Consider the following 72,089-nt stretch of genomic DNA (forward strand, 5'->3'; position numbering starts at 1 on the left):
AGTTTCTGCAGACGCTGCTTTCCAGCACAGATGAGCGACTGCGCTGCTTGAATGTAAATGCAAGTTAACACAGTGCCCCAGTGTGTCTATTAACTGGGCTAAAGATTTACATTTTGAGGTTGAACTTTCCCTCTCTATTAAACCATTAATTTCATAGGCTGGGCAAGGAGAAAAGTCCCAGGCACACAGACAAGGTGACCTCCGTGCTGCCCACAATAAAAGACTTCCTCCAATAACTAGTATTTTCTTCTAGCTTGAATCTTCTTTACAGATATGTTTTCAAAACTCGGCAAAGTCACTATTACGACCAGCCTAGAAATAAAAACCCACTTGGGCCGCTTCATTACATCTTACAGGAAATACTATTTTGCTTAGCTCTGAACAAGAACTCTTCCCTGAGTTTTCCCAGGTAATAATGCACTAGGTTTAAAGGATAATCATGAGAAGAAAAAAAAAAAGAATGTTTAAGGCTTTCCATAAATAAACCTCAAAAATACCATATAAAGAAAAGCTGTCGCCTGTTACAAAGGCCTAGCACTTTTGCCAACCTTTTCAGAATAATGATACAGAAATTGGGGGCCACGTTTTTCACACTTACAAAGAAATAAAACTGGCATACGAGTGATCACCGACACAAGGCGCCTTGCACCCCAAAAATGATCCAGCTTCATCTGTGTTTCCTGGTCTCTCGCTGATCACTCCTGGCACAAAGCCCTATGCTGAAAAACACCTAATAAATATTCACTGATGATGACAACTTTTATCTGCCCTGAGACTGGGACAATACCCTGGCCTGTCTGAGGTCACTGGCATCACGCCACCCAAATCACAAATGCAAGCAGCAGGTGGGCGCTGGAGCAATAAAGGAGTGTGTGTGGCCACAGGAGGGACACTGCGGGGCGGGACCCTTCCCTGCCGGAAACCACCACAGCCTGCCAGCCGCAAACGGGGATGGAAGGAAGGTTCCTCCGGAGCTTCCACCAGGGGATTCGGCACTTCAGCCTGCCTGGAGAATTTCATTAGAATTTCAGAAGCTGAGAAATTATTTCAACACGACAGTTCACAATGCAAAGATGCACACTTATCATCTTTTACATTGAAAATATTTTGTTGGGGGTGTGTGAAAGGAATTTCCATGAGTACATATAATCTCTGATTTTTAAAAATTTCAAATATGGAAAAGTACCAAATAACTTGTATTCAGCAGTGCTGATAAGAACCTAATATCTTATTTTTTATAAGCAGATTATTTTGTTAGAGAGTATTATAATAACTCACTTTCCCCTTAGAAATTCTCCCTGCTTATAGATGTTAGCTAAGCTCCATTAGCACAAAAGGTGGCCTGTCTTTTTTCTCTAAAGATAAAAACATCCTGCTCATAGTTTTAAACTCTTTGACAACACAACAACAAAAGCCCTCAACTTCTCTCTGCAGCGTCATCCTAATGAAATCTAACTGGAAAACGATAAAGCGACAGAAATCCCAGGCTTTGAGATATTTTTAATTGCCAATTTTCCTCTTGCACTGAGGCATTAATCCTTGAAGAATAGAAAGTAGACTTGCCAATAACCCAGCAGAGAAGGGGCATGGGAGTAAGAGAAGGAAGGAAGCACATAATGGTGGGAGAACTCCCCCTGTCCCCGCAGAAGCCTCTATTGAACCCACCCCGTCCCCACCCTGCCTGCCCTCCTGGGCCTCCCCGCCTGCTAACTGGAAGGCAGCCCAGAGCAGCATTGGTATTCAAATTAGTCTGCCAATCTCTGCCTGGCACAGCTCTTGGTGGCCTGTCAGTACATGGCTGGAAGACAAGGTACACAGATCTTAGATCTGGGGAGATCCAGCCAGATTTCAAACCCACCCAGGATACGTGTCATCAACCCATCCACGGGATGTCTTGAGGCGGAAAGTGTTTTCTTCTCCATCGTCTTTATTTTTATTAAAACAAAACAAACAAACAAAAAACCCCAAGAAGACAATGCATCTCCAACAGAGATTTAAAAAGACAGAGGAAGGGGGCTATGCAGAGTCAAGCGAGGCATTCAGCACTAAACATCGGTTTCCATGGGAACGAGAGCTGCTTTGTGGAGCTCCGGCAACTTCCCACTCGCTCTCCCCCATAGAACCGGGACCACAGTCTCTGGCATTGTGTTTGTGTGGCCAACTTTTCTTTTTTCTCATTCACTCCCCCTGCCTCTGCCTATCCCCAGCAACAACCCCCATCGCCACACAAGCAAAAAGGAGAGGAGTGCCCAGAGGTCTGGCTGGATTCAATCAAAAAGCACAAAAGGACCGGCAACGGGGAGCCCTCATGCTGCCCAAAGGACCCTGCCATCCTTTCGTCTCGTCTCATTTTTCATCCCCTCTTCAAGCGGCTCATGAGGACTATTTCTTAACTCTTTTCCTGCACAACACACAATCATTGTGTATCAGTTTTAAATTACATTTTTACATGCATAAAATGCTCTAGGCATATTGGATTTTCTTATTTTTTTTTATTTTGTTTTACTCTATTTTTGACGGAGTCCCCCTCTGTCACCCAGGCTGGAGTGCAGTGGCCCGATCTAGGCTCACTGCAACCTCCGCTTTCCGGGTTCCAGCAATTCTTCTGTCTCAGCCTCCAGAGTAGCTAGAACTACAGGTGCACGCCACGACACCCGGCTAATCTTTTTTTTTTTTTTAGTAGAGATGGGGTTTCACCACATTGGTCAGGCTGGTCTCAAACTCCTGACCTCAGGTGATCCACCCCCCTCAGCCTCCCAAAGTGCTGGGATTAACAGGCGTGAGCCACTGTGCCTGGCCAGATTTTTTTTTAATAGTAATAACCTAAATAGAAAATAGTGCTGAGAGGAGCATGATTTTAAAGCAAACTTAGTAAATCATCAAAATGTTGATGTATTCTGTTGGGGTGCATGTGCACGCGTGTATACACTAGAGGGAGGGTGACAGAGAGGAACTTTTAGAAGGTCATTCCTGCCTACCTTTGATGAAGGGATGTAGTTCAGTGTTCAAACACTGGGAGGTGAGGTGAAAACCCGAAGTTCATCTTCTCTATTTAACTAAATACCTTTAATTTGGTGGAGTTTTTTTTTCTAATTTATTTTTACTTTTAAATTTAAAAAGGGAAATATTTATGAATCTATTACTCCGAAGCTGTCATGCAAAACATTTTAACACATAAATCCTCATCATTTTGCTAAGTGTCAGAACTTTTTTTTAATGAAAGAAAAGGTGTTTTTTTAAACACTGTTCATAAATCACCACTAAAATATTTAGTGCTACGAGTTTTTGAGGTTTCAAAGGCACTCCTTTCTTTAAAAGGTTTACAGAATGCTTCAAAATCTACCCAGGCAAAAACCCCCTTGTCATTCTCAGGCAAGCTTTCAGATTCAAAGACGTTTGCATTTTGTTTGTAAGTATTTATTTAGGAGATCTGCAATTCGTTTTCTTTTGCAAGATGAAAATGTCAATTTTCATCATTTAAATTCAAACTTGTAAAAAAAAAAAAAAGTTCAGCGTATTTATGTGTAACTGAGCTGCAATCTTACCATTTTGAAAGGTTTCTTCGAATATACGGCATGAAAGGAGTTATTAAAGATTGAGAGCCATTTAGAGCTTTGGTGAATAAGAAATATGATTTGTCCATAAAAGCCAGAAATCATTTTTAAATCCATCTTTTCCCTCATTCACCTCCCTCATGAATATAATGCCTCTTTATCACAAAGATGTTAGGACACTGGCAATCGGTATTGATTCTTTTACATCCGCACAACTCACCTATTCTGTCCTCTCCCACAGAATTGTTCAGGATCCACTTAAAACATTATTTCTCAAAATGTGAAGCAGATGCGAACCCTGAGCTTGCTCCTTTACTTCCTGGATCACTTTTACATACTCTCCTCCCTTTCCTCCTCTTCCCCAACCCCCCTCCCTTCCCGTCCTTCCCAGAAAGAGGCATTGAGTCAGGATGCCCTGAAGACCAGAGCAGATCAGTAACTAGCAATAATTGACAGTAACTAGTAAAGGGGTCCCAATCCAGTTTCTTGGACCTCCCACAAGAAAGATTGTGGGATGAGTCCATTAGGAAAGTGAAAGCAAGTTTATTAGGAAAGTAAAGGAATTAAAGACTGGCTACTCCATAGGCAGAGCAGCAGCATGGGCGGCTCAAGTGATGGTACTTCTTCACTATATACTTCTTGATTATATGCTAAACAAGGGAGGAATTATTCATGAGTTTTCCAGGAAAGGGCTGGGCAAGTCCCAGAACTGAGGGTTCCTTCCCTTTTTTGGCCATATAGGGTAACTTCTCGACATGGCTATGGCATTTGTAAACTGTCATGGCGTGGAGGGAGTGTCTTTTAGTGTGCTAATGCATTATAATTAGTGTATAATGAGCAGTGAGGACGACCAGCTGTCACTTTCATCACCATCTTGGTTTTGGTGGGTTTTAGCCGGCTTCTTTACCACATGCTGTTTCATCAGCAGGGTCTTTGTGACTTGTACCCTATGCTGATCGCCTATCTCATCCTGTGACTAAGAATGCCTTAATCTCTTGGGAATGCAGCCCAGTAGGTGTCAGCCTGATTTTACCCAGCCCCCGTTCAAGATGGAGTCGCTCTGGTTCACTTAACCTTTGACACCCCTGCCTTGAAACATGGGTAGGTCTCTTGAAGTCCCAAAAAGGTTTTCACTGGGCTTTACTGCGTCTTCTATTTACCTTCTCTAGTCACACACCATAAAAATCATCCCTGAGAAACATCGTAGCTACCAGGGAGCCTCACACTCTCAGGTCCTGGCATTGGAAGGCAGCTGGAGGTCAGCAGAGCCATTCTTCTTTCCTTCCCCTCAGGATAAAATCTTGAGTGCGTGGCCTGAACTCACACTGCTTGCTCCCTCTCTTTTTCCCTCAGCCTCTGTGGCCTCACTCCCACTCCCACCAGTATGCAAAACCATGTTCCTGAAGGTCTTCATTCTGTTCCCCCATTACCCATCAGAAGCACTTTGCTTTTGTGTTTCCATGATGCTGACATTTTCTGTTGCTTCCCCTACCTCTTTCCCTGATCCTATTTCTTTTCCTGAGTCCTCATCTCCTTCCTTCTTTCTTTTGTATTTGCCCTCTGGCCTCACCTTTGCTCATTTAATTTCAACTCCAAGTCCACATCAGTTAACAAACCTCATCTTTCCTTAAACCTCCTCAGCTTCGCTTCCATACATGCCAATTGCAGTTTCTCCAGGTGAGACATCCCTCACCCATACCTGGATTATTAAAAAGGCCTCCCAACAGGTGAATTCTAAATTCAAAATTTCAATGGCTTCTAAACAGGAGGCTGACCTAGAGAATGCAAGAATGTATGGTCTTTAAGAATAGGGACTATCTTACTCAAGTTGAATTTTTAGTCATGCCCAGCACATCATAGATTCGCAAGAAACCCAGGAAAATCCTAGGTTTAGTGGACTCTAAAAGGTATACACACATTCATTCAAAAATACTCATCATGTCACTACTAACCAATAGAGACACAGTAGCAAAATACATCAAATGGAGACTGCATTTTTTGAAACTCCCAGTCGAGTGGAAGCAAAGATATTAAACCAATAATCATTAAAGTAATTAATTATAATAAAATATAAAGTAAAAGCACAAGGTGCAGGGGAAATGAGTAACAGCTGTGGGAAGCACAGAAGCCACCTTTGAGGGGCCTGGGTGGGACCTGAAGAGTCCCAAGGGTGAGTGGGCTGGGTGGGCTATGGGAGCAGCCTCGTAGATGGGGGCTGGAAAGCACCTGGTGGATTGAGGTTTGGAAAACCCACTGTGAGGCTGAGGGATGATGATAAACCAAGGCTGTGGTGCAAGGGGAGAGCCCTCGGTCTTTTGGGGAAAGCCGGACTTCACCTAGAATAGAGGGATTCCATGACACACAGTGCGTGATGGTACCTTCCAAGCTTGTTCCTGTGGATTTAGGGTGGGTCACACCACTTCTCTATATTTGTTGCCACAACCTTAAAATCTTCACAATAAATACAGCGAAACTTAAGGATGACTGGTTGGAATGCAAAGGCTTTGACATTGTTTGGCTCTGTGTCCCCACCCAAATCTCATCTTGAATTGTAATCAGGGGAGAGGCCTGGTGGGAAGTGATTGGTCATGGGGGTGGACTTCCTCCTTGCTCTTCTCATGATAGTAAGTTCTCATTAGACCCAATGGTTTAAAAGTGTGTGACATTTTCCCCCTCACACTCTTTCTCTCTCTCTCCTGTCACCATGGAAAGAAGGTGCCTGCTTCCCCTTTGTCTCCCACCATGATTGTAAGTTTCCTGAGGCCTCCCTAGCCATGCTTCTGTACAGCCTGTGGAACTGCCAGTCAATTCAACCTCTTTTCTTCATAAATTATCCAGTCTCAGGTAGTTCTTTAAGCAGTGTAAGAATGGACTGACACAGGCTTGAAATAAGAAAATGTTTTACTTTCCCGTACCAGTAACAGGGCAAGTTAACATTGCTATCTAAGACAATCACAGAGGCCAGGCAAGAAGGGAACAGCCTTGCACCTGAGCCCCGGGTGATGTGCACACAGAGTTCGTGGTGACAAGTCCGTCTGTCTGCGCACACGTTCAGATCTGACAGCGTCAGGCATGTCGTGGACAGGACCGCCCCAGCCCTGTGAGAATCATTTCCTCTTGGGCCTTGGGGAAACAATCCTTTCAAGAAGCAGCTTCTTGAAGCTTGGAAAACATCTAATCAGTAAGGCAGTATGCCAGCACGACTTCTTGAAAAGGTGGCCCCCAGAGTTTTCTGACAATACATTAGCTCTCTGGGGATGCACCTGAGAACCCCTTTGGAAGGCAGCACCATTTCACGTCCACATTTTGTGACCATGACCTCAAAAACAGGTACACTCTTACAAATTTAGAAAAAAATAGAACAGCCCTGCTTTACACCTAACTCCTGCACCTACCACCCATAAGTTAATAAACAGGAGATGGCAATACTTTACTTTGACCTTTCACTGAAATAATTTGAGATTATTTTGTTTTTATCAGCATCAAATGCACAGCTGCTGCAATCCTGTATGACTCAAATATCAAATGCAACTTTCACCAAATGGTCACACCAGCAAAAGCTTCCTCTACTTCTAATGTCCCTCTGTGTGTTGATTGGGTTGATTGCCCCATAGATAGGTTCTTCATCATTAAATCAACAAGAATTAGCATAAGGGTAGGCATTCACATTCATGCTTACTAAAAATAATGTGACAAAAAAGGCTTTGGGATAAGGCTAGCTTCCAGATTACCAAGTTAAATAAGTGTGTAGCATTACTTTAAATTTGCAAGTACTTTAATGTTTTAAGAATGTTTCCTATGTATTTATCTGGTTCACTAATCATTCATTCAGCTTGTCTGCGTGGCCTGTATCCTGAGAAGTTTTGTGAAGTTCAGTGTTATTATGCCATCTTAATTTAATCAGGATGACGTTTTCAAACTTATCAATGTGCAGATTTGTTAGAATATAGGTTTGTCCACTATCGCAGAAACCACGAATGACAGTAGCTTAAAAAAGATGCAGGTTTATTTCTCTCTCATAAAATAGTGAGAGGAACACCCGGCTGGAAGGGCAGCTCCCTTCTCCTTGTTGCTCTGTCTTCCATAAGGTTGTGAAAGGAAAATAAATCTTGGGACCCCAAAATCACTAAGTTAAGGAGAAAAGTCAACCTGGGAACTGCTTAGGGCAAACCTGTTCGATTCAAAATCATCCCTCTGCTCACTGAGATAAATGCATATCTGATTGCTTCCTTTGGAGAGGCTCATCAGAAACTCGAAACAATGCAGCTGTTTGTCTCTTATCTACCTACAACCTGGAAGCCCCCTCCCTACTTCTAGTTGTCCTGCCTTTCCAGACCCAACCAACATACATCTTAACATATTGATGACTCAGGTCTCCCTAAAATGTATAAAACCAAACTCTGCCCTGACCACCTTGGGCACATGGCACCAGAACCTCCTGAGGCTGTCACAGGCACATATCCTTAACTTTGGTGAAATAAACTTCCTAAATAGACTGAGACCTCTCTCACATATGTGAGGTTCACAAGGTGCTGTGCTCTGCACCAAAGTTGGCTTATCCCACATTGGTATCCTGGACAGCAGAAGGGAAGAGGAGGTACCGTCTGGAAGCTCCACACATCCTTCTCTATACACCCCATTGGCCAGGACGTAGCCTTATGGCCAAAATGAGCTGCAATGGAATCTTGGAAACATGGCCTGGCTAGGCAGCAGCATGTCTAGGTAGAAATTCTAACACGAATGCAAGATAAGAAGTGTTGAAAAACGAGTTAGACTCCATAACATATTTGAAGAGATTTACTCTGAGCCAAATATGAGTGACTAATGGCCTATGACACAGCCCTCAGGAGATACTGAAACACATATCCAAGGGTCAAGCTATAACTTGGTTTTATACATTTCAGAGACACATAAGACCTCAATCAATACATAAGACCTCAATAAATACATGTAAAATGTATATTTGTTTTGTCAGGAAAGATGGGAAAACCGGAAGCAGGGAGCATCCAAGTCATAGGTGGATTCAGAGATTTTCTGATTGGCAATTGGTTGAAAGAGTTCATCTAAAGACCTGGAATCAATAGAAGGGAGTATCTGAGTTCAGATACGGGGTTGAGGAGATCTAGGTTTTATCACACAAATGAAGCCTCCCTGCAGCAGGCTTCAGACACAATAGATTTTAAATGTCTCTTATCAGACTTAAAAAGTCTTTCTGTCAGTCTTAAGGTTTCTGTTTTAATGTTAATGCTGGTCAGCTATGCCTGAATTCCAAAGAAAGGAAGAGATAATGAGGCATGTCTTACCCCCACTTCCCACTGTGGCCTGAATTCATTTTTCAGATTAATTTTGGAATGCCCTTGGCCAAGGGGAGGGCCCATCAGTTGGTTGACGTGCTTTGACTTTTATTTTTGGCTTATAGAAGAATGGATTTAGGGGGTAGAACCAACAATCTGTATAATATTTTTTCTTTGTCGCTTTACAGCTTTTTACAGTAAAATAAGATTTTGTAGCACAATAACTAAATATTGTTGAATTGTTCAATATTTTGAATATTGAGCTCATGAACCAAAGACTGTTTGGAGAGGAAGCGCTACTGTTTTCTTTTATCTCCTCCTTTAGCGCATCAAGAACCAGGACCAGAAGACCCACATCCATTCCCCTATCTCCTAGAGTTCGGAGACAGTCCCCCTTTCAATTGGGATGAGATTTTTGCTTCTACTACTTGTAAAAAATGACATGAGACAAGGAAAAGAAGTCTGCTACGTAGTTATGGTCTAGGATATACTGAGAACATCAAGAAGAAAATAAAAGAGTAGAGAGTCAAAGGTAGAAATCTCTAGGCTGTACCCTGAGAGAGGGGGGAACTTCAAATGGGTGAGGATAACACAGAAACCAGGGCCACTCTTGCCACGACCCCCATGACCTGATGTCTCCCTTTGGGCTCTAGGAAAAGTTTCTCTTTGAGGCTTCTGTGGACTAGATGACCTGCTGGTGCAATATGATTTCAGAGAGAGGTCTTGAAGTCTAGCCCTCTGGGGCTATTAGTGCCTTTGTGTTATGAGCACTGAGCTGAGAGTCAGAGGCTCTGCTATGTGGGCAGCCAAGGCTGGGCAAAATGACCCACAGCAGCATCCGGGATGCACAGGCCACGCAGGGGCAGGAAGCAGCTGGGACACAGGAAGCCAGGCCGGGGCTGAGGAAACCAGCTCTGTCCAAGCCAGGAGAAAGACCAGGGTGCATTTATATTTTTTTAAAATGTCATGGAAAGAAATGCAATTTGAATTTTGTCACTGACTTTCTCCCACTAGTAAAAGAAAGAAAAAGGATTGTTAAGACAAACAAACAAAGCCCTGTTCTGAATACCATAGTTTTGTATAATACATTCCACAAGGTAAATCTGAACTCTTGCCAAAAGTTCATGAAGGAAAGACAGAAAGCATTCCACCCCTCAGTTCCCAAGATCTTATAATGAAACTATTTCCTTGCCTGACTAAAAACAAACAAATAAAAATCCAGAAGAAGACAAAAGACAAAAATCTTGAAATGAGTGCAATTAAAAACAATGTAATTTTCACATGTCATCTGGTCCTGGAATTAGAGTTACTAAGCACTTCAACACCCTTTAGCGTTTCATTCTGTAAAGTTTCCTTACTTTCCAATGTATGCAAATTCCAATTGAAAGTATATGAAAATACCTCTTTTTTTTTTTTCTGCAGCAGAAATCAAATCTTACAGATACAGGCCCCCCTCTATCACTCGCCAGTGTTCCTCTTGTAACTTTACTCTCTCCACTTCTCTGTAAACAGCTCGTCTCAGGTCTCCAGAAAACAAAACCATCTTTCCCTTGATCCTGACATATCCACAAGTGAATAAGTTGATCTTCCTCCTTCTTCCCACAACCAATCTTACTGAATAACTCATCTACTTGCTTAAGCCCAGCACTTAATTCCAACGACTGCTCAGGTTCCCACGCCCTCTCAATACACATGGGCTAATCCCTGTCATATCATCCTTATCATTCTGTGTTCTTTCAAGATTTTCCTCAATGGTTTTCAACAAACAAATTCAACAGCCCCTTTGAAGACATCCTCTTCCCTAAACTCAGCGGTACTGGATACAACAGACCAATCCTCTTTCCTGGCATTCTGTGTCTTTGGCAACCCTGACCTATATTCTGAGGTCTCCTTCTTTCTTTCCAGATGCCCCTTCTGTCTCCTTCAGGCAGAGGTTCTGTAAAGATCCATCTTTGATGCCTTCTTGTATCTCTGTATACCCTGTGGCTTCCATGTTTCATCTGCTATGTGTACAAGAGTCTCTCCAAGTCCTGAAGTCCAGGGTATGTCCCCAGGAGGGACACTGTGGTATCATAGACAGGACCATATTCAGTATTACTACTTTTGCTGGATTGCTCCCCAAAGAGATGCAACAATTAATGTTCTTAGCAGCAGTGCTTGAGGTGCCCTACTGCTCTGCCTATACCCTAAGCTGGTCACGTCAGAGTTCCAGGTTTCAAATTACATCACACTATTACCTTAATCTGCATTCAATTAAAAGGTTGAACATCCTTTCATATGTTATTGACCATTTAGGTTACTTTTTAAAAAAGTATGTTTATATAGTTTAAATTTTCATTGGTTTGTTTTGTTGAATTGTTGGAGCTCATCATAAACTTTGGATGCTAATCCTGTGTGGATTCTATGCCTTTGCAAATATCTTCTTTCAGTCTTCGTAGCCCTTTTAGCCATCTCATTGTAAATAAGTTTTAATTTTCATAATCTTTTAAGGTTTGTCCTTAGTATATCATATTTAAGAGATCACTTTTTACTATAAGATGAGAAATATGTTCTCATTATCTTCTGAAAGTTTTACTGTTTTAATTGATTTTGGTGTATAGAGGGAGATACAGACATAATCTACCTTTCTAAAATATAGTAACCAATTTCCATGATGGTTAGTGAATTTATATCCTTTTCTCTACCAATTTCGTGTGCTGTTTTCTGAAATCTTGCGGTCTAATGCTGGGCTCTCCATTCTCTTCCATCCTTCTATGTTTCTATTATTTCTACCAACATCACACTGTCCTATGCCTGTTGTTCATACTGGAGTTGTTCCTTGCATAAGCACATCTTCAGCTAGACTTTATCAGAAGGAGTCTTTTGTAACCTTGGATGAAGATATAAAACTATAACTCTTTTGTGTTGAATTTTATCAGATGCTCCAGGAGTATTACCAGCCTAGGATCACTTTTTAAATAATTATTTTGCCTTATGGGCTCCTGGACCACATGGATAATATATATTTCAACCCTATAAGTAGTTTGAGGGCACTGTTATGCTTACAAAACCTTAGAGGAGATTTTTATGTGCAGAACTTAAGACACATAAGTCTCGTAGTGGCCCCCCTCCCTTGTGGGTACATTTTTAATTGAAACTTTCTACTCTTGCTGTAGCCACTTGAGGATGCCAGCTTTAAGGTCATGGTCTTAGATCCTACTTCTACTTCATTCATAGTTTCTGGAACTTCCTGCTTGATGAGCTCAATTCTGCAATTAAAATATTTTTTATATAATACATATTGTCAAGATTGTCTGGAGATGGACTCCTGATGGAGGAGTTTCAGATTATTTAATTCAAAATATTGCTGATATAAAAGTTAACTGACTTACGCTTAATCTTCAGGCACCCCTCTTCATCCTCATATCCCTAGCTGCCTGATTTGATAATTTCAGCAGAATGACCCGTAAGCACCTCAAAATCAGTTGAACTTCTCCCTCATTTCCCTTCCAAAATAAAGTTCTGTTAATGACATCACTATCTCCAACCATACAGGTTCACTTCAATCTCAATGCATTTATTGTATGTAAACTATGTGTCAGAGAAAGTGGGAAAAGACCATTGAGCATCCCTTTCTTGCCTCCAAAGCCAATAAATTCCAAACTTAGGTTTAATAAACCTCTGAAATGTCCAATTCCACTGCTTCCTTTCCAGCCCCAATGCTCATTGGGTCCCAGTGCTTCTCATCCCAACCCTTGGAAGAGTCTCCACTTCCAGAGGCTTCTCTTCAAGCAACCTCACACTCTGGCCAGATGACTCCTCTGGAAGTAGCATTTGGATTCCACCCTTTGCCTCCACAAATTATCAAACATCTCTGTGGTTTGTGAAATAGAATTCAAGCTCTTCTACTTAGAGTTTAAACCCCTCTGTGATCTGATCCCAACCTACTGTCTGAGGCTAATGCTCCTCTCCATATGGGATCAGCCTCTACACACAAAATAAATGTTCTCCCTCCATGTTACACTTGGGGAGCAATACAGAGAATGAGTTCTGAAGTAAGGCAGTTTGGGTTCAAATGCTGGCTTCATTGCTGACACACGATTTGGACAAGACAATGATTCCATCTGAGCCTCATTAGGACGTGTTTTCAAGACGTAGCAGATATAATCTGCTGAAGAATTGAGGAAGAAGACTCCAGGTGAATAGCCTGAGCTACAGGAAGGATGCAGTTAGCACTGAGGGCTGTGGAGGGCTGGGAAGAGGGGGCAAGATTAGGAGTTCAGTTTTGAACATAGGAAGTGGAGACATCTGTTGAAACACGTCCTTTAAGACCCAGCTTGAACATTGGCTCCTCTGGGTAACTGTCCTTCATCCTGCTTTTACCATGGTGCAATCTCTGCTTTTCTCCAGCCACTACCTTCTTCCTCACAGTAGAGTTGGTTTATCTGTCTCTATTCTCCTCCCAGACAACAATCTTGCTTGTAAGAGGATTCAGGTCTGATTCATCTCTCTTCCCCTCCCCAACATTTAAGAAACTATTTTACACACAGTAAAAGTTCAAAAATATTTTTGAAGGAAAGTAAACATGTACATATTTTACTTAATATCATGAATATCATTAAGCACCTCAAACCAGTGAGAAAATTCATTCTCACAAACTTTAATCCAAACAACAGACACAGCCTCCTTACACGGCAGGCTCTGAAACAGCTCTTTTGGAGGAAACTCTTCTAAAGTTGCTTGGCATTTTCCATCATCTCCTGTAAGAATCTGTGATTACAGATCCTTAGTGCTAAATATTCATTAATAGGAACCTCTGGTTGCTCTTCAATTATGTAATAGAGACAACATATTAACTGAGCAAATAAAAATGAGAGTGAATTGCAAAAACAAAAATAAAATACAATATGGAAAGGTTGTAGCTCAAGCTTCACATACACATATCTGCAAATATCTAAGATTTGCAACATACGTGAGGGGTCCAGGGAAAAATGGGCAGCCCATGCCGAAACCCTTCTGTCTTTCATTTCACTATTGTTGTACCACTTATATATTTCTGCACAAAAATTTATTATTAGTAAAAAATCTAGCATTCCTTGCGGAGAAATAGGAACACTTTTACACTGTTGGTGGGAGTGTAAATTAGTTCAACCATTCTGGAAGTCAGTGTGGCGAGTCCTCAAGGATCTAGAACTAGAATTACCATTTGACCCAGCCATCCCAATACTGGGTATATACCCAAAGGATTATAAATCATGCTACTATAAAGACACATGCACACCTATGTTTATTGCAGCACTATTCACAATAGCAAAGACTTGGAACCAACCCAAATGTCCTAGACTGGATTAAGAAAATGTGGCACATATACACCATGGAATACTATGCAGCCATAAAAAAGGATAAGTTCATGTCCTTTGCAGGGACATGGATGAAGCTGGAAACCATCATTCTAAGCAAACTACTGCAAGGACAGAAAACCAAACACCGCATGTTCTCACTCACAGGTGGGAATTGAACAATGAGAACACATGGACACAGGGTGGGGAACATCACACACTGGGGCCTGCTGGGGAGTGGGAGGCTGGGGGAGGGATAGCATTAGGAGAAATACCTAATGTAAATGAGTTGATGGATGCAGCAAACCAACAAGGCACATGTACACCTATGCATCAAACCTGCACGTTGCGCACATGTACCCTAGAATTTAAAGTATAATAATAAAAAAAAGAACCAATTTATGAAAAAAAAATCTGGCATTCCTTTATCAGCTCCTGCGAGTCTGTGGTATTGCCTGATATCCTCAGTAAAGAGAAAGAGAATTTTAAACAAAGGATAATGACCACTTTATCACTGAGTGTCTAAGAGCCATGGTGGGTTAGACGGGGAAGATAGGCTCATGCTTGCTGTGTCTGACCCTGGATTTAAAGAGTACACCCCTGGCTCCTACCACACTTAGAGGTTTTGTTCATTTTTGTCTGTCTACTTAACTGATTGCTTGATTATTTAAAGTTTTTTAGAAAATAACAGAGTCAACTATAGTCCTGCTATAAATCTCAGCCAACTTTTGAAAGCCCTGAGGAGATTCTGAAGAATACATGTGTCTCTGGGCCCTACCCCAGACCTATAGAATCCGAATCCCTGGAGGAGCCAGGCACCAGTGTCAAACCAGCTCTGCAGGTGACTGGAGAGCCCCCGGGTAGGGTTCTGAGCCAAGGTGCTACGTAGGCAGGCCCATATTCGAATCCCAGCTCTGTCACTTAATAGCTGGATGACCTGCAACTAAGCCTCTTAGAATCAGTTTCTTCATCTGCACAATGAGGACTACAAAGCCTACCAGGGCTGTCCTGAAGACTAGAAATTATGAACATAAAGGGCCTGGTATCGTACTCGGCAGTCGTTGCTCAGTATTGGTAAGCTCCATGTCAAAGTTTTCATGACAGCTTTAGTTATCGATCATCTGCAAATCTATTTTTATAGGAGAGCCCCACATGGGCTTCCGCCTCGCTCTAGAGCACGTCATATGTCCCTCTGTCTTAGCCTACATTCTAGCCTATTTGGCCTGCTTTCTTTTGCTCAAGCAGAATAAACCCATTCCCACCGGAAGTCTTCTCAGCAGCTCTCCTGTTCTCACTGTTGACTCCTTCTCCTTATTTTGGTCAGACTCACATGGCTACCGCAGCACTCTATTGCATTACAGACAGCTGGTGTCTCTTGCAATTCTGATGGCCTAAGACTTGCATTACACTGACTTCTATCTTGACTGTTGACCTCTCCCCACTGGAACAGAAGCTCTACTAGTGCTGGGCGCTTGTCTGCCTCTTTCTCTGCTCCATCCCCAATACCTAAACCTGCAGTAGAATAGAAACTTAATGAGCATTTGCTGACTAAATCTGTAAACTCGACAAACCAATACTACTCATCCATAATCAATTCCTATAGTCATTTCTTAGACTCATCCCTCAAATTCTGATTATAAATAAAAAACTCATATTACAAATTCCAGGCATTGGGAATTCCTCCACAAACATAAAGAGAAGTCTAGCCATGTTTATATTCAAGAACTCATCCAATCACTTTTGCCAACAATAGTAATTCCAGAGTGCAGGGAAGGGCAAAAGCCACAAAAGCAAGACGTGAAAGGAGAAAGCTCTCCTTAATTTTCTTCTTTCCTTTATAGCTTCCCTGTAACCTTTTCTTTTCCCACTGCCATCATGCTTTTATAAACGACAGCAATGCTAATGGGTTCGCAAAAGTCACAAGCGGTGCCCCCTGCCATAATGGCGGTGGTTCCTTGCTCGAGGCAGGAACACAGTGTGACCATCAGGATGCCGTAGGGGGCCTATCAGGACCTCACTGGAACCTTCTAGAGACATGCATCAGGAACCCATGCCTTCCAAGCCCACCGCAGCTGTTTGTTAAGCAGTAGCTCATGGTCATATAGTCAGGATGCTTGGAGAGAACTGAAACCCCTTTGGAAACAGCAGCAGCTCCATATAGCTCTGTAAGAAACTCAAGAGACATACTCTAGGCTTTCCTGCTAGAGTTCAGGGTCCTCTTGAGATTCAACCTGTGCTCTGGCCAGCAGAGCTAGGGATGACAGAAAAGGAAATTGCCTTCAAAAAGCGATCTCTCTCCCATTTTCCTTAGTTGTATTTGTGTATTTCTAGTAAATTAGAAAAGCAGTAAAGCCCTTCAGCTTTAGAACCCAATTTGAATGATCACATTCCTAGGGGAGCATTTGGCATCTTGGAAGCATAGGAACCCAGGCCTTGATTTCGGGCTGGTCTTCAGTCCTAGCAATGCCTCTTTAGCAGTGGAAACTTCCAATTCTGCATTGTGTGTGTGAGCTGCTTTCTACCTTTTTTTTTTTTTTTTCACTTTTTCATTTCTTATTGACTTTTTGTCAATTTAATTCTTTACCTACTATTTTTCTCTTATGATACGTCAACGTTTTCTGAATGACTCCTTTTTCTACATTGATTTACTTTTCTGAAAAGACTTCCTGTGTTTTCAACATGCTGCTTACCTATTTTTTTCTTTTATATTTTTTCTTTTATACTCTTCCCTGGTTTACTACAAAACTTTCTTTTCTTTTTATTGGCTTTGTTAGTGTCTGGTTTTAAAGCTTTTCTGAGGCTTTAAAAATATAAACTTGAATAGAATTTGGTATTTAATTGTATTCTCATAGCAGGTGGGTGTGTGATAAATGTGGATTTAGGGCCTTTCAGCAGAGGTGGTGGGGGGGAAATACCCAAAGTTGGGCCGCCCACATTATGTGTTTCATGCAAATAAGTCCTATATGTAGCTTTGTTTCAAACTACCGAGCAAAGTAGCAGCGATTTAAATTCCCCCATGGAAGGTGTCACTTTTCTGGTAGGCATTGGTAGATCATTGGTTGGGGAAGAGCTGCCAGATGAAAGAGCAGGGACATGCAGATCACTGGCCTTTGTGGGCATAAATGGCCCTAAGGTGTACAGCTGACCTGATGCATATAGATGACCTGATGCATATAGTTGACCCTGATACATACAGCTGACCTGATGCATATATATAGCTGACCCTCGTATATACAGCTGGTCCTGATGCATTTAGCTGCCCTGATACATATAGCTGATCCCGATGCATATAGCTGACCTGATGCATATAACTGACCTTAATGCATATACTAACCCTGATGCATATACCTGAACCTGATGCATATAGTTGACTTTGATGCATATAGCCAACCCTGATGCATATGTCTGACCTGATGCATATAACTGAACTTGATGCATATAGCTGACCCTGATGCATATACCTGACCCTGATGCGTAGAGCTGACCCTGATACATATAGCAGACCTTGATGCATACAGCTGACTGTAATGCATATCACTGTTTTAATGCATATAACTGGCACATATAGCTGACCCTAATGCATACAGCAGACCTTGAGGCATATCGTTGACCATAATGCATATAGCTGGTCCTAATACATGACTGACCCTAATGGATCCAGCTGATGCTAATGCATACAGTGGGTCCTAATAATGCATACAGCTGATCCAAATATATACCCAATTCTAAAATCCGACAAAAAAGCCAATCACTGCTAAATAAACAACAACATCGAGGAAAGAATCACAGGAAAAAAAAAAAACCCCAATTCTTACCATTGAAGTGCCACTGTAGAAGATTCTGTACTGCCTTGGTATGCAAACAAATGAATAGTTTTTGAATTTTTTCAAATGGAGGATAAATGAGGCAAGTGGTCACCATCTGGAACTTACCAAGGCTTTTTAAAAATGCTTGCCAAACAGAATCATTGTGAGCAACAGAGCCAGATCCGGCCCCTGGACCAGCCAGCCATCCTCCAGTGCCGAATTTAATATGTTGTGGGAAAAACGCTTCCTTCCCAGCAGAGGCAGCTGCCATCAGCCTAAGTGAGTCAACAATGGTGGAAACTGCCAAGTGGGCAACATCGAAGGCCATGTTTCCTCCCAGCCAACAGTGCCCCACTGAGCCTGGACAAAACCAAGGAGACAAGCCCAAAAGACCCACTTAGTTCCGAAAACACTGCAGCCCCATTCTCAGGAGACCAACCCACCCCTCCCAGCCTAATGGTGTACCCTTCATGACTCCCCACACACCCCCTCACAATGCTGTCAGCCCAAGCAGACACGCTGTGATTCCCGTCTCGGTCTGGAACCACATTAGAGAGTTGATTTTCTCTTAGGAGACAACCCCAGCATGTCAAATCGTCATGGCTCACTGTATCAAGTCCTGTTTCCAAAAGCAAAATACCCTCAACTTGCACTTTCCAGAGTTAACAAAAACGAATACATTTGGGCTACAAGGACAACTCATGGAATGTTTCTTAAAAGACATATAATTATGGCAGAATGAAACTATATGGTTACAGAAACTAAGCTCGGCCCTTGAAATTGTAGATAAATTAGGTTTCTGGGAGAATTTCTTACAGGATAAAGGATTTTCAAATGCAAGATGAAGTGAAACATTATTTCTAGGGAAAAGATTTTTAGTTTTGATATTTTATGTTGGTGGTGTTAGAATCATTTAATTGGTGATGGCCTGTGTCCAAATAAAGCAAATTATGCATTTAATTCAATTCAACTCAGCTAACCATTCTTGAGCACCTACTCGGTTTCGGGTTCTGAGGTAGGCAGTTTAGATCTATTATTGAATCTTCACCACAGACAAATGCAGTAGACACTGGCCTGATTTTGCACAGAAAAAGACAGCGGCTCAGAGAGGTCTATCATTTGCCCAAGGTCACACAGCCATTCTGCAGACCAGCTGGAGTTGGCCTTGGATCTCCCAGAGCCTGTATTGTTCATGCTTTTCACCACTGTGGCTCTCAGGCCTTACCCTTCAGCCCAAGAGTTCACAGTGGCTATAAAGAAAGGGCAACCCAAAACTATTTTAAAGTAAACAAAGTGATTGTAAGTTTAATGGTCAAAATCTATACAAAGAACTATAAAAGCACAAATGAGGGCTGAATTCATATACTTTTAAACTGCAATCTAGTCATCACAATTGGAAACCCTCCATCATGTTCCCGGGACGGGTGTTGCTTTGCTCTCCATTGTCATGATTGGTTGTCTTAGCCCCTTCAGGCTGCTATAACAAAACAGCACACTCTGGGTGGTTTATAACTACAGACATTTATTTCTCACAGTTCTGGAGGCTGGGAAGTCCAAGTCCAAGGCACCTGCAGTTGCCTGCTGTTCACACATAGACAGCTACTTTTCACTCTAGCCTCACAGGGCAGAAGGGGTGAGGGTCTCTCCTGGGCCTCGCCTCTTTTCTCTTCTCTTCTCTTCTCTTCTCTTCTCTTCTTTCTCCTTCCTTCCTTCCTTCCTTCCTTCCTTCCTTCCTTCCTTCCTTCCTTCCTTCCTTCCTTTTCTTCCTTTCTTCCTTTCTTCCTTCCTTTCCTTCCTTTCTTTTTTGAGATGGAGTCTTGCTCTGTAGCCCAGGCTGGAGTACAGTGACGTGATCTCGGCTCACTGCAACCTCTACCTGCTGGGTCCTGGTTCAAGCAATTCTCCTGCCTCAGTCTCCTGAGTAGCTGGGATTACAGGCACGCGTCACCATGCCCAGCTAATTTTTGTATATTTTTAAGTAGAGAGAGGATTTCACCATGTTGGCCAGGATGGTCTTGAACTTCTGATCTCGTGATCCGCCCACCTCAGCTTCCCAAAGTGCTGGGATTACAGGCGTGAGCCACTGCGTCCTGGGCCTCTTTTCTAAGGTGGCTTCGCTTCATCCTCATGACCTAAGTGGCTCCCATAGGCCCCACCTCCTAATACTATCCCCTTGAGGGGAGGATTTCAACACAGGAATTTTGGAGGGACACAAACATTCAGAAACAGCATTGGTGTTTGGTTTTTACTTTGCTGTGTGTTTTGGAAAGGGAAAGGAACATCTTGCCCCATGGGCTGGCTGCGGCCACCTGCAAGGCATTTTCAGGCAGCCTCAATTCTCTGTGATCCACGCCTCCACGGGGCCATTTGAGGGCTTTAACGCCACATAAATGTACATAATTCACCAGTGGGAGAGAGGCACCGTCATGAAGCATTCATGGACCCTTCGCTATAAATGCCATCACATTAACCAGCTGCACAAGACTCGGAGATGCTGCAGTTCTGTTGAAAAAAATAAAAGAGGCACAAAGTTTGTTTTGAAATGATGTTGAGCCTCTTACCAACAAACCATTAATAACATTATTTCTTATTTTTTTAATACCTTACAGGTACAGCTCCCAAAGCAGTCAATTGTCTGGCAATAAAGCGTGATGGGGCATGTAACAATTATGTAACAGCTGCAGAGACATCACGGATATAATTTAGTACCTTCTACCACCCTAGGATATAATAAAAGTAAGATTTAAGTATGTATCAATAAAGCTGACAGAGCAACACCAGAGCAGGCCTTCTTCAGCACAACGCCGCTAATCAGCCTCAAAAGGAAACGAGGAGATGCAGAAAAGAGTGGAGAGGAGGAGTAACAGGAGGAGGAAGAAGTAGAGAAGGAAGAGGAAGAGGAGGAGGGAGAAGAGGAAGAAACAGAGAGGAAAGGGGAAAAGAGGAGGGGAAGGAGAAAAAGAAAAAGAAAACTCGTTTGCTCTCCTGCAGGCATGATGCAACAGCTAACACCAGCCAGCCTCCTCTGGACTGAATTCAGGCCGGGAACGCGGGGGTTTCCTGGGCCTGCAGCCCGCGGGGCACGTTCGACCCACATTCTGCTGTGTGTGTGCACCGTGCGACACGTCACCCTCCCATCTTTGCACATGCCCTTGAATATTTCTGTGCTTCTGATTCATCTGGTCCACAGTTTACACCTCGAGGTAACTCTAATTCTGTCTCTTCGTTTTCCTTCACAAATGAAGGCTCATTTCTCCTTTACTCCATCTCCATTTGAGACCTACTTTAGTTTTTCTTTAATTTTCTCTGCAATAATCAGGCTCCCTTTGCTCAAGCGTAGTTCTTTTACCAAGTAACCTGACTTTCTTTGCTCTCAGATTTGTCGTGATCGAGGCTTGAAGCAAACTGTTGCAAGGTGATATTTTAGCTTTCACTGATACGCTGAGAACCAGTGTGGTACAGAAACTGCTTCAGTAAATGAACACCAGACAGGCTCAATCTGGCCTACTCTGGTTGATGCTAAGCTTAGAAGAAAGAGGAGAAAGAGAGAGGCAGAAACTGAGACAGAAGGACAGAGAGAGAAATGCTCTGTTATTTTGAATGTTTCTACTGATTCTTTATGATCCACCAAGCTTTACTCAAACACCCTTTAAGATGATGTAGATAAATTACAAGATGCTGAGGAGGACAACGCTCTTTTAGAAGGAGACTCTCCAAGCCTTTCTCCACTTCAACTAAAGAATGTGTTTCAATGAGTCTGCGATCTCGGTGGCCTCTTATTACTGTCATCTCATTCATATCCAAATCAGGAAACCGGAGAAAGTTCTGAAATGAGGGGCCGGCGTTCTTATTAACACCAGCCATGGCAGGCATTGGAAGGAGCTTAAAAGGAGGTGGAAATCACTGATTTCCGAAGAAGTCAGCTCAGATGAGTTTTGTTACTTCTCTTTAAATGAGATTGCGTTTACACTAGGGACTTTTTCCACTTGAGCCAGGTGCCGACAGGATGTGAGGGTGCAGGGCCGAATAAGAGCCCGGCGTTGGCTTTAAAAATGAAGCAGAAGACTGAGGAAAGGGCGCTAGGGTCTATCGAGGAGAAAAACACTTCTTGTTCCTTAAGTAGATCAGCTATAGGAAAAGAGGCAGTTTCCTCTACTGAGTGATTTTGAAGTGAGAAAACATCTAAACCTTCCAAAATGTTGCTTGGAATTGATTTGTGCATAGGTGCAATACTACTAAGCCCACGTTTGGGCCATAGCCCTACACTAAAGAGATGCACTGAAAAAAACATTTTAAATAAAAAATCCTGGGAGTGCAATATCCTGTTGACCCAACCTTAAATAGCAAAGCTCTTCAGCCAATCCCGTGAGAGGTGCTGCAGTGTGTGCACAGTCGGGGAACTCCCTTGTTACCATTTCCGTTCAGTCACTTACAAGCTGGGCATGGGCCAGTTGGGGAGGAATGACTGTGTTCGTTCAAAATTTCAAATAGCTGCATACAACAGAAACCCTCATACAGCACCTGAAACATGGGGGTGTATGCAGCACACACTTGACATACGCAGGTGAGCTGCTGAGTGCTGTGTGGCGGCCCCACCTACTCGCTCTGTTCTCCTCAAGGGGTTGCTCCAACTAGAGCTGCATTCTGACTTTTGCTAGCCCTGGGCACTTCTGCCTTCATGACTCCTCAAGTATGTATTAAAAATGATATTTTATGGCTGTATTGGTATAGACAGGTATATTAACATTATAGTAAAACATTTTCTTTAAGTTAGAAATTCATTTTTTTCCTTCTGATTTTAGAAAGAATGAAAACTTTTTCAGAGCCCCTAAACATCTTTTGTGGATTCCAGGCACTCTGCTTCTTGTGCCCAGTGGCTAAGAAATCAGTGAAGAGGACATGGAGAACTCAAGGGAACACCCCCCCTTTCGCCTTCTGCCATGATTGTGAGGCCTCCCCAGCCACGTGGTACTGTGAGTCCATTAAACCTCTGTTTCTTTATAAATTACCCAGTCTCGGGTACGTCTTTATCAGCAGTGTGAAAACTGACTAGTACAGCTGTGGAGTCTTTATTCTAAGTGCACTGTGAGTATCTGATGGGCATTAGGGAACTAGCAGAACTTGGCAAAACTGCCAGTCCAAGCTGATGAATACCGCCTCTTTAATGACTAGAGATGGCTTATTCTAAAGCTGGGCATGGTGGCAGGCACCTGTAGTCCCAGCTACTCAGGAGGCTGAGGCAGGAGAATCGTTTGATCATGGGAGGCGGAGGTTGTAGTGAGCCGAGATCATGCCACTGCACTCAAGCCTGGGAGACAGAGCAAGACTCTGTCTCCAAAAAAAAAAAAAAAAAAAGGTGGCTGATTCCAAATAGTAAGTGAGTGACTAATAAAAGCTGAATCTGAATCTGCTAGAGGTAGTATTTGAGGTTTCTTGCAAAGCAGCCCCTACAGAAATAAAGATCCCCAGTGCTTACTTGCTTATGCCCCTAATTCCTGAGCAGGAATTTGATTTTAGCCTAAGACACGGGTGTACATTATTTATCCTCATTATCCATGTTCATCTGCCAAACCTCGATGCTGATGCTTGTAGTCATTTCCCCACCTGATTTCAAGGCTCAATTCAATTATCTTCTTCTCTAAAAGCTGCTCCTAATAGCTCCCTGCAGTTCCCATCCCACCTCTGCACGCCAAGTGAAGTCTCTCTCATTTCTCTCCACCAAGCACTTTGTAAATAATCTCTAATAAAATATTTATCTTCAAACATACAAGCATTAATAAAGAGTTGTTGGATAAATAAATAAATGGTGCATTTAACTAGTTATTCATGTGTTTGTTTCCTGCCATCGGCCATGAACCCTTCGAAGACAGTCTTATTCTCAGGTATATCGGTGTATCTACAACATCTAAGCGTGTTTGACACAGTGTAGGTACTAATGTTCGCTGAATGAAAAAACAAAATTCCAACCCTGCTGAAATTGATGACGGGTCAAAATGCCATCATTCTTTTCAGCTTTCAAATTCTTGCCAAAGAATGAACGTGAGATAGAAGTGATTCCCCTTCTGAGAGCAGGAAGTGATCTCCCTCTGGGAGCAGGAAGTGATCCCCCGTCTGACAGCAGGAAGTGATCCCACCTCTGAGAGCAGGCCCACCTGTGGAAGCTGGCACAGAAATCCATGCTCACTGCCTGGTCATGTAACTGACTTAGCCAAGTTTGTACTGCTTCCAGCAATTCAGGGGGTCTTTGGAGTAAAGGTGAAATACCAAAAATAACAAGGTAGAGATTTTAAAGCACTCAAAGGGAACTCTATCACCTTCTTTAAAATATATATTTGTACATTTTTTCCGGTCACCCTTTAGGTGGGAGCCTTCTATCACTATACAGAGGACAGCAACAAGGATATCTTAATGCAAACTCCATGCTTGGCAAAATGCATTTAGAGCCAAGATAAGTTAAGCACCTAGCACAGTGCCCTACACACAAAAATAAGGTGCTTGACTGGATCAATGAATAAATGGTAATTAACAATCCGTAAAGTAATGTGTTACCTTGTCAAAAGAACTGACAAGTAGATTCTTTCCTCAGGCCACTTTAGTATAAACTTAAGTGATTTAATTTATAAAAAATCCAATTTATGCTTCACTTTCAACAGAAGAATTATTTCTTAAAGTCAGTTGTGGCTGTAGGTGTATCCGTTTAAATTCAATGAACTCAAAACCCTAAATACCCTTCAATGCCATGATGGCTAAACGGAGGGATGATGGTTTTGACCAGTTCCCAACCCGAGGGGTGGGTGGGGATGCGAGACAGGCCGCTGTGCAATGGAACAAGGGTCGGCAACAGGTAATGGGGAACGTGTGCTTCGAAACCAAGAGGCAGAAAACGGAAATGGGAAACAGATGGACTATCAGAGGATTCCATTTACCCACAGAGTTCAAAGGGAGTGATATGTCCATCAGGTTCCAAGGAAAGACCTCATTAAGCTACAAACCCTAGAGAAATATGCACGTAAAAACACTTCCTTCTTATTAAGCTAGAGCAGGTCAAACTTCTGTTTACAATCTATAACAAAATCTTGCTTTTTCAGATGAATATTTACCTGATTGGCAAGCAGAGACCGTCCCTGTTCTTCGGACTTCAAACGCGCTTCCACCTTGGAAACTCCGGCCTGTGTGGAACACACCAAACTCCTCAGTCAGTGCCCAAGGGGCAGGGCCTGTTTTGACAATCATCACCCAGGTGAACTTTATTTTTCAAGCTTTTACCTGAGGGGATGGTGGGAAAACTTGTTTAAAATCGTCAGTTCCACAACTGCGATCGCTTGCAATTTAAACAGGTCTCCCTTAAATAAATAGTCTTGACTCAAAAAATCTCCCCTTCTCTTTTTCTTGTCATTTGCTCCAATCTCTCATCTTGTGTCCAACGAGACGCGTACTGTCCTGGCATCAGAACAGAGGCTTCTGACCCCTGTGCCCTCCGGCCCCTGCTGCCCCTCCTCCCCTCCCGGCCACGTGCCCTCCGGAACCCTGGAAGTTGAACTGTGGCACCTGCAGAGGTTTCATTTGACCTGCCCGGCTGCTGGGTCTTTTTCTCTGGCACCTCATCAAATCTGTCACTTCTGGTCCTGACCCCAGGCAACTCCCCATCCGCTGGGCTTCTCAATATATTTTTAGTCCCCTTGTAGAGAGGAGGATGTTCCAGAACTTCTGGATGTATTTCTTGCACCACGCTGGGGATGGTAGAATACACGTGGCTACCACCAACCCCACAGAGAAAGCTCCTCAAATTTCCTGTCCAGACTAGAAGCTCCATGGTGCCAGGGCCATGCTGAACACAGAGTTTCCCTGAAAGACCATCAGCCTTCCCAGACTTTTCCCCGGAGAGTGAGGTGCAACCTTCCTGCTGCTGGGTCCCCTCGAAATATCTGTTCCACCTTCAGCTTCTTCCCTAGCATTTGGTGGATAAGGAGTAAAAGGTGTGAAGATTTCTGGGGCATGCGCATTTCCATCTTCCCCCAGCATTCTCAAATCAGCCGAATTCTACTTTCACATTTCTTCTCTGAGGGGTGGAATTTATAATGTCATCTAGATTTTCTTTTTCCTTTAACGTGTTTGGTACAAATCTTGTGCATAGTGTTCTAAGCTTAGTTCTTGATATTCAAACCCCACCTTCTTTAGTCCCTAAGAATGTATTGTATTATTTCCCCCTTAAACTCTGGTTCTTGTCCATCAAAATCAGTTTGGTTTTCAGGCTATAGTTTCCGTTACCTGTTTAAGGAATCCATCCAGATATTAAAGTTTCCTATTTCTTCCAGGCTGTATTTCCATCCCACTGAGACCAGAGCCTATCATTGTCACTAGAAACAAGGGGAAAGATGAGGGGTGAAATGGGTGAAAAAAAATGGAGTAAGTTCTATCAAATTGATGTCACAAATATGGAAACTCAAATAAATGGATAATGGTTACCATTTATTGAGTCAATCAGCCCTTATCCAACTCACGTGCTTTTATTCAGACTATTGCTCCATGGGCTAAAAAAAATACATTTATTGCCCCTAAGGCAGAGATGTATGATAAATATAATAAGCAATTATGGGGATTGTTGGTTAATTTATACATTTACTACATTATAAAATATCTTGCCAAACACACGACAACACCCAATAGATTTAATAGGTTTTAAGAAATATATTGAAGGCAATAATAGATCTTAAGTAACACTTTGAAGGCAAAGATCATGCCCCAGACTTGTAATTATGTCACAGCTCTATGGCGGGCGAGGTGCCCAGCAGATGTGCCATAGACTCTGCTCTGCTCACAGCTAAGGAGCAGATAATAAGTCTATTCGTCGTTCTCTACTTAACAGAGAATCATACAAAGGAAATTGGTGGTAATCAGTTGAGAGGAGATGGTGTTAGGAGAGGGAAGATGCTCCTATTATTCAATATTTAATGGGTATTTTGCGTCAAGAAACTCTGTGGGCAACTGAAGCAATATGACAAGAAATATCTATGAGAATGAGTTAAGATCACCACACTAGGTAAGGTGACCATGTAGTTTATCATTCAAAGCGGGAAATATTTTTTAAGGGAGCACTGTTAATTATTTATCTCACACACACTGGAGGGTATTGTTACCCTAATGTCAGAAGACCTTAAGACATAGTAGAGTCACGGAACATTCAAGATGCAAAGTACTTAGGAAATTATGTAGCTCAGTATTGAGGGGGAAAAGATCTGTTCCCCAGAACAAGAGATTTATTTCTGAGAAACTGGTTTTTGTTAATACTGAGAGATACTAGGAAAAAATATATATATTTGGCAGCCAAACAAATTTGGTGCATGTTCTTGGAGATCCATAATGCATGTTAACCCACTAAAGGGAAATCTTCAATAAGCAAACTTGGCTTAAAATGGCATTCCCCAAAATATCTGCACACTGATTTTCTCCACCATTTTTGTTTGTTTGTTTTGGTAACGCACTTACTGCCATCTTGCAGATAGAAACAGGTACCTAGTTAGTTTTCTCTAGTTTTATGGTGTTAGAAAAGGCCCAAGGAAATTCAGTAATTTTTCCAGGGTCTTTTGTTGTTGTTGTTGTTGTTGTTGTTGAGATGGAGTCTCGCTCTGTCGCACAGGCTGGAGTGCAGTGGCTCAATCTCGGTTCACCACAACCTCCACCTCCCTGGTTCAAGCAATTCTCCTGCCTCAGCCTCCTGAGTAGCTGGGACTACAGGCGCCCGCCACCACGCCCAACTAATTTTTTGTATTTTTCGTAGAGACGGGGTTTCACCGTGCTAGCCAGGATGGTCTCAAACTCCTGACCTCATGATCCACCCGCCTCGGCCTCCCAGAGTGCTGGGATTACAGGCATGAGCTTCCGCGCCCAGCCCAGGGTCTTTTATAGTTGCTGGGTAGCAGGGCTAAAATAGAAATGGAGTAATAATAGCAGTGGTAACAATAGCATCACAGTAGCAGTAATGGCAGCAGTAGTAGTAACAGTAGCAGTGATAATGGTTACCATTTATTGAGCTCCTTCCATTCTGTACATTGTAGGGGATCAAAAACCCCTATGTGTTTACCAGTCTCCCCAGCCAGCAGCTAAACTCAAGGAGGGCAGCTTTCACTAATGTATCCTCAATATTTCAGCAGAGCACCTGACTGGTATAGGCCCTTCATAAATATTTATTGATTACTGAATGAATAAATGCATATGCACAGTAAATTCTAAGACTAAAAAAGAACTGCCCAAATGTGCCAGAGTGGTCCTTTATTTTTATGAATCAACAAATCTCTTTTTCCTTTTTCTCCCCTGCACTCAAAGGTACAAACATACAGTGCAGTGTATGTTCAGAACAGCTCCGTGAAACTTCTCCAATTCCAGGAAACAAAATTTCGAAGGACAGTTTCTCATGTAAATGAGAAAAGACACATTACAATCATTTTGAAGATTACCTTGAATTACGAACAACACAACACACAGAAGGAAAATTCGAACAGGGCTTTGCTATTCACCAGGGTCACACACTGAAAAGATCCCCACCGCAAAATTATTCCATTAACAATCATCAGAATAAAAGGTAACAGCAGGTGTTAGCAGGCAAGAAGAAATTGGCCTACAAAATGAGGGGTATTACCTGTAATAATGAAAGTTAAACATTTTAATGAGCCTACTGGGATCCACTTGGTAATCACTGTTTAATAAAAGGAACAAAAGGGAAAATGATATATGTTATCGAACAAGAAAATAAATAATAAATTACTCATCTTTGATTTTAGCGTATTCTGTGACTTGGGTGCTTTTTTGATGTCTATTTCAAGGAGGTTAGTTTTTTATATTTAAAGGAAAAATTAAGAGGTGACATCATGATGTAGTGGTTATCTTCAAATATTTAAAGAACTCTCATAAGCAAGGGAGCAAGTGCCTTTACCCCCTTCCGCCTCCAGAGAAAAGATCTAAGATCAGCAGTGGAAGTGACAGAGAGGCACATTACATATATGAATGTAGACAAGAATTTTCTCATCATCAGAGCTGGCCAATAATGGGTCAGTTTGCCTCGAATATTACAGAGTTGGGTTTCTTATCACTGGAATTGATGGGCAGAGCTGGGGCCACCATCTGTCAGGGGTGCTATTGAGGGTTAACTTTCATTTAGACAAGTTTACATTGAACTTGTCCTTTAACTTCTGGGATCCTCCAACTCTTTGTGGGACATGGTAGATTTTTATTTTCCTGCTATTTCTGCCCCAACACAGGACATTTGGTGAGTAGCTAGTTTCATGGGGTTATTGGCCCCAACATTCTTAGCACACAGGTTAACACCAACTTCTTCCCATCTGTTCAAGGCAAGTAGGAAGGCAAGAAGGGCACATGCCATAGACAGTCTCCCCTGTCACCTCATTCTTGGTCCGGTCCTGCCAGGGAATCTCACTGAAAGTGGAAGACAGAGGCTTCAACTGACATCATAAGAAACCTCCGGTGAGTCCTCAAGAACAAGCAAGGACTTTGGGCAAGTTCTAATCCAAGGCTGCACTGAACCCCTTGTCATCATGCACTTCCATCTAAACATAGATAACCCATAGAAGTCAACAAGAAAGAGACAACTGAACAGAAAAGCAGGCTAAACACGTTGCAAAAGAGGACATTGAAACGGCTCATAAGGATACAAAATGTCCTTAGTCACTTGGTCATCAAAGAAATGCAGATTAAAACTACAAGATAAAGCCAGGCACAGTGCCTCATGCCTGTAATCCCAGCACCTTGGGAGGCTGAGGCAGGTGGATCACCTGAGCTCAAGAATTCAAGGACAGCCTGGGCAACATAGTGAAACTCCATCTCTACAAAAAAACAAAAACAAAAACAAAAACAAAAAACAAAAAACAAAACCACACACACACACAAAAATTAGACAGCGTGGTGGGGCACCTGTAGTCCCAGCTATTTGAGGGGCTGATGTGGTGGGATTGCTTGAGCTCAGGAAGTTGAGGCTGCAGTGAGCTGTGATTTCGCCACTGAACTCTAGCCTGGAAGATAAAGCAAGACCCTGTCTCATACCAAAAGAAAGCAAACAAACAGTAACACAAAAAGATACTACTACATGACCAGCAGAGAAGCTAAAATTAAAAAGACTGACTATGCCAAGAGTTGACACGGAAGTGGAACAACTGTAATTCTCATAAATTGCTGGTGTGAGTGTATATTTGTCCAACCACTTTGGAAAACTGGCAGTATCTAGTAAGTCTGAACGTATGCATCTCTTGTCACCCAGAAATGACGCTCCTGTACTTTTGTGCATCCAAAGACCTGTACAAGGTTGTTCACGGCAGCACTATTTATGATAGCCAAAAATGAGAATACAACTCAAACATATACAAGAGAAAAACAGATTTTGGTATATCCATAAAATGAAATACTTCACAGCAAAAACAGCCTACAGCTACATTCAATAGCATGAATGAGTGTCACCATATGAAGAGAAAGAACATGAACAAAAATAGTACACCCCGCATGATTCCATTTATATGAAGTTCACTCACAGACAAAATTAATCTTCAGTTTTAGAAGTCAGGATAGTAATTACCTTTAGGGTGGTAACAATGATCAAGAGAGGAGCAAGGGGAACTTCAGTAGCACTGGCAGTGTTTTCTTTCTGGGATTGTGCTGTGGTGAACAAGACAGATTCACTTTGTGCATTCACTGAGCTGTGTAGTTGTGATCTGTGCACTTTTCTGTACATCATGCATCAATAAAAGTTTGCTAAAATAGAGTATTAGATTGAAAAGTTCTTATAACCTGTAGTTTATCCAGCTGATTTTTTACTTAGCTCAATATTAAATAATTCTAAAATTCAGATTGACTGCATGTGAATTCTGCGAAAGGAGAGGAAACCACATAATGCTCTGGAAGAAACCGGTGTCTTCCAGAACCAAAGGAAAGGCTGGTGTTAGGAATGACATGGCATCCCAGCAGAAGCTGTGAGGATGACGATGGACGCCTTGGTCCAGAGCAGACTAATGCTTGACTGACAGATGGTGGGAAACAAACAGTATGGCTTCCAAGAAGTCATTCATTCCACGTAAAATTATTGCCACCCAAACATTCAACCCATGAATGCCCACCCACATACTAAATGCACAAGGTCACAGAGATGAAAGCCTGTTTATTCATTTGCAAGGTATAACCATAGAGAAATATCTTATTTCTTGAAGTTGCTCTCTTTTGTACAAAGACATCAAATATTCATTGCCATTTTAAATGTATTGTGACAGGTTCATTGCCCACCCAACTTATTGCAATACAGAACAGGACAGAAACAAAGTTCCTATCCAAACTCAATTATAGTGTTTTGTGATTTAAACTCAATTCATAAGAGTTTACAGATAAAGTTGCTCCACTCTTCATTGTATCATAATTTATTTCCATTACACCGTGTTGCACACCTGTGGCATGTGTTTGATGGAGGCAGGAGTCTGTACAGGATGCTGTCAAACTGGCTTGTCCATTCTAGGGCCAAAATCTTGAAATAACTTTTTCTTTGAATTCTAATTCAGTAACAAAATTTAGAAAGACTTATTTGTAAAAGACAGCAAAATAACTGGGAAACATTGCACTGACAGATGAAATGATAACTATGTACATCATTCTGAACAGTGAAGCCCCATTTTATATGCATGCATGTGTAGCTATCTATATGCATATGTGTCTCTCTCTCTACCTATCTAGCTTTCACAGCTCTTACATAAATGTCAAATCCTCATTCACCAGAGGCTTGATGCAACTTGCAGTGTGGGTGTCCTCAGAGTGATTTCTGACCCCGGCTGGTCTGGGTGTTCCATTTCTTCCTGCCTAGCTCTGCCTCACACTGCTAAGTCCCACTCCATATTCATCTGCCTGGATGGTTTCTTCTTTGTAGTAAGAGAACTGTCAGCCTTCCTGGTCATGGCTGCTCAAAGGTCACATCTTACCCATGCATTTCAGGAGATTTGTTTCCTGGAGTATTTGCCTCTGAAGACTACAGTGCTTTCTCCTCAATTCTGAGCATTTATCCTACTTCCACCCACCAGTGCTGAAACTTTGGGTGCTTTATAAAGCAGCAGAGGGCTTCTTAATTGAATCTAAAGAATTCCACGTTGTGTAGAAATCATAACTTCTACAATATTTCCTGTTTCGGTTATCTTTACCTCCCTTTTCATTTTCCCCTAGAATATAGCTACCTAGCATTTTGTTGTTTAACTATTCCCTGGTGACTTTCATTTAGACCAGGTCTCAAGACACACGCTATTTCAGTGACAAAGGACGTTCTTACGGGAAGGATTAGAATGATATCCTATCTGTTCTCCAGCTTTATTCACCTTCACCACTTTGGGCATCTCTTTCCATTTCTTCTGAATTTGAGTTCCTTGAGAAGTCTTTCGCATCTGACTCATCTTAAATTATCCATACTGTAAATTTTACATATATTTTCTACAAATATTTCTTTAATACATATTTTAAGTGATTACATAAATACTTTAAATATCTTGGGTTTTGCCGTTTTAAAAGTCTATTTTAAAAAACACTAGATGAGTCGCTTCGCACTGTCTCTTCTCTGCTATAACCTTCTTTACCTTTGTTAGTTCTGTGTATAAATTAAACACATCTTTAAAACTGACCACTTACCAACAGTCTATGGAAATTATGATACCATTTCGAGTCACTGAATTCAATGAAAGGGGAGTAATAGTGGATGGCATGGTCAGACTACCCTCCCACAAAAAGAATTAGAAAAGATAGACATAATATTTTTAAAAAAACAACAACAAAACAAACAAACAAAAAAAACTAAGGCACTGAAAATGACCACACGGCAGGTAGAAACTGGATTGGAGGCCAGCCTTGAAAGATGGAAACATCAACAGTTGAGATTCCAGAGCTTGCTGCTTTTTGCCTGAGGGTACTCCCAACCCACACACTTTGAGTAGCAGAAGCCACACCCTTACTCACTAAAAAGGGCAGAGAACAGAGCAGATGGATGGGGGAGCAGCTGCAAGTATGGGAGGGAATCCTGGAAGGGAGAGGGATGCAGAGGGGATAACCTTGACTCCTAAATTCTGTATTCACACTTTGTGCATTCATTGATCACAGATCCCAGTGATCCCCAGGAGAAAACAGCAGCTGGAGGCATTAACAATAGAGCAGAGACTTCAGCTTGTGCCCACTGCAGGGGAGATGGAATTTGGAGCTTGAGCCCAGATTGCGAGAACAAAATTCAATACTCTTCAGAGGGACAGGGCAGTGTCCATATTCTCTGTATTATTATGTCCCAACTACAATTAAAAATCACTAGACATAAAATAGGAAAATTGACCAGAAGTCACGAGAAAGGGCAGTCAAAAAAATCATTCCACATTATAATCAAGATGTTGCAATTAGCAGACAAGATTTTAAAGCAGCTATCAAATAAATATACATTCATGAACTCAAAGGAAAATATTATCATCATGAAAATGGATGCAATCTCAGAAGAGAAATAAAAATTGTTAAAGCAAATTCTAGAGCTGAAAAATATAAAATTAAAATAATATGGGCTTGGTTTAATAGCAGATTAGAAATGGTAGAAGATTCATTACACTTGAAGATAGATAGAAATTATTCAACCTAGGGCAGGTGCAGTGGCTCAAGCCTGTAATCCCAGCGTTTTGGGAGGCCAAAGAAGGACAATCCTTGAGCCCAGGAGTTCAAGACCATCTTGGGCAACACAGAAAGACCCCATCTCTACAAATAATTAAAGAAGATTTAGCCCACCATGGTGCCTGTAGTCCCACCTTTTCAGGAGGCTGAACTGGGAGGATCACTTGAGCCCAGGAGTTCAAGGATACAGTGACCCAGGATTGCACCATTGCACTCCAGCCTGGATGGCAGAGTGAGACGAAGATGAAGATGAAGAAAGAAGAAGAGGAAGAAAGAAGAAAGAATAGGAAGAAGGAGAAGAAGGGGAGGAGGAGGAGGAAGAGGAAGAAGACAAAGAGGAAGAAGAAACAGCAGCAGAAAAAGACGAAATTATTCAATTTAAAGAACCAAGAGAAAATCAATTGAAGAACATAATCAGAGCCTGAAATATCTGCTGGACAATAACATACACATTTATGTACAATTGGAGTATCAGAAGGAGAGAAAAGAGAGTGAGGCAGAAGAAAATAACTGAAGAACAATGACTGAAAATTTCTCAAATTTGGTAAAAGATTTAACCAAACAGCCCACTCAGATGGAATAAAACACTTGTAGTCACATAAATATGAAGATTTTAGGACTTGTCATGGCCCCCCAAACATACTTGCAACCTTGCCTTAAACTCAAAATTTCTTTCTCCCTCTGAATGTGAAGTCAGAATTATTTTTGTTTCTCAATTAGGATGTTTCTCAGTTATTCATTACACTCATGATTTAAAAACGGATCTATTTCCATCAGTGAACAGAAGACAGAGAGCACGCACGCACTATTTCTTCTCAGTGTTATTTTGCTCTTCACTAGTACCTTTATTCGGGTGTGCGTTCCTCTGGCCCAACCCATCAAGACTGCCCGAGGTCGGCCACACTTCACTGCTGTTCTATAAAGTAACCTTCTATGCTTCATTATGCAGCGTTACTCATTTCTTTATCTCAGCAATAGAATATCACACTTTACTGTGTTATCCTCCTGCTTACAGAATAGCTATTTATTTCTTAATAAAACAGTACAGTGTGTTTTCTCCATGATTATTTAAGACTCAGCTGAGACATAAGAACAATGAAATAAAAAATTAAATACTCTCCTCTCAGGATTTAACTAGCTGAACTGGGTAAATGATGATTTTCTTTAAAACTTCCATTTATTTCTTCCTAGTATAGAGTTTTATATCCTTCAGGACAATGTGCATCACGCATAATGTCATAATATAAAGGAAAACTATTAATATACATTGAAATGAAATCCTTTAAACTACCAAAAGCAATTAGAAATACTGGTAAACAAAAAAAAAGGCAGTTCTCTGTAGTTAAAATAAGTAAATATATTAACGAACGTTATTCAATGGAATTCAATAGACATTTATTGAGAACCTACAGTGTGCCAGTGTTATGTTGTTTTAGTTATCATAAGATGGTTTATATAGCTCAGTGTGCTCTTCAATATGATTTTATATGCATGTCTTTTTAGATGTTACTCAAGCAGAGAAATGAAAACACTGGCACAACTAAAAACAACATCTAAAGAAGAAAATAGGCAATAGCCTAGTAATATTTTCACAAACGAAAACCATGAAGTTTCACTGCTTCTAACAGTAGCCGTAAGCTACAAATTTGATTCATGAAGCTCTTCACCCACAAGTCAGGAGTAGGCAGTGGAGTGGGCATTGACAAACGAGCTGTCAGCTGCATTTACCATCTTTTTTTTTTTATTTTTAATTTTCTTCCCAAATTTCAGGGTCACACCCTTATAATTCATGTAATTAAACAACAACAACAAATCTTAGGAAGAAAGTGGGGAATCAAAGCTGTAGTCGTGTTACAAAAGAATGCATTACTCCCTGCAGCAGCGCAGTTAAATGCTGCGGCTGGATTCTGGCTTGCTTTAATAAAAATCTGTTCAATTAAGCAAGGAAAACTTTAGAGAGGGAGAGAGATGTGTAATCTGCCAAAGGTCTGTGTGAAGGTTTCCTAGGAGCATTCTGAAAGTCCCTGGTGGGACTCACCTTCACCAACGAGAGATCCGCAATCAGGCGGATCTCCCACACAGGCTAATGTGGTTTATTTGTTTATAAGATATATCAAGCATTGCTAAACCTCAGCATATGGCTTGAACATTCAACTCCAGAGTGTTATTTTTTTTTCCATCAATCTTTAAATACCCCGTATTTTGGCCATTCTACCTCTACATGAGTGACAGCTGGGTGAACAGATAAAAGGAACAGCTAGCTAATTTAGACTTGAGGAATCAGAGGTTTTGAAGTAAAGGAAATCTAAGATGAGAAGAAAATGAGCAGGAATTAGCTACACCAGTAGAGGAAAGAATATTTCAGGCAAAGGGAAAAACATGTATAGAAAGAAAATGAAAGAAATCAGGCCCTATTTGAGATGTAAAAAAATTCAGTTTGCCCGGAGTATTGTGTCCAGGGACATGGAGATCCGAGCGGAGAGGCTGAAGAGTGAAGGGCAGAGCGAGCTCTCTTGGAAACCTGCTGTCAAGAGGTGCAGGAACAAGTGAATTGTCTCCATCAGGCCAATGCCCTCCTGACCACATTTATATTTGTAAACGACCACTCTGGCTGCATCAGTGAGTATGCAATAAAGGGGGCAAGCTTCCACTCAGGGACGACACATACATTTGGAAGCTATTTCCATAATTTCAGTGAAGCACTAATGGTGGAAAGAATTAAGATAATAGCGATGGCGGCCGGGCGCGGTGGCTCAAGCCTGTAATCCCAGCACTTTGGGAGGCGGAGACGGGCGGATCACGAGGTCAGAAGATCGAGACCATCCCGGCTAACATGGTGAAACCCCGTCTCTACTAAAAAATACAAAAAACTACCCGGGCGAGGTGGCGGGCGCCTGTAGTCCCAGCTACTCCGGAGGCTGAGGCAGGAGAATGGCGTAAACCCGGGAGGCGGAGCTTGCAGTGAGCTGAGATCGTGCCACTGCACTCCAGCCTGGGCGACAGAGCGAGACTCCGTCTCAAACAAACAAACAAACAAAAAAAGATAATAGCGATGGAAAGGGAGAAGGATGGACATGTTTGGGGAAGTATTTAGAAGTTAGAAACCACAGACTTGGTATGTGGGGGTGGAAAAGAGAATGAAATCAGAGGATTCCTGGCAAGGACAAATGGCAAAAAGGAGGCACATTCACTGACTACAGTAGGATGAGGTTTATAGTGGAAGAGAAGGTATTGAGTTCGGGTGTGATTAAATATCAAATACGTATGGAACAGGAAGGCAGAAACACCAGTGGTCAATTGGGTCTGAAAGCCAAGAGTTGTCCTTTTGGACAATGGCAGACTGAAGCCATGGAATCAGACGGACGTCACCCATGGAGTTGGAGGTGAGGGTGGCCCAAGAAGAAACCTTGAGGAACTGGGTTACCTCTAAAGAATAGACAAATGAGGCCAGGCACGGTGGCTCACGCCTGTAATCCCAGCACTTTGGGAGGCTGAGGCGGGTGGATCACAAGGTCAGGAGATCGAGACCATCCTGGCTAACATGGTGAAACCCCATCTCTACTAAAATACAAAAAATTAGCTTGGCGCGGTGGCAGGCACCTGTAGTCCCAGCTACTTGGGAGGCTGAGGCAGGAGAATGGCGTGAACCTGGGAGGCAGAGCTTGCATTGAGTCAAGATCGTGCCACTGCACTCCGGCCTGGGTGACAGAATGAGACTCCATCTCAAAAAAAATAAATAAATAAATAAATAAAGAATAGGCAAACGAAAGGAATCCATAAAAGATATGGACAAAGACCAGATTCAGAAAAATAAGAAAACTGTGTCATGGGCCCCCCAAGAAGGGCGACTTTGAAGAAGGAGGAGAGATCAATAGTACCAACTCCTACGCCCCTATTAAGTGAGCTAGGCATACCTTCCAGTATTCCATCCAAGATCTCAATTAAAACATTGAACAAGAAAAGGCTCAGGATAAAACCTTGTTCCTGTTCTTTCAATATGCTCAGCAATACCTTTTCAATCTGCTCATCAACACCACTGAGGGTGTAATGGTGAAAACTGCCAGAAGGATTATCATCAAGCTCCACTTCTTTATGTATTTACAAGGTCATCATGGGAATTTTGCTAAATTCCTGGAAGCATCCTAGTCACATGGTGTCTCTGGCATTTTGCAGAATGGCCTCCATGTCTATCACAAGTTAATGGCGTGACTTCTTCTTGATTCGGTTCTTAATTGAGGTGGTCACCACTTCCTTTACTGGTCAAATGAAAGCTTGAGGCTCACTTCATTGTAAATATCACCAGCCTCCCCCATACTTGCCCAGCCCAGAGTTCCCAGAACTCCAAACTCCATCAGTGCTGAAGGCAAACAGTGCACCAGTCAATACTAGCAGGCGGTTTAGGACATTGCCCTCTTTATTGTGGAGGCGTCAGAAAGCCTTGCAGAGGGCAAGAGGAGGCAAAACATGGATTTTAGAGCCAAAGGTGAGTTTAAATCCTGGTTACACCTCTTGGGTGCTGTGTGAGTGAGTGAGTGAGTGAGTGAGTGATGGATCTTTAAAGAATTCGTTTCCTCATTCCTTAATCAAAGATAAAAATATTTACGAGAACTACAGGATGCAGTGTGTGTTGCTTCACATTGTGCTAACATGGAATAGACTCTGAAAAAAATACCAGTTTTCCCCAGACCCCGGGACCTCTTAACAGACTGTAGAGCCCCAGAGGGCAGAGAGAGCTCTGTTTGGTTCCTATCAATCTCATAGTCTTATTATGAACTTATTAAACTCACGTATTTATTCAAAATGCACTAAGCGGGGAATGGCTAGAGATGGAGCTAGGGTTGGTGGAAGGAACACATAGGTACGTATAATTCCCGATGGTATTATTGGGAAATACTGGGGACAGGGAGGAGAGGCAGAGCTGCAGTGTATTTAGGTCTTTGACCTCTCGTGCTTGTTAAGGGACAAGGTTTGAAATGCGTGTAACGGAAGCAGAATTCTGGCAGAGCGCTGTGTGCGATACGTGTAAGAATAGTGTGTAGGGGAATGCTGAGATACAGGTACAGACAGGTGATGAGGCTCACACCATGTGCATGAGGGAAAGAGTGACTGCCAATCTGTTTGTCCACACAGGAGCATGGCGCACAGGCCTGGCACATTCAGAGCACGACCATGTTCCTCAACATCTCTGGATCCTGACTTTTAGAGGCAGGACAAACATATATATATTAAAAATCTGGTGAGGTGCAGTGGCTCACGCCTGTAATCCCAGCACTTTGGGAGGCTGAGGTGGGCAGATCGCCTGAGGCCAGGAGTTTAAGACCAGCCTGGCCAACATGGTGAAACCCCGTCTCTATTAAAAATACAAAAATTAGCCAGGTGTGATGGCGGGTGCCTGTAATCCCAGCTACTTGGGAGGCTGAGGCAGGAGAATCCCTTGAACCTGGGAGGCAGAGCTTGCAGTGAGCCAAGATGGCGCCATTGCACTCTAGCCTGGGCAACAGAGCAAGACTCCATCTTTAAAAAATAAAATAAAAAAAAAAAATCCATGCTTTGTTGTTCAAAGGCTTATAGGTAAAGTCTCTGCCATCCAGAAGCTTACAAATATAGTTGGGTAAATAAGAAACATTCACAAATATAACAAAATAACATATGACAAGGGTCATGGGTAGGTAGAGTACAGAGAAATGGCTGTGAGTGACATAAGGCCGCTGAGGCGTGAATCTTGGCTCTGGTTCTTACCATCCTGGTAAACGGCAGCTAGTGACTTAACCTCTTTGTGCCCGAAGTTCCTTGTTAATAGCATAACGATGTTGAAGTAATTCAGTGAGGTGTTTTGAGCAGTTTGCCAGGCATATATAAAAGCAGCCAATAAATGACAGCATCATTATTAGTAGCTTTGAGTACTTCACTTCCTCCCCACATTAGTTCTCTCATCTGTAAAGCTGGACGATTGGACAAAAATAGCTAAAGTCTCCATCGATTCTAAAAATCTATACATGATAAAAATGAGAAAAGATCTAATTCAGGGCAGGAAAAGTGTTCCCACAGGTGTCAACCCAACACAGACTTCATGGCGGACATGGGCTTCGCTCTAGGTCTTGGCAACATGATGTTTGGCTGGGAGCACACTGTTTTAGTGGCAGCGGGTGATCCAGAAAGAGAAGTGGGAGATCAGGCTGGAAATAAAGACAGTGGTTAACTAAGAAACACTTTAAATGGTAAGTAATGGACTTAGAATTCACCCCTTGGAAATAGCCACTGAAGATGTGAGACACATAAATGGTACAATTTACACGACTTTGCAGAATTTGTCTGGGTGTGTTATGCAGAAATGATTGACCAGAGATACGGTTCTAGAGAAAACTTATCAGGAAGCAACTGCAATCATTCAGACCCAAAAGAATAAAGCCTTGAACTCAGGCGGGGACAATGAACATGGATAAGAAAAGACAAGGGCCAACTCCAGCCCTGCATTGCTGTCAGAAGACCTGAGCAAGGGCTGACAAGAAACCTCCCAGGCTGCCCCTTTCATCTGGGCATGGCACCCCCAGCCTGAACGTCTCCATATAGGGAACCTGCATCTGCATATCTGAACAAGACTGGGTGCATCTGAATTTTGCTAATGGATGACAAATAACAATTGGTATTTCTTTGCTCCACTTCTTTTCTTGTCTTAAAATAAACCATGATCGACTAGTCACAGCTGCACTCACACAAAGAAATAGCAGTCTTTGACTTCAAAGGGAAACAGCTGAGAAGGGAGAAAACAAACAAAATTGCAAGATCTGAGATTTCATCTGGCGTGAGAATGATTTTTTAAAAGCATTTCTTACCCTAAACTGTTTCCTGTCTCATTTGAAAGCATCCCCAGTCGGCTGATAGCTCACATGCCAGGGTAAAGGTACCATCGAGGGAAGGCCGTGCAATCACAGGCAGCAGCTCTTTCTCCCAGGACTCTGCTTCCTCTTAGTGAAAGCAAACACTGATGCCATTCTAATATCTGTTAAAGAAAACATTGGGAAAAAAGCAGCATAATTTGTGGAAAAGTTGAAGATTTAGATGCTTGAAGGTCATGGGCTTTACGGAGGAAGTCACAGGATGCTACTTTTCAAAGGTCAACAAGAAAAATAGAAGGTTCTCCTCTTGGCGATCTCTAGCTATAGAGTATAATCGGATGCTGCAAACCTCAATGAATTCCTGGGACAGGTTTCTACAGAGAATGTAAACCTTAATGTTATCTGATATTGGAGTTGTCCAGACTCAAGCAAATTACACAAAAGTCTAATCCCAGGCAGGGAATCAGAGCTGCAGATCTAATTGGTACCACACACTTCTGTCCATCATAGCAGTGCTGTGTGCAACAGTGGAAAGATGAATTACAATCTGGATTTTTAAAGTCTTAATATGAAAGAAAGAGGCAGCAGGGAAAGTAGTCGGCTGGGGGTTGGCTGAGAAAACCTGGCCAGAAACACAGGCAGGGATTTCATTCTGGAGAATTATCTTGCCCGCGCGCTGCAGATGGTGGCAAAGGCAGCCTTCAAAGGGCACCCTGCGGGCAACAACTCCGCTCTCTGGTCCGCACTGCCTCCTGCCTCCATCTAGTCTGTTGCTGATGTAAAGAATCCAGGCTTCTGTGATGGGAAGGGAATGGATAAAGCACAGTAACCCCAATGCCAGCTAACACCTTCTCTTCTCTTTTGGAAGGAATTCCTAGCCAGGCTCACATGCACAAATTTCTTCTTGCTCTGAACCTTTACAGCACTGATGTCTGGCATTTATCATGAGTTGCCTTCTGGCATCTCGTTTGTTGTTTTTTTGTTTAACTTCTCCTAACATCTCAGAGCTGAAAGAGACACCTAGAAGATTCCAACCACCCCTTTCATATTTTAGTGCACGGCCAAGTGGTTGGTCGTTGGGCTTCAGTGAGAAGACCCCACAGATGGAGCTCTCGTGGCCTGGAGAGGCGGTCTATTCCATCTCAGGACAAATTACACACTTTAGAACATCCTTATAGGCCCCTGATAGGAATATAGATTTCGATGTTTCTGAAAGGCAACTAGACAAAACACGTACGAAATATGTGACAATGGGCAGGGTGCAGTGACTCACACCTGTCATCCCAGCACTTTGGGAGGCCAAGGCGGGCCAATCACCTGAGCCAAACTCCATCTCAAAAAACAGAACAAAACAAAACAAAATACGTGACAATGTTCATACCCTTTGACCCAGAAATTCCGCTTTTAGGAATTTATCCTAAAACATTAGCATGGGTGTTCCCAGTTGCACATAGGCGCCAGTTTATCTGGGCTTGCAAGAGCTGGTACGTTCACCCCTTCCCAGCTCCACCTTCAGGGCCTTCACACTGGTGCTTCCACTGACCACGGTGGAAGAGAAGGTGCACCACAGAAAATCAGGACCTGCAGTAATGGGGGATTCGTTTTCTTTTTCCCTGGAGCTTCACGAACCATCCCCAGTACACCACTGGATGAACCCAGATATTTAGTTAAGGTATGTTAATTGCAGAACATTACAAATGAAGTCGGGGAAAAGAGTAAAAAAGAAATAAAAATAAAACCACCTAAACATCTAAACTTTATGTCCAAATTTAAGGATCACATAAATGAATTATAGTACATCAGTTTTATGGGATGTTATTCAATCTTCAAAACAATATTAAATAAAAACTAAAAACATATGTACTTTTTAGCACACACAAAAAAAGCAGGTTACAAAGCAGTGGGGTCATGATGCAACAGTTTCATTTTTGTGGCAAGGGTGAGTGGGTGGGGAGAGAGAAAAAAAAAAAGCCACAGGGATTTTTAACCAAAGGGTGGGATCAATTTGGCATCTCAATATTTGCTAACTTTTCTACAACATATGTCACTTTTATAATAAGAAAACATTAAGGATTAAGTTTTCATCAATGCCTGTGCTTAACTACATCATTTTGCCGTGGGATAGTTTTATCGGCAAGGATACAATTTTTTGCCGAAGGAGAGGCTGACAAGGAGGCACCGGTGGGCGACAGCCCCCAGCAGCCTTCTCCCCTGGCCTTGTGAAGCTCTCTAGTGAAGATTTTAACTAATCCATGCAGAACTGACACAGACATCTAGGGAATAATCAACAAGCATGTGCTAAACAGTCAAATCGAGGAGACCAAATACACAAACTGCCTGATTTTTTTATTTTACAATGTTTCCTTTCTTTCACTTGTTAAGTGCCAGCTCAGCAAAGTCAAAAATGTTACTTTCTACCCCATTTCTCTAGGCTTTTTCTCCTCTTTTCAGAACACGCTTTCTTTGCATCTCAGGCAGAGGAGTCTGGGCACTGCAGCTGCCCCAAGGTAAACACAAGTGCCAGGTAGCTGCATTTGGCGGTGGAGGTTGGCATTACCCTGGAGTTAGTTAGCACTCTCACTGGAGAACTGCAGCCAAATAATAACTGCACCGAATGCTCCGGCCAAGCAGAACATTCTTCAGAACAAAGGGAAGGCAGGCCTGTGGAGGAGCTGCCACCAAGCATGGGAATCCAGGACAGACTAAGACTTGCGTGTAAGATGCCCCCCTCTGAAACAGGACCCCAAAGCCTCAGTGGCACCGTCAGGCATCCCCGGCGGGTCCCTCTCAGTGTGAATGGGCACCACAGAGCAGCCTCTCACCATGCCCAGGAATGTTCACCCATGACCAACCCTTCTTCCTCTTGAAAGTTTAAGATGAGAAGGGGAGAACAAGAAGAGGAAGTTGGTGTGGATGGAAGAGAGGTGCCTGTGAGGGCTTCTACTTCTTTCCAGAAGCTTCTCCTCAGTAGGGTGACCCAGCCTGGGCCCAGGCCTACAGTAGCGGTTCTCAGCTTCTTGATGCTGGGTGTGCATCGGAGCCGGCTGCAAAGCTTCTGAAGACGACCACACCTGGTCCCACCACCAGGAGCTCTCATTCCACAGGCCTGGTGAGGGGCCTGGATATTGGGCTTGGTTTAAATTCCCCCAGGAAAGGCTGATGTGCAGCCAGAGTTTCAAGAAAGCCTAACCCGCTAGAAATCACGTGTGGCCAAGAGACACCCCCTTCTACTACCATTATTTTCCCCAGAGACCAGAAATAAGAGTGGTAATGTTTACCCCGGCCCTGGGAGAGCTGGTATTAGCAGTGCCCCGCGGTATGTCCTGAATTATTCAGAGATCATCTTCTGGCTGCTGAGGGATTTCCAACCCCTCCCCCACCATGACCACCAACCTTTTTCATTCTAAAGAGACTCCTAAAAGCATCTGTAAATGCTTCAAAGGGGGCACACTGCACAGCCAGCACATGACGCCATTATGGAATTCAAAAGGTCCTGGGAAGAGGCAAAACCACAGATTTGAAGGGGAATTTCTCATGAGGTGAAATCTTAGAGGCATGTGGTGAGATCTTCTGATGTGAACTCTTCAAAAGAGTAAAGTGTTCAATCTCCCCCTGGCAGGGTGAGATGAGCTGCCAGAAACCCAGAGAGAGGGAAGAAAAAATGCTCTTTGTGGTAGAGAAATTGTTTGATGAATTACCAGATAGAATGGGTCCAATTCTCGTGCCCTCGGACCGGGAAAATAAAAATCCTAATGCTATTAATGAAATAGTGGCCAAAAGAAGTAATGTAAAACGACAGGGGGAAGGCATACAAAATGGGAAAGGCATATTCACATGAAATATACCCTCCTCTAAAAGCTTTGCAAGATGAATTTTCCCTTGTGGAGTTGGGGGTGAGAAGTTAAAGAGATGGTGACTGCATTGTTAGACTAAAAGGCTTTCCATTAACGCTGTTCATAAAATTTAATGCTTCAAATGAGGACAAATTAAGGTTATCAAAAAAAATAAATAAATAAAAGGTAACTATTGTTATTTCCAGTGTAAACTTGTTACCAAAAAATAAAAAGGAGTAATGTCTATTCAGTCTGCTTTCTTTTTTCTTTTTCTTTCTTTCTTTCTTTCTTTTTTTTTTTTTTTTTTTGGAATGGAGTCTTGTTCTATCACCCAGGCTGGAGCGTAATGGCATCATCTCAGCTTACTACAATCTCCACCTCCTGGGTTCAAGGGATTCTCCTGCCTCAGCCTCCTGAGTAGCTGGGATTACAGGCGCACACCACCACAACCAGCTAATTTTTGTATTTTTAGTAGAGATGGAGTTTCACCATGTTGGCCAGGCTGGTCTCAAACTCCTGACCTCAAGTGACCCACTCACCTTAGCCTCCCAAAGTGCTGGGATTACAGGCGTGAGCCTCCAGGCCCGGCCCAGTCTTCTTCCTATGTCTTATTCTGGGGAAACAAGCAAGCGTAATAATGGTTACTTCCAGCAATTCTAAGACATTATTGCCCTGACTCATAAAGCAATTCCTGTTTTTCCCTAGTACTCAGCCACGGATTGAAATGCAAAGTGCTGAGTCCTCATACTGTCTGTCCTACCTGACTGACCAGGAACGAAATCTGCAGACAGCACCAGCAAATTCTCCCTCCCCTAAATACTAATAGCCCTGCCTCCTATATTGGCAAGTCAGCTATAAATATTGATCACTAATACTAGCCAGTAACGTCTACAATCCGTATACAAACATTTTGGCAATTTCTCTGTAGGATAAAGAAATTGAGCGCTCGAAACTCTTGTGAGCAACTAGATGCCTCTATGGACTTCCAGATCTTGTTCCTTGCTTTTTTTTTTTTTTTTTTTTAAACGGAGTCTCGCTCTGTCGCCCAGGCTGGAGTGCAATGGCCGGATCTCAGCTCACTGCAAGCTCCGCCTCCCGGGTTCACGCCGTTCTCCTGCCTCAGCCTCCCGAGCAGCTGGGACTACAGGCGCCCACCACCTCGCCCGGCTAGTTTTTTGTATTTTTTAGTAGAGATGGGGTTTCACCGTGTTAGCCAGGATGGTCTCGATCTCCTGACCTCGTGATCTACCCGTCTCGGCCTCCCAAAGTGCTGGGATTACAGGCTTGAGCCACCGCGCCCGGCCTATTCCTTGCTTTTTAATAACGCACATACATTCATGGCCTAGTGTCAAAAGCACAAGCATGAGAGAATTGAGTTTGTTCCTGTCTCTTGTCGTTTACTGGTTGCGTGATCTTAGGCAAGTCATTCAAGCTTGCTAAACCTTAGTTTGCTCATCTGTAAAGTGGGGATAATAATTACAATGCTGCAGGAGATCAGAGAATTCATGTTATCTATTTACTTGTATATTCCTCATGTCTAAAAAGGGGGGTCTGGAATATGTGCAGAATGAATTCGTCAATCCTAATGAGGATTAACTTGAGGAAAGGCAGGCAAATCCCCCAGCACACTATTCAGTACATAGTAATTACTCAGTTAATGTTAACTATCACCGTCATTATTTAATTTAGACAAAAAGCTTAAAAATATATCTTTCCTATTATGTAAACGATAGGCATTTTGGCTGCCCAAAAGGAGCGACTCTTACCCACAAAGCAAATTCAGCAAGCTTAGCCTGGTCACCAACCAGTCCAGTGGGATGACTGTTGCATGAGGAGATAGCACAGAGCCTTGGGATTAAATGAGACAGGACAGGGAATGTGTCGGAACAGGGCATGCATCCGGACAGGGCATGAGTCAGCACAGGGCATGTGTCGGGACAGGGCATGGGCCGGGACAGGACATGCGTCGGGACAGGGCATGGGCCGGGACAGGACATGCGTCGGGACAGGGCATGTGTCGGGACAGGACATGCGTCAGGACAGGGCATCAGGCAACGCTGGCAATGGTTTCCAACCTCACGTGCCAACATCTCCCATCTGAGGCTGGAGCTTGGAAGGTGCGCAGAGATCACAAAGTTTAAGTCTCTTCCTTTTGCATGTCCAGCATGTCCAGCTGGCAGCATGTCCAGCGTTGCCAGGTCTTCACCCCAGCCCCTGACACTCATCCTGGGCTCTGGCTCCTTCACTGCTGCTTCAGCTCAGATTGATGTGGCCCACGGACACAGGCAGTGCCACTGGTGGCAGCGGGGCATGCTTAAGATAGCAGAGTCTTAAGGAGTCAGAATGAGAAAGAATTAAGCATCACTAATCCAAAACCTTTGGTTTCCAATAGTAATAGTGATACCCAGGGAGCCTGATGGTGTCCCATCGCGGATACTATCTAGTAATCAGCTATGTCCATAAACGCTGTTGAACATAGCCACTGGGGAGAGCTTGCAAGAGAAAATGGACTGATGTCAAGAACACTAAAACAATAATGAGAGAGCCAGAGCAGTTCAGAAAATAGATGAACTGAGAGAGTCATATATCCAAGTGGAAAGATACAGCAGGACCAACTCCAGAATAAATAAGAACATTTCCACTGCAGTAATCCAGGTAAGACATAATAGGGCCTTAACAAAGACCATTACACTTGGATTGTAAAGGGACCAATATGGAGAGAAATTAAAGTAGAATCGATGGGACCATATTACTTTCACACTACTGCTGTAACCAATGGCCACAAACTGGGTGGCTCAAAATAACAGAAATGTATCCTCCCACAGTTCTAGAGGCCATAAGTCCAAAAGCAAGGCATCGCCAGGGCCACGCTCCTTCCAAAGCCTCTGCAGGAGGACCCTTCCTGCCTCTGCCACCTTCTGCAGGCACTGGCAGTCCTTGGCTTGCAGCTGCTTCACTGCAACCTCTGGTCATCACATGGTGCTCTTGTGTCTAAAACGGTGCACAAGAGTGAAACTGTCATCATCTGTGAACAAATCACTTTAGTGTAAACACTGACTTTCAAAAATCGTAATCTAAATCTACGAAGAAGATGGGGAAAGGGAGAGATGGAGAGGGTTAGGAGAGCTCTGCCAGAGCTAAATGTTTATCTTTCATTTTTATAAAGTCAAAATATTACAATTTAAAAAATAAAAAAATAGTTGTATAATATTTAGAATGTGGAGGTAAATACCAAAAGAATTATCTAAAATAGTGGAAGTAGGGGGCTGCGGGTCAGGGGAAGGAAAAGGTCAAAGGAATGTTGTCTTTTGCATTTTAAATGTTTTAGTCCTATTTGACTTTTTAAACTACATACACGTGTTATTTGTTAAAATTTAAATTTAAAAAGAGGAGATCATTCTGTTTTCAGTCTCAAGAAGAGACAGAACCAGCTGACTGTAGCTTCAGGTGAACAAATCCCTGCAACCACCTCTGGGGCTCACCTGCCTGGGATGTTAGTGTCAGGATGCACGGCCCCGAGCAAGGATTCCCTCATCAGAGCTCTGGCACCAGGACTTGAGGCTGACACCCAGGACAAAAGGCAAATGATCCCACAGAATCCTGGGGAGAACACTGTTTCTGCCTGTGGCTTCTGCCAAGGAGGCTGATTAGCACCCGTGATTCATTTTGACCCGACTTTCACTCACCAAGGCCATGGGTTTGTAGCAAGTCATCTGAGGACGGAAACTGTGTTTTCCTCACCTCACAGCATTGCCTAAACCACGTGCAGCTTGCTTAAGAGGCTCATCCTGGCCTTATAAAGAGACTGGTCTCAAGAAATAAAAACACAAGACACATACAGTTTTGGAAGGACGAAGATAGCATTACCACTACAAATTACACAAAAAAGGGGCACATTTCCACAAAGCCAAGAAAGATACATGTTTAAAAGAGTAGGGTACCATCAACTGACAGTTGCCCATATTGCATGCCAAGTTCCTCCAAAGTGCTTGTATTAGTCTGTTTTCATGCTGCTGATTAAAGACATACCCCAGACTGGGCAATTTACAAAAGAAAGACGTTTAATGGACTCACAGCTCCACATGGCTGGGGAGGCCTCACAATCATGGCAGAAGGTGAAAGGAACATCTCACATGGCAGCAGACAAGAGAACAGACGAGAGCCAAGCGAAAGGGGTTTCCCCTGATAAAACCATCAGATCTCGTGAGACTTATTCACTACCAGGAGAACAGTATGGGGGAAACCACCCCCATGGTTCAATTACCTCCCACTGGGTCCCTCCCACAACATGAGGGAATGATGGGAGCTACAATTCAAGATGAGATTTGGGTGGGGACACAGCCAAACCATATCAGTGCTTTAGATCCATCATCTCATGGCTCACAACAACCTCGCCTGATTTGTATTTTCATTTATATTTTATAGATGAGAGAGTTAAGACTAAGGCAGATGAACAGGGGAACCTGTGTAAGCACAGGCCTGTAGCTGCACTCCAGAGTCACCACAGTGAAACTTGTAGTTACCAGGCTCACAAAACTGCACTGGTATCAAGTTCCCCAGCTAAATCTTTGGAATCACAGTTTGGCTCAAAATGATTAAACTAGGTTTAAATTAAGCATTGAGCTCAACCAGCTAAAAGTACCACTCTGAAGCAAATGTGATTAATTTGCTTCGTCTTTCTCTGCTATCTTCTTTTTAATTTTGCCTTCATATGTTGTATTGATTTTATCATCAAAATGAAAAATCTTATAATGGAACATTCAGATAACAGAAAAAGAACTTTTGCAAATTAAAACTGGGATATTATATTACAAATGAGACACACTTGTCTAAAAAAATTGTAATTGTTTTTCTGGGACTGAGAAATTGCCAGTGAAGAACCTGGCATTTAGCAGAGGCCCAACAAGTGGCTACGGGTCAGTCCAGCATCCTGAAAAGAGAGGGCTTTGAAATCCGATAGACCTAAATTCTCAACAGATAAACTGTTGAGAATCAAACTTTTAAAATAGATCTAAAGCCCCTCGTGCAGTCTTTGAAACATAACTGTGCTCAAAATAATGTTAATTTCCTCCCCCTCAACCTAAAGAACCTACTGTATTTCCTTCATGCTTGTTTGCTCTTTGCTTAGACCATCTTCCTTTTGTGGAAAGCACCATTGCCCACTCATAACAGCCTCTGTTCTTGATCCAGTTAGCCATATACAACTTTTTGTTTTCTGAATTCACTGCCTTTCTATCCTTGGCAGAGAAAAATAAAAGGTGGGGGATTTCTTAATCAGTCTCCACATTTCCTATAGATTATTTACATATTTTGGAATTAATTCTTTGGGGGTTCTTTCCTGTAATGAAAAAGTTACATAGTTCGACTTTTCTAAAATTGAATAACCAGGTAATAATTTGCTTTAGCTCTTTTTCTGTCTGGATTATCAAACTTAATCCTGTGGGCATTGTTATATAGTAGTTCATCCATGAATTCATCCATGAATATACCACACATTGCTTACCATCAGTCACCATCTGCCCAAGACCGTGTATGGTGACCACATGTCTTGAATCATCCAAGACAGTTTTAATATTGGGTAATTTTCTTCTTTTTAATAAATGGGAGTTATTAAATTTATGACCAAATGTGATTTAATTGTTCTACCTTTGTATGATTTTTTAATTTCCTTTTTGCATTAAGAAACTATACTATTTTTATAATACATAAACTCATTCGTATTCGAGTCTTAAAGGGGCATAAAATTAGATAATGATTATTTGACATATAATGAATCTCCTTAATTGAAATGAATAAAATTATATAAAATTGGAACCATCTTAGAAAATCTGGGACATATGGTCATAATAAATATAGTTTCTTTCCCATGGGTACTAGGAAGTAGTCATTATAATAATCCCACATTAATTAGAGAAACTTACTGAAATAAAATTGTAGTATAACTAGATTGTGTGGAGAAGGGCCTTCCATTAGACATCAACCTGAAGATGTTAACAAAAAAGTATTTAGCACTGATGGTATAAGCATCTGAATAAATTAATCTAATATAGGCTACTCAGCATTCATAAGATCCATGAGAAAAATGTCTGTAGTAATGTCTGCTCATAGCTTTAGTTATTCAAGGTGGTTTGTAATGCAAATAATCAAAAGTGCAGCCAGGCATGGTGGATCATGCCTGTAATCCCAGCACATTAGGAGGCCAAAGCGGGTCGATCACCTGAGGTCAGGAGTTCGAGACCAGCCTGTCCAACATGGTGGAATCCCATCTCTACTAAAAAATACAAAAATCAGCCAGGTGTGGTGTTGCACACCTGTAATCCCAGCTACTTGGGAGGCTGAGGTAGGAGAATCACTTGAACCTGGAAGCAGAGGTTGCAGTGAGCTGAGATTGCACCACTGCACACCAGCCTGGAAGACAGAATGAGACTGTCTCATTCTGTCAGGGAAAAAAAAAAAAAAAAAAAATGAGACTCCGTCTCATTCTGTGGGGCGGGGAAAAAAGTGCAAGTCCAAGAAGACCACAAACTAGTAGAAAATAAATTGTAAGAAGGCAGGGATCTCATGCTAAAACAATTAAAGTATTAGCATCCAGGTCAACAAAGACTGAAACAGACACCTGTTAACTCCCAACATCCACAAATTTCTCCTTTGACCAGCGTCATCTCTGCCGAGAGTTCAGTTCTGGGACTTTTAGCACGTTCTCCCTTTCAATGAGCATATGCTAAATGCAGTTTCATAGACAACTGCTTTCTTATCAACATTCAAGCTATTTATCCAGGAAGGCCCCCCTCCCTTCCCATCTTGTGTGATAAATACCAGGACCTAGCCTTTGCGGAGGTCTGGGTGCCAGGTGCTGTGTTCCAGTGCCTAATGTTCAGAAGTCTTCTGGGAAATGGTTAACAACTAGTTCTCTGGGACAAAGGAAAGATGCTTATTTGCCAATTTCTGTTGTGTAAATTCTTCCACCATTGCCAGTTTCAAGCTGCCAACAGTTTAGCCACTGTTGGCACAAACTGTCTCCAGCATATTACAGTTTTAGCATTTAATCCTTGAAATTAACAGGCAGGTAACATTACTGTCCCCATTTTATAGATGAAGAAACTGAGGCTTGGAGAAATGAACTAAGTTGTCCAAAATCCCAGCTGGTAAGTGGCAGAGATGGGATTTCAGTACAGGTCTGCCTCACTCCACAGTCTGTTTATTGAACAAATATTTATAAAAGCAAGAGAGCATTTTATACAGCAAAAGACAAAACAAATGAAAACTCCTCCTAGAGTTTACAAGCGAGTGTAAATCGGTCCATGCCCTTAAACAGTACAAGTTAGGTCACCCCAGGCGGTGTGCAGTGAAACAAGCCGAAGGAAACCCACCAGTGGACAGGGACTCTACATTCGGTTGCCATCAAAGTTACTTCTAGTTTTTAATGATCTCTGGCACCTCTCTACGTGGTGGTGCCTTTTCAAAGTGAACAAGTGTAAACAACTCAGTCATTTCTTACCCAACTGGATAAAGCCCTGGAGTCTGAATTGGTCACGGTTTCCACCTCGTTGACTCTCAGGCCAGTGGGGTCGCAACATGACCCATGACGTTTCTGAGTCCTCCTTATTGGCCCTGCAGGTGAGACTCTCCTGTGCACCCTCCACGGACACCTGAGCACCCACTTGAGATGCAATCCTTGTTTGGTGTCCTCTTAGTATTTATTTAAAGAATTTCTCCCCAAATCCTGTCTATCAGCTTAAACAGATTTCTCTAGGAGCCATTCCTTGCTTTCTAGTCCTTTGTAGCAGATGGCCTCTAGCTAAGCCTTGTTCCGGCCTCCACCAAATTGTCTGGCTGTATGATTCAGCTTCTCTAAGCTCCCAGAAAACAGTCCTGCCAGATGGAGGAAGCGCCCGCTCTGCAGCCCCCGCATAAATATTCCCAGGTGCGAGGCTGGCACTGGATTGTTGGACTCGGGATTTAACGGAGGGAATGCGAGAGCGAGCGACTTAAGCTCCCATTTACTCAGTTTTCTCTTCTGTAAAATGGGAGCTTTTAAAAGATATACTTTACAAGGTTGTTAGGTGAATCATCCAAAATGCTTAATTGAAAATAGTGTAAGGTATTCTTATTTATATTTAATATTAATAATACTAATAAGGGATAAGCTCTATTACTATTCCCTAAGTATCTGGGAAGACTGTATTTGCAGACAAGATATGAAAAGTGGTATTCTCTGTAACAATTACACTTAAGTCACACACTTCACAATCATTACACTCCACTGCATTCACAGAACCATCCGTTCAGCAAACCTCGACCGAGCACCTATAACACACCAGCCCCTCTGCCAGGCTGCCACAGGACAGGGCTGACTGAGACATGGTTCCTGCGCCATGAGCTTGAAGTCTTGTGGTAGATCTGCCCAGGAAACCCTCCTTACAATGCAGTTGGAGAAAGGCCTAGGATGTTAGAGAAACCAGGGCACCCAAACCAAACCAATACGTTTGGGGATAGCAAACATCAACGTCAGAATAATCATTACCTCTGGAGAGAGAGGGAGGATTTGAGGTTTGAGAGGCTCCCCTGCTCTGAGTTTTGGAGAAGAAGGAGGTAGCCCTGGGATCCCCTATACATGGTGTACATCAGAACCACCGAGGAGCCTGTCGAGCCCACACTTGGCTAAGGCTCTACCCAGATATTTTGATTTGATAGATCTTGGCTAGGCAGGGCTGGATATTTGGACATTAGTCATCTTCACAGGTGATTCTGTACAGGGATAACTATGACCTATATTTCTCTGACTTCTTCCATCAGAAAATTAGAAAATACATTCATTATATCTATTCAATGTATCTCTGTCAGTCTTCAGTGTCTGGGGACTCTTGCTGACACTCAGACACCAGGAATGATACTAGACATTGACTCAGGCCATATTTAGCCTCATTTTCTTCATTTTTAATTTTACAGCACCTTCCCAAATTAGTTGAACTTAATTTTTTAATAACTTTAGAATAATTTGATCTTATTCCATGTTTCTATTTCTCATAAACCCAAGCTCACAATTTAGACTGACCACATTTTCCCTGAGCTCTGAAACATTAAAAATAACATAATCTAGGTTTCTCTCAGTATTAGGGCAGATAGTAGAAACCGTAGAAAATAGTTCCAGTCAAAATATCATTCAATAAACAATTCACCAGAGACTGTTGAAGCTCCCCACAGAATTCCTGATAACAATGGCCATAACAATACATTTTACTCCCAGATCATGCTACGTATTTATTCTGACAACCAAATACTGAATGTCATCTGCAATGAAGACATCTGAGGACTCCTATGTATTGGTGTATCTCCAACTCATTCACCATGAGGCAGCTCAACACGTGGAATAAAACACTAGACACTAGAGCTACCAAACAAGTGACATATGGTCTTCACAAAACCTCCGAAAGTCCATTTCTCTCATTTTACTAATGAGGAAACTGAGAGGAAGGAATGGTAATTGACCAAATTGGCACATTCAGAGTAGGGCAAAGCCAACCCAGAACTTGAGTCTGTTTCTGCCCAAAGCCTTCCATTAGCCAAAGGAACCCCAGTAGATGATTTAGTCACAGTTTTATGATGAAATACACTATAATTTCTTTATAGTAATGATAACTTATGGTCAGATATAAATCACCTTTGTTCAAAAAAAATTATAAGTAAAAATAGCATATAATCCATATAAACAATCATATCTGCAATGGTTTCTATGTGAGCAATAATCTGTAAATAAAAATTTATTTTTATTTAAATTAAAATCAAATAAAAGTTTAAAATCTGCTGTACGCTATAACCAGTAGTTTGGGATTACCTGGAAGTACTTCTATTCCACAACCTACTTCCATCCTTCAGAGTCTAAGAAGAAGAAAAAAATGCTTCCCTATGAAATTTAAATTTAAAATATTCACGTGGAATGAACAAAAATAGAGAGCTGTGTAAAAAAGTACTAGCAAATGAATAAGCAGAAGAGAAAGAGGAAGAGAAAGACAAAGACAGAGGAGGAAGAGGAGTTTAAGAAGGAGGAGGGAGAAAGGAAAGAAGGATAAAAGAAAGGAAGAAATACGGGAAGGCAGAGAGGCAGAGGAAGGAAAGGTCGAGTAGACTTGCAAACTTTTTCCCAACTCTTACTAATTATACTAAAATATCATACTGAATGTACTAAAATATCTTATGGACTATATTAAAATATCTAAAAGGTTGACAATAAGCTTCAAGAACTTACAGCCCAACAGCAAGACTTTCTGTAACCTTAGATTTTCTTAGGTTAGTGCCATTAAACATCTGATCCATCTCACCAGCCGACTTTCCCTCCGGAGCTAGGCACAGCAAGCTGCACTCTGGTTGCCGTAATTATAATGGGAGTTGCCGTGAATGGTGCCTAGAGGGGAGAGTGATTGTGCAAACTCAGATGTGCTGGATCCTGTGACGGACAAACTGCTTCAAATGCATTTATTATAAAATGCTAGAATAACAACCCTGTATAGCAAACACCCATATCCCAATACTGAACTTTACCAAATCAGACCATGCTTATGTTTGCTTCAGATTTCTTTTTAGATAAGAAAATATTTCAGATGGAGTTGAATCTCTCCTTGAATTTCTGCCAAGTCATTTCTCCTCCTCCCTCTCTCTCCGGGGGTAATGATTATTCTGACTTCAATGTTTGTTATCCCCAAACATACTTAAATATTACAACCACCTATGTGTGGCATATATTTATAAAACACATAGTAATAATTTACATATTTTTAAAACTGTATAGGCACAGTATTATATGGTATATATTCTACTACAATTTGCTTTTTTCTGTCAACGTTAATTTCTGAGATTTCTCCATGTTGACACACGTAGCTCTAGTACATTTGCTTAACATTGCATAGGGGTATGTCCATTTTACTTATTTGACTTCCTGTTGGCAGTCTTTAGGTTGTTTGCAGCTTTTCACCATTACAGATAATGGTGCAGTGGATATTCTTGTGCACATCTGTAACAATTTCTTCTTGATAATTGCTAGAAGTAAAATATTTACCCACTGTGTTTATGAATATTCATTTTTACTAGTTATGACCAATTTACCCAGCAAATTAGTTGTCTTGTATTGGTATCAAGTCAACTGTTAGCCACAGCCTGTAAATTTGTTTCCTTATGTTTTCAAGGATTGTCTGTTCCTTGATGGTTTAAAACTCATCTATAAAAGGCTGGGCACAGTAGCTCACATCTGTAATCCCAGCACTTTGGGAGGCCCAGGCAGGCAGATCACGATCAAGAGATCAAGACCATCTTGGCCAACGTGGTGAAACCTCGTTTCCACTGAAATACAAAAAATTAGCTGGGCGTGGTGGCACACGCCTGTAATCCCAGCTACTCGGGAGGCTGAGGCAGGGGAATCGCTTGAACCCAGGAGGCAGAGGTTGCAGTGAGTTGAGATCGCACCACTGCACTCCAGCCTGGCGACAGAGGAAGACTCCATCTCAAAACAAACAAACAAACAAACAAACAACAAAAAATTCATCTATAAAAACATGTAGGCTTATTACTTTTTGATTGAATATTAAGTCTTTGTTGGTGTATGAGCTATAGCTCTGCTTTATCTACTGGTTGCTTTAGGGATAACATCTATATGTAATTACACTCTCTATTCAAATAATATTATACCACTTCAGATTCAGATTTAGTATTAGAACTTTACAAATGGTATACTTCCGTTTCTCCCCTCCCGGTCTTTGTTCCATTTTTGTCATGTATATTATGTCTATTTGTTTTATAAACTCAGTTTTTGCCATGTCTCCATGTCTTGAAAGTCAATTGTGTGTATCTCTTCCCAAATTTACCTTCGGTTTAGTAACCTGAAATTATTTTAGGCAAATGCTACAAATTGAGGCTTTTGTTTTTTGCTGGAAATTTAACTGTTAAGCATTTACAGCATGTCATTTTATAAACCTAAATACATATGTTATTATTTATTTACTTTAAGCACTTAATTCTCTTTAAAAAAAAATTTAACATCTAAAAACTTGTTTATATTTACCCGAATGTTTAGCATTTCTGGTGCTCTTCATCTCTTCCTGCAGATCTTTGTGTTTATAGATTTTTATCTACTATCACTTTCCTTTTGCTTAAGGTCTTCCTTCACATTTCTTGTAATGCAAGTCTGCTGCTAATTCTTTTAGTTTTTGACTAATTACAAAATATTTTATCTTGCCCTTGCTTTTGAAAAATATTTTGCTCAGCATAGAATTCTACATTTACAGATGTGTTTGTTTATTTGTCTCCTTTCAGTAATTTCAAGATACTCCTCCACTGTCTTCTGGCTTGCATTGTTTCTGGCAAGAAATCTGTTGTTATTCATGGTAACATTCCGCTATACATTGTCTTTTTTTTTTTCTCTCTAACTGCTTTTAAAATTCTGTCTTTATTACTTATTTTAAACAGTTTAATTATGATGCCTTGATGCAATTTTCTTCACATTTCTTCTGTCTGGAATATGTTGAGATTCTTGGGTCTGTGGGCTTATGGTTTTACTGAAATTTGAAAATTCTCATTCTCTACTTCTTCAAATATTTTTGCCCCCATCCCATCATTGGAGGATGTCAATTAAATTACACATACATTAGGACACTTAAAAGTTGTCCCACATTTCCACAGCTCACTGATCTGCTAATTTCAGGGGTTTTTTTGGTTCTGTTTTATTTTTGCTTTTTGTTTCATTTTGAGTAGTTTCTATTGCTGTGTCTTTAAGCTTGCTAATCTTTTTTCCTGTGGTGTTTACTTTGCTGTTAATCATACCTAGTGTATTTCTCATCCCCAACATTGTATGTTACAAGAAGTTCAATCTGGGTCGTTTTTACATCTCCCATATCTCTACTTAGCATGCTTAACTTTCCTCTAGTTTACTAAACACATGTGAAATAATTAGAATGATTGTTTTACTTCCCTTTTCCCCCATAAGGATTGTATTTTCCTGCTTCTCTGCATGCTTGTAATCTTTTTATTAGATGCCAAAAGATTTTGTAAATTTTACTTTGCTGTATGCTGTATTTTTTTTGTATTCCTATAAATATCTTGAACTTTGTACTAAGATGCATTTAAATTATTTGGCAATTGTTTGATTCTTTTTAACCTTGCTTTTACACTTTGTTAGGGAGTAATAGAAAATTTTTAATCTAGTCCTTCTGAGTACTCTATTCAATGCCCTGTGAATTCTAAGGTTTTCCAGTCTGCCTGGTGTGAACAGCCCTATTCTCAGCCCTGCATGGGCTGCGAGAATTGTTCCCTTTTGTCCTTTCACGTGGTTATTCTTACAGCTTTCAATAATGTCCTCACACATATACGCTCATAAGCATTTAGAAGAAGACTGACCAGGGATCTTCCGTTAATCTCTGGAACTCTCTATGTGCAACTTTCTGCTATCCAGTCCTCTGTTCTTGGAACTCTAGCTATCTTGGTCTACCTAGACTCCTGGTTTCATTTCCTCGACAAAGGAAGTTTTCCTACTCCAACTGGATTTCCTCTCCCTTTGCAGTGGCCTGGAAACTCTCTTTGTGTAGTAACCAGAATTTAATCATTGGACTGTTCATGTTTGTTGTCTCTTTCTCAGGAATCACTGTTCTGTACTCCCTAATGTCTAATACAGGTTGAGTATCCATTATTCAAAATGCCTAGGACCAGAAGTGTTTGGGGTTTCATATTTTTTCAGATTCTGAAATATTTGCATTATACTTACAGACTGAACATTCCTAATTTGAAAAGCTAAAATTCAAAATGCTTCAATGGGCAGTTCATTTGAGTGTCACATAAGTGCTCAAAAAGTCTTGGACTCTGAAGCATTTTAGATTTGGGATCTTCGAATGTGGGGTGCTCAACCTGTATTGGAAAACCATTGTTTCACATATTTTGCCCAGGTTTTTAGTTTCTTTGATGGGAGAAAATTGGATCCCTCTTACTCCATCTTTACCAACAGGAACATATCAGTGTTACCATTGAATTATTTAATTCTTTGTTGTCCATTGGCCTTTAGATTCTGCACCTACTCTCATGGTTTGGTAAGTTGGCCTCTGCCCTTGAAATATGACAATTGTTTATGTGCCAGTATGACAGGTTTCTGAGCCTCCAAGCCTAGGGTCTGACCTCAGACTACAGCCATGAAGGTGACCCTGGGAAGGTCCTACAGAGATGGCAACCCTCTCTAAGAGCCATGTGGCTGACTGAGCTCAAGCTTGATTACTATTTTGAATTTCCTCACAGAAGATGAATTACTCATGTGCAAGATTTAAAAATAAAATAGCTACATGAACATATGTAGCTTACAGACTGTTGTATATAACCAAATCCTATGATTTCAAATGCTAAAAATATTTGCTTACTCATCAACATTTTCAGATGGAAAATGTGTCTGTCCCTATCTGAGTAATACCACTAAGAAAAATAATATATACTGAAAACAATACATTATTAGGAAAAAGTAAAATGATTTATTTTCCAAACAGTGTGTATTTGTGCTCAAAATTATTTTTCTTGTAATGTCTCCCATATTCTCAGACGCCAACTACAGGTTTTTGAAAAGGTATATTAGCTTTATTTCATAGCCATACACTTTGACCTCTAGTTACTGTAATACTAGTAAGGCACCTCTTCCCAAGAAACTAACAACCTTTTCCGTCTGACACAGTGGACATGTCATCAGAGGGTAGATGAAATACTACATTATAAACAGATTTGGCCTCAAGGAACACTGAAAAACATCCCAATTTGACTTAATCAGCCTGAAGGATAGACTCAGGTTTGAGCCAATTATAAATGGAATTCTCTGCACCAAAACACAGAAATAAACGAGTCTGTTCACCTCGGCTCTTTTTTACCTATCCTCCCTCAGTCTCATGGAAGAGACTTTTGTGTCTGGGACATTGCCTTCCTGATACTTTTTAAACTGGTCCTGTCTCCTCAGAGTAGGTCAATGGAATGGATTTGGATATTTTGTGACCTATTTGTCTTCTTCAGCCCTATTCAAATACATTCTGATACCTAAAAGATAATGCATTTGTCCTTAACATTTGTAAAGATTTATATTTCATTAAAATTATACATAAACACGGTACATGTACATAAAGAGTCAAGGAGCCCTCAAATTCATTAAAAATACAGCAGCATTCTCCATTTCCATTTTTCCTGTCTCCTAGGAAACTACTCAACCACTTATTGCTGTCTTTTGATATTTACATCTGTATTTCTAAATGACATGCCTGTATTGCTATGTTTTCATTATATATTCATTTTCTTAAAGTGTTCTCCCCTTCCTGCTCCAATTTGGAATTGTGACCTCATGCCAGCTGCACATATGTTGTATTGAGATCACCCATGCCTTCATCCTGGGGATCCACTTTGCCTCTCTTCTACATTGTATTTATTATTTTCTTTATCACAAGTCTTCTTATTTCTTGGTTTTCTTCCTCATTTTGATGGAATATATCCTCCAGTGACTTCCTGGGAAAGGCTGTGTGGGAGGTAAACCTTTTGAGAAATTGCATGTGTGAAAGTGTCTTTCTTCTCCATGCACATTTGATTAAGAATTGAACTGAGTATAACATGAGGCTAGAGATCATTTTTCTTCAGGACTTTGAAGTCATTATTCCACTGTCTTCAAACATCTGATACAACTATTGAGAAGTCCAAAGTTTTTCTGATTCTTAATCATTTTGATGACATCTACATTTCTCTCAGAAGCTTAAAGAATATTTTCTTTTTCCAAAATATTGCAAAATAGCATGATGATGTAATTTAACGTTGGTCTACTTCAATTCACTGTGCTGAGGTTTTGTGGTTTTTCTTAAATTGACCTTCCAACATGGAAATTCATCATCATCAGTTCTGGGAAATTTTCTTGATTTATTTCAATAATGATTTCTATGTTCTGTTTTCCCTGTGCTGTCTCTCCATAACCTCTCTTATTAAGATGTTTGACTTCCCCGACTATTTTTTCTGATTCTCTTATATTTTTTCTCCTACTTTCCATCACTTCGTCTCTTGTTTTAACTTTCTGGGATATTTCTTCAACTTTATCTTCCATCCACCTTATTCACTTTCTTATTGTTTCTATCATATTTTACTTTTAAGAGCACATTTTCGTTTTCTGAGTGTACTTTTCAAATTGACACATAATAATTGTACATATTTTGGGGGTACATAGTGATGTTTCAGCACACACAATGTATAGCAATCAGATCAGAGTAATTAGCATACCCATCATTTCCAACATTTATCATTTCTTTGTGTTGAGAACTTCAATATCCTCCTTCCAGCTATTTGCAACTATCTAATACATTATTGTTAACTCTCCTCAAGGTACAGTGGTATAGAACACTAGAAGTCATACCTCCCATCCAGCTGTAATTTTGTATCCTTTAACAAATCTCTCCCTATCTCACCTTTCCCTTACCCTTCCCAGCCTCCTGTAACCTCTGCTGTACTTTTTATCTCTATGAGACCAACTTTTTTTAACTTCCACGTATCAGTGAAAACATGCAGTTTTAAAATTCCTATTCCTTGGTTATTTCATTTACCATAAGGTCCTCCAGTTTCATCCATGTTGTCACAAATGACAGGATTTCATACTTTTTTAAGGCTGAATGGTATTCCACTGTATATAAATACCACCTTTTAACATCCAATTATCTGTTTTTGGACACTTGGAATCTTGGCTACTGTGAATACTGCTGCAGTAAACATGAGAGTGCAGATGTCTCAATATACTGACTTCAGTTTATTTGGATAAATGCCAAGTAGTGGGATTACTGAATCATTCTATCTGTAGCTTTTTGAGGAAACTATATTGTTCTCAATCGTGGATGTGCTACTTTACATTCCCACTAACAGTATACAAGAGTTCCCTTTTCTCCACATCCTCACCAACAACCGTTTTTCTTTTTTAATCTTTTTCCTAATGCCATTTTAACTGGGGTAACATCATATCTCACTGTGGTGTTGATTTGCACTTCCCTGATGATTAGTGATGTTGAGCATTTTTTCATATACCTACGGCCATTTGTACATCTTCTTCTGAGACATGTATATTCATGTCTTTTGCCCACTTTCAATGTGTTGGTTTGGTTTTTTGAGGTTTGTTTGTTTGTTTTTACTATTGTTTCAGTTCCTTATATATTCTGGATATTAGTTCCTTGTCAAATGAATAGTTAGCAAACATTTTCTTCTATTCAATATGTTTTCTATTCACTCACTGATTGCTTCCTTTGCTGTGCAGAAGCTTTTTAGTTTAATATAATCCCATTTGTCTATTTTTGTTTTTGCTGTCTGCGCTTTTGAGGTTTTAGCCATAAAATCTTTGCCTAAACTAATGTCTTGAACTGTTTTTCCTCTTTTCTTCTAGTAGTTTTATGGTTTCAGGTATTATGTTTAAGTATTTAATTAATTATGAGTTGATTTTTTTCAGTATAATGAGAGATAGGGGTCCCATTTTATTCTTTGGCATGTAGATATCCAGTTATTCTGACACCATTTATTGGGTGTCCTTTCCCCAATATATGTTCTTGATACCCTTTCAAAAATCAGTTGACTGTAAATATGTGAATTTATTTTTGGGTTTTCCATTCTGTTCCATTGCTTTATGGGTTTGTTTTTATATCAATACCATGCTGTTTTGGTTACAACGGCCATATATTTTGAAATCACATAGTGTAATACCTCCAGCTTTGTTCTTTTTGCTCAGGATTGCTTTGGCTATTCAAGCACTTTTGTGGTTCCATACAAATTTTAGGATTATTTTTTCTATTTCTGTGAAAAATGATGTTGGTATTTTGGTAGGGATTTCATTGAATCTGTAGACTGCTTTGAACAGTATAGTCATTTTAATGATACTAATTTTTTCAATCTATAAGCATGGGGTGTCTTCCCATTTATTTATATCCCCTTCAATATCTTTCATTTGTGTTTTATAGTTTTCCTTGTAGAAATCTTTCACCTCCTTGTTAAATATGTTCCTAGTTAATTTTTTGGTAGCTATTATGAATGGGATTGCCTTCTTGATTTCTTTCTCAGTTAGTTCATTATTGGTGTATAGAAATACTACTGGTTTCTGTATATTGTCTTTGTATCCAGTAACTTTGCTGAATGTTTATTGTGATGGAGTCTTTAGGTTTTCTAGATACATGATCTTGTCATCAGCAAAGAGGGACAATTTCACTTCCTATTTTCCAATCTGGATACCTTTTATTTATTTCTCTTGCCTGCTTGCCCTGGCTAGGACTTCTAATAATATGTTGAATAGGAGTGTTGAAAGTGGGCATTCTTGATATCCTTGTCTTGTTCCAGCTCTTACAAGAAAGGTTTTTCCCTATTCAGTATGATGTTAGCTGTGGGTTTGTCATATATGGTCTTTATTATTTTGAGATATCTTCTTACTCTTCCTAGTTTGTATCCTAAAGGGATATTAAACTTCATGAAATTCTTTTTTTAGGTCTATTGAGATGGTTGTGTTTTCGTCCTTTATTCTGTTGATGTGATGTATCACATTTATTGATTTGCCTATGTTAAATCATCCTTGCATCCCTGGCATAAATCCCACTTGATTATGGTGTGTTATCTTTTTGATGTGCTGTTGCCTTGGGTTTGCTAGTATTTTGTTAAGGATTTTTGCATCTATGCTCATTAGGAATTTTAGCCTATAGTTTTCTTTTTTTCTTGCTTCCTTGTCTGCTTTTGTATTAGGATAATGCTGGCCTCATAGAATGAGTTAGGGAGAATTTTCTCCTCGTCAATTTTTTGGAGTAGTTTGGGATAATTGGTATTAGTTCTTTTTTGAATGTTTCACAGAGTTTGGCAGTGAAAGTATCTGGTCCTGGACTTTTTTTGGGGGGCGGGGGGGGAGGTTGGGAAATGTTTTATTACTGATTCAATCTCATTACTCATTATTGGTTTGTTCAGGTTTTCTATTTCTTCTTGATTCAATCTTGGTAGGTTGTATGTGTCAGAAATGTATCTATTTCCTCTAGGTTTTCCAGTTTGTGAGTATATAATTCACAATAGTCTCTGCTCTTTCATATTTCCGTGGTATCAGCTGTTATGTCTCCTTTTTTCATTTATAATTTTTTTATTTGGGTTTGCTGTCTTTTTTTTCTTGGCTATTCTAGCAGGTAGATTATCGATTTTGTTTATTTTTGCATAAAACAAGTTTTTGCTTCATTGATCCTTTATATCATTTTTAGTCTCTGTTTAGTTCTGCTCTGATCTTTATTCTTTCTTTCTTTCTACTACTTTTGGGCTGGATTTATTCTTGCTTTTCTATTTCCTTGAGGTGCATCAGAAGATTTTTTATTTGAAAGTTTTCTACTCTTTTGATCCAGGTTTTTATTGCTATAAACTTCCCTCATAGCACTGCTATTGCTGTATCCCATAACTTTTGGTATGCTGGGTTTCTTACTTTATTTCAAGAAATTGTTTTATGTCCTCCCTAATTTCTTCCTTGACCCAGTGGTCATTCAGAAGCATTTTATTTAATTTCCATGTATTTGTACACTTTCCAAAGTTTCTCTTGTTATTAACTTCTAGTTACACCTCATCATGGTCCAAGAAGATACTTGATACGATTTTGATTTTTAAAAATTTATTGAGACTTGTTTTTGTCCTAACATATGGTCTATCCTGGAGAATGTTCTATGTAATTATGAGAAGAATGTGTAGTCAGTAGCTATTGGATGAACTGTTCTTTAAATGTCTGTTAGGTCCATTTGGGGTAATGTGCAGTTTAAATATAATGTTTTTGTTGTTAATTTTATGTTTAGATGATCTAGTTAAAGCTAAGAGTGGGGTGTTGAAGTCCCCAACTATTACTATATTAGATTCTATCTTTCCCTTTACATATAATAATATTTGTTTTTTCTATCTGGGTGCTCCAGTGTTGGGTGCATATATGTTTTCTTTTAGAAGTTTCATAGTTTTAGGGCTTACATTTAGGTTTTTAATCCATTTTGAGTTGATTTCTGTAAAGGGTGAGTGGTGAAGTTCTATTTTCTTTCTTCTGCAAATAGATACCCATTTTTCTCAGCATTATTTATTGAAAAGACTGTCCTTTCACCAATAAATGTCCTTGGTCCTTTGGCAAAAATCAATTGCCTGCAGATATACGGTTTAATTTCTGAGGTCTCTGTTCTGTTTCATTGGACTATATATCTATTTTCATGCCAGTAGCAAAAAAGCATGCTGTTTTGGTTACTAAAACTTTGTATTATATTTTGAAATCTGGTAATGTGATGCCTATAGCTTTGTTCTTTTTGTTCAGGATTGCTTTGGCTGTTCAGAGTTGTTTGTGATTCCATCTAAATTTAGAATTTTTTTTCTATTTCTGTGAAGAATGGCATTGGTATTTTGATAGAGATTGCCTTGAATCTGTAGATCTCTGTGGGTAGTATGTTTATTTTAACAATATTAAAATTCTCAGTTTATGAACATGGGATGTCTTTCCATTTTTGTGTGTCTTATTCAATTTTTTTTCACCAAATGTTTTCTAATTTTCCTTGTAGAGATCTTTCACCTGCTTAGTTAAATTTATTCCTAAGCAATTTTTTTGTAGTTATTGTAAATGGGATTGCTTTCTTGATTTGTTTTTCAGTTAGTTTATTATTTGTGCATAGAAAAAATGCTACCCAGTTTTGTATGTTGATTTTACATCCTGTAACTTGACTGAATTCATCGGTTCTAAAAGTTTTTTAATATATCTTTTCTCAATAGCACATTCTTCTTCCTGAATGTATGCATTTTTTTCATTATTCAGAAGACAGTAATGATGGTTTTGTGTGTGTGTGTGTGGTTTTGTAAGTATCTTTCTCCTATAAAATTGATGCTTCCTTTGATTGGTTTTGTTTGTTATCTTGATCTCTATCTTTCATATTATAGACTTCCTAAGATATCTAATAATCCTTAGTTGTCTGCTTATATTTAAGAGTAGGCTGTGAAAAACGGAATGGTAGCCTTAAGTGTGTGAATGATTAGGTCTGTTCATTGAAGAACTTTGATGTCAGTACTCTTTGGTCTTTTCTCTGGGGCTGGTCTGATTCTCCACTGAAGGATCTTCTGTACTAGAGTTTACAAGACTGGTATGTGCCATTATTCTGGAACTCAAGTGAGGAAAAGGGCCTGAGGCGCTACATATTCTGTATGCTCATTTTTATTTAATCCTCTTGTTTTCAATGGCATCTGATCCTTCTGTGCCTGACACTGCTGAAAATACGAAGACTCTCTCGTGACCTTTCCAGAGAACACCCTTTCTCTCTAATCTTCCATGGTGGTGGAGAGGGAATCTAGGAAGGCAGTCATTTCTGAATCAGACCTCAAACCCAACTTCCTGATTGTTCTCCCACCTTGTATCCATTATCAGAGGGCCATGCTATCTCTAAATCCTAAAATGCTGGTAATTCTGTACTATAAATCAGGGAGTTTTCTGATTTTCCCTACTACTGGCTTAAAATCAGTTTTGTTCATTTCTGCTACCACTCACTCATGTGTTTCTAGCTTTGAAAATTTGTTAATTTCCCCCCTATCTTTTTCTGTCTGTCCTTGTGCACTTATGTTTGTCATTTTAGCAGGGATTTAGGAGGTATCAAAAGCAAATGTATTTATTCAACCTACCATCTTTACCTTGAAGTCTATATATTACAACTGTTTTATTTATCTCTGTGGTCAGTCACAATGATATCCAAATCCTTCACTCTTTCTTGTATCTTTCCACTTTTAAAAAATGTTTTTATGTGCCCTTAAAATGTGACTTTGCAGATCCCATAGTCAGGAAGTGGAGTCTATTCCCCTTCTCTTAAATTGAAGCTGGTCCTGTGACTTGCTTTGGCCAATAAAACCAACAGAAGTGACAGCACATTGGTCTCAACTCTAGGCTTCAAGATGCTTTATGTGATTTCATTCATTCTCTTAGAACCACCATGTCCAGCCACCATGTGAACAAGCCCAATTAGTCTACTAGAAAATAAGAGATGCCAAAAAGCAGAGATGAGCCATTTCAGCTGAACCCATCCTAGGCCAGCTGCCCCAAACGGATCCCAGAGTTAGCTGCATGGCAATCACAGCTGAAATTAAATACAGCTGAAACTAGAAAACAGCCCAGCTGAGCCCAGCACCAATGTCCAGCCCACTGAACCGTGATCTAAACAGTCGTTGTTTTAATGCACTGTTTTAGGGTAGGTTTTTACATAGCAAAAGTTAACTGGCACAGTTTCTGAAAAATGTGAGTAAAGAGTCAGACAGTTCAACTCTTTACAGACATTGGAAATGGTCCTCACCACATCGGAAATGGACAGATCCATCAAAATAGCCGAAGTTGTTGATCTTGCACTTGAACAGCACCTGCATAACTAATAAATGTATTGGTTTTAAAGTTTATATTGTTCTTCTTACAAAACTACAGTACCCAAAAGATAGCGAATCAATTTCATAGTCAGTGCTCACACAGCAGTAGATAATTTATCTTGACACTTGATACCTGCTGGCTACTGTTATGCCAAATGCTGAAGAGCACGTCCGTGGAAACCGCAAGTCGGCGTGTGCGGTGGACGTGTGAAGATCCCGGGAGCGTGAGACTTGCTTCTGCGCATCTTCAAATCCATACCGTACGCAAAATAGTGACACCTCCCACTTGCATTTCTGTTAACTTCTTGCCGATACTAAAATAGCAAATTAATTCACTGCAAAGTTGCCTTTTTTGAGGTATTACCAGATTTTCCAATAGGCAAAAATAAAATTAAAAGACGGGAGAAAGTGTGAATGAAAGCTCAGCAACCATGAGAAGGGCTCGTGACAACATGGTTGCACAAGGCCACGTGACAAGACAACCCCCAAGGCCAGACCACATGCTCTGTGTGTACAGGTTTCCCAGAGCTCACAGGAATACTGAAGAGTGGCAGAGAAGTCTCCATCTGCGCCCTATGCCAGAACTGACTGACGCTGCTGGGGAGGACTGTGCGTGGTGAACCACCATTGTGGAAACCCAAGGTGGGGCTGCCGAGGCAGGGGTGGGTCTTCTTACCTGTGAGGCACATCAACTCTAGCTATCAGGGGTGGGGGAAGGAAAATGTGACTTCCTCACTTCCTGAAACTTAGGAAATTCTAGTTTTCTTATAAGGTAACTAGAATTGAAGTACAGAAAGCTGATGAGCCAATCCTTTACACATTGACTATTTAAATGTTTAAGATACGTATTATTATTGTCCCTAGTGAAATCTGAAACAGTGAACATACAAATGTCATTAACAATTAAGGTCTCTAAGTCTCTAAAAACAAAATGACAGAAGATTCTTCTGCGTTGCTTTATTTTTTAGGTGTCCATCATGAAACTCCTTTTGTAACCTTTTGAAAACCTTTTGATTGGATCATTTATGTGTATTTTTGATGGGAAAGGTAGGAGATTTTTTGCAAAAAGTAAAGATGAGATTAACTACATCCTAGAAATCCATGAATTACCTCAAAAAATCCAAATGTTCTCAGAATCAATGCCTTGATGGATGTGCCCCAAACTCTGTCACTATCAAATATCAAAAATTAAGAAGTATTAACAGCATATATTAAACAATAATATCTTTCAGTGAAACATTCTTAACTACATGTGCATGTAAGAAACTTTCAAGATATAGTTCCTGTACAATGCTGTGTCTTGTGGATTCCAGAATGGAAGAGATAAGCACAATCCTTACTGCATAGAGTTTACAAACTAGTGAGGGGCTCAGATAAAGTGATATGTTGTACAGTAAGACAGAGGACTCTATGAGTTCATAAGCAAGGTGCTTAACATGGACAAAAGGTCTGGAAGGCCTCTTTGAAAGAATATCTAAGCTGAGACGTGAAGAATGAGTGTGAAAGAGCCTGGAAACAAGACGGGAAAGCATGGACAGGGCGGTGGAAATCACACGTGCACACGCCCCCGGGTAAGACAGTACAGGGCCTGGGAGGGACCGAAAGTGGGCCATTCTCTTTAAACAAGTGACATTAAGTAGAATAAAAGCCTGTGGATGTAATTAGGGAACAAATAGGACAAATACTTTTTGTAAGCTTTAGAACTTAACCCTGCTAACAACAAAGGAAGGCACCTATGTGTGTATGTATGTATGTATCTGTCTTTCTATTGTATATCCACCTGTAAGTTCTGTGACAGCTTAGACATTGTCTTTTTGGTTCACAACTACATCCCTGAGACCTGGAACAGTGCCTGATTCATCCTGGGCATGAAGTAATTCTTTCCTGAATGAGGGGAGTTAAGCCGTGGAATGGTCTGACTCGTTTTTCAGAACGACATTGCAGCTCCATGTGGAGGCTCAAGCAGAGGCAGGGAGACCAGATGAGCCAAGCGTCTTTAGATAAGGGATGACAGTGGGGCCAAATCCACAAGCATAGTGGGAGATTGTAACTCACCTCTTTCAACACCCACTAGGAAAAGCAGACCAGAAAAATCAGTGCAATATAGTTTGAACTCCTCAATTAGCAAATTGGCCTAATGGACACATATCTAGATTACTGAATTCAACATCTGCAGAATGCATGTTATTTTTAAGCATAAAGAGAACATCTGCAAAAACTGACCACATCCCACCTCATAAAGCAAGTCTCAAAAACTCATAGGATTAAAATCATACAACACTTAGGCTCTCATGATAAGATAATTAAGTTAGAAACCAGTAGCAAAAAAGATAATTCTCCATCTTTTATAAATTCAGAAAAACTTCCAAGTAATTCCTTTGTAACTATAAAGCATAAACATTAGGAAAAAGAAGGAAGACTCTAAAACATCGCAGGCTAAGCTTCCGTTTCCAGGAAGTTAGAAAAACACAAGCTATACACAAACCCTACAGAAAGAAGGAAATTATGTAAGAGCAGATAATAAAAGGTTCAGTGAGAGGACCTCAGGCAGTGTTCAGTTCCTGGGTCTAAGCTACGGTTACAAATATGCTTATTTTATGGTAATTTATTTGGTCTTAATTTTTTTTTTTTTTTGAGACAAAGTTTCACTCTTGTCACCCAGGTTGGAGTGCAGTAGTGTGATCTCAGCTCACTGCAACCTCCACTTCCCAGGTTCAAGCAATTCTCCTGCCTCAGCCTCCCGAGTAGCAGGGATTATGGGCACATGCCACCATGACCAGCTAATTTTTGTATTTTTAGTAGAGACAGGATTTCACCATATTGGCCAGGCTACTCTCGAACTCCTGACCTCAGGGGAGCTACTTGCCTTGGCCTCCCAAAGTGCTGGGGTTACAGGTGTGAGCCACCATGCCTGGCCTGGTGTTACATTTTTGTTTTATGTACTTTGTCTTATGTAAGTTATATTTTTATAACGAAAATGGTTTGAGCATTTCTTTCTCATGGGAAAACAAATAGAGATGATGGCTATCTGAACTACAGTAGAGAAAAAGGAAACAGATAATTGAGCTGGATCCCTCAATAGATAGATACATACATACATATTAAAGAATTGACATTGATTTGCCTTGCAGAGGGTGAAGCTCTGGACCCTGGTGCTTCATTTGAGAAGGGAACTGGAGGAACAGCAGTTGGTGACCTCCTGATTTAGGAAATCTGTGGGATATTCTCCAAGTACAGACATCTACTGGGCATCAGGGTCTGGTGCCTTGCTCTAAGTAAGAGGCCTATTGGGAGACAGTGGATTTGGGAGTTATCAGAAAGTGGAGACAGTCTTTGAGGCATGGGAGCGACAGAAAGAAGTGAAGAGCAGGTATGAGGTGCCTGCAGGCACACGTGGTGCGTGCATTCAGAAGACAGGCAGAGGAAGAAAATAATGACTCCAGAGGCACTTCCACACTTGCAGGAAGACACCCAGAAGAAATCAGCCCAATGGAAGCAGACAGAAGGGAGTGACTCCCAAATGCAAATGCTGCACAGTGTTTATTGCTGCCAAGAGGGAAATCCGGTAAGGATGGTGAGGCACCGTCTGCACTAGCACGAAGGAGACTGTCTTTCCAGAGATGAGTTTCAGTGGAACTGGGGAGATTTGCCACGAGGGAGATAAAAAGTTGATTGCAGTATGCCATTCAGTGGCGGCCAGGGAGAGGGCCGAGACACGTGTGCACCCTCCCCTCCTGTGATTTACTGTGGATGGAATGGGGCACAGGGCTGCAGGAGGGGGATTTTGGTCTTGATATGGTTTTGCTGTGTCCTCACCCAAATCTCATCTTGAATTGTGGTTCCCATAATTCCCACGCATCATGGGAGGGACCCGGTGGGAGGTGATTGAATCATGGGGGCAGTTTCCCACGTGCTGTTCTCGTGATAGTGAATGAGTCTCACAAGATCTGATGGTTTTATAAGCATCTGACATTTCCCCTGCTAGCACTTCGCCATCCTGCAGCCCTGTGAAGAGGTGCCTTCTGCCACTGTAAGTTCCTTGAGGCCTCCCCACCCATGGGAAACTGTGAGTCAATTAAACCTCTTTCCTTTATAAATTACTCAGTCTCGGGCAGTTTCTTACAGCAACGTGAGAACAGACTAATACAGGTCCGCAGCAGGGTTATGTTCTAAGATGGAAGAGACTTGAACCGGGTTAAATCCTGCAAAAAGAAATTGTGAAAATATGGGCAAGCAAAGAGATAACAGTTAGATGGAGATCTCTGAGAAGGAGGTGGGGCCAGCCCTAGAGAGAGAAAGACCTCTCCCTCTCTTCGGTTGTTAGGGAGGGAGGGGGCACTTTGTCCATAAAGTGGCAAGAAGAGTAGCTATTTCTCATGTCCTCCTTCCTCTGTGATAACTACTAAGAGTAAAGGAGGAGGGAATGTGAGGGGATGGAGGCTTAATGGAGTGGAGAAAATCAGAAGAAAGGGCAAATGGGTGAGCAGGCAGGGACGCATGATGAGATGAGATTTTGATCCAGGAAGCTCTGGGCCCAACCTGCTCTGAAGAGTACTTCATGAAAGGAGTTTTATTTCAGACACTTTTGTGTGAAGTTACTACCTGTTCATCTTTAATTTTCTAAGATATTACTTCTGAATCCAAATTCCTCCCTTCTGTATCTCTGAATTACATGCTTGTTTTCATCTTACGGCAGAATATTTGGTTCTAGATGCAACTGGGGACCATGTGAGTAATGAAAGCTGCAAGACTTCACACCACAGCATGAAATGGTCACGTTTGTGGATAGTGACTCTAGCAACAATATAAAGTAGAAAAATGATTATATTACACTGCTGCCACACCCTTCTTACACACACATATAAATTTTCTGAAAGGAGCTCATGTTTTAAAGTCAGACCCCAGTTCAAATCCAACACTAGTTGGGTAACACTGCACATAATATATGCATCTGATCACCAGCTTCCTACTCTAAAAATAGGGGAATAAGGCCAGGTGTGGTGGCTCACACCTGTAACTCCAGCACTTTGGGAGGCCGAGGCGGGTGGATCACGAGGTCAAGAAATCGAGACCATCCTGGCCAACATGGTGAAACCCTGTTGCTACTAAAAATACAAAAATTAGCTTGGCATAGTGGTGTATGCCTGTAGTCCCAGCTACTTGGGAGGCTGGGGCAGAAGAATTGCTTGAACCCAGGAGGTGGAGGTTGCAGTGAGCAGAGATTGTGCCATTGCACTCCAGCCTGGCAATAGAGCGGGACTCTGTCTCAAAAAAAAAAAGAAAGAAAGAAAGAAAAAAAACAGGGGAATAAGATCAAATTTTCAAAGTATCTGTGAAAAGAAAATATAAAGTCTTAAACAATGATGAGTGTACAGTAATAGTGGACTCTGTAA

The 72,089-nt window shown here is 41.1% G+C and overlaps 1 long non-coding RNA gene across 1 annotated transcript; it reads right to left on the bottom strand.

Annotated features, from left to right (window-relative positions):
- Positions 1-19,284: 19,284 nt before the first annotated feature.
- On the bottom strand, positions 19,285-54,687 carry LOC144340707 (uncharacterized). Its single transcript, XR_013416977.1, has 4 exons — positions 54,557-54,687; positions 26,241-26,329; positions 25,073-25,238; positions 19,285-20,474 (listed from the first exon to the last, which is right to left on the bottom strand). It is a non-coding gene; the product is annotated as an uncharacterized LOC144340707 (long non-coding RNA).
- Positions 54,688-72,089: the final 17,402 nt, after the last annotated feature.

This window comes from Macaca mulatta, chromosome 4 (genome assembly GCF_049350105.2).
Source record: "Macaca mulatta isolate MMU2019108-1 chromosome 4, T2T-MMU8v2.0, whole genome shotgun sequence".
In the NCBI taxonomy this organism is placed as follows: domain Eukaryota; kingdom Metazoa; phylum Chordata; class Mammalia; order Primates; family Cercopithecidae; genus Macaca; species Macaca mulatta.